Source organism: Hyaena hyaena, unplaced genomic scaffold (genome assembly GCF_003009895.1).
Source record: "Hyaena hyaena isolate Hyena2069 unplaced genomic scaffold, ASM300989v1 scaffold_1714, whole genome shotgun sequence".
NCBI classification, from domain to species: Eukaryota; Metazoa; Chordata; class Mammalia; order Carnivora; family Hyaenidae; genus Hyaena; species Hyaena hyaena.
Genome location: NW_024082334.1, coordinates 52,601 through 118,498, shown reverse-complemented (window position 1 = coordinate 118,498; position 65,898 = coordinate 52,601). Strand labels below are relative to the sequence as shown.

At 37.3% G+C, this 65,898-nt stretch overlaps 1 non-coding gene across 1 annotated transcript; it reads right to left on the bottom strand.

The window, feature by feature from the left end:
- Positions 1-19,455: 19,455 nt before the first annotated feature.
- On the bottom strand, positions 19,456-19,562 carry LOC120226464. Its single transcript, XR_005527024.1, has one exon. It is a non-coding gene; the product is annotated as a U6 spliceosomal RNA (small nuclear RNA).
- Between the last annotated feature and the right edge of the window lie 46,336 nt (positions 19,563-65,898).

The following is a 65,898-nucleotide window of genomic DNA, read 5'->3' as shown; positions in this document are numbered from 1 at the left end:
AAAAGGCTGTCTTTTTTCCATTGGATATTCTTTCCTGCTTTGTCAAAGATCAGTTGGCTGTATACTTTTGGGTCCACTTTTGAGTTCTCAATTCTGTTCCATTGGTCTATGTGTCTGTTTTTGTGCCAATACCATACTGTCTTGATGACGATAGCTTTGTAGTAGAGGCTAAAGTCTGGGATGGTGATACCTCCCGTTTTGGTTTTATTTTTCATTATTACTTTGGCTATTCGGGGTCTTTTGTGGTTCCATACAAATTTTTGGATAGTTTGTTGTAGTTTTGAGAAGTATGCTGGTGCAATTTTGATTGGAATTGCATTGAATGTGTAGAGTGCTTTAGGTAGTAATGACATCTTAACTATATTTATTCTTCCTATCCATGAGCATGGAATGTTTTTCCATTTTTTTGTGTCTTTGAAGTAAGAGTATTTTCATATTAAATTAACAGAGGGATAAACTAAAAGGCAGTGACCAACACCCAGCGTAAGGAAACAGAAATCTTGGGTTTCAGTCCTGATGTTTTGCCTCTTGGAAACCAAATACATCTAGTAAAAAGCCTCATACTGGTATTGATTTTGATTTTGTTGCTAGCTAAGAAGATAGATAATAATCACTCTTAGGTAATATGTTTATGAGTATAATATACAAAGTGTTCTGTAGAATTTAAACTGAGTTTGAAATCTGATGTGATTGTACATCTGGTCTTTTTATTTAGTGTGTGTTGGGGTGTGGAGGACAGGACTAAAAAATTTATCTTGGGTGGTTCTGGGAAGAGGATACTATGCATAAATTATTGTTAGTATCTGTGTATACATATACATATAAACTTACATATATGTCAGTCGAAATTTCTGTTATATTTAAATCATGCCATGATAAAACTATTTAACTCTAAGTTACTGTGCAATGCAGAAAAAATTACTACAAACATTTACTGGCAATAACTGAATTTGTAAAATCTTCTAACATTATTGGAAATAGACTACTACAACAATTATCCTAAACTTCTGTTACAGTTAACCGCTTTTATGAGATCATTAAAGGAATGCAGCAATCTTCTTGTGTTTGCAGGCATCATTTCATGTTCCAAAGGCTAATCTAGATCTTGTTGTTTTCTTTTTTTACAAAGATTTGCAAAAATTGCTCGTTGCAAAGTGATTTAAGGATTATGAACACTGTAAAAGTAATTAAAAACAATATATTTAAATCACAATAATATGAAGTTTGAAGGGCTATTTGTGAATATGAAATGAGATAGTGTTTTTTTTTTTTTAAATATTTTTATTTATTTCTAGGAGAGAGAGAGACAGCGTGAGCAGGGAAGGGTCAGAGAGAGAGGGAGTCACAGACTGAAACAGGCTCCAGGCTCTGAGCTGGCAGTCAGCACAGAGCCCGACGCGGGGCCCGAACCCACGAACCGCGAGATCATGACCTGAGCGAAAGTCGGACGCTTAACCGACTAAGCCACCCAGGCGCCCCGAAATGAGATAGTGTTTTTAAAGGAGCCTAGCAGAGTGCCTAGCACACGGTGAAAAGTCAAAAAATTAAGTTTCTTTTTGTATTTTATACTATGTGATGGATCCTGGGCTATCATCAAACTTCCTAAAATTGAAGTAAAGGACAAATTTCTATTAATTTCTGGAATGAACCATCACTTAATAATCTATTTTATTTCACTCCTGGAATATGATAGATAGATAGGTGTTATGGTCTCCTCAGACATCTTAATTTGAGGGAAAGCAGGGAATAACTGTCATTGGTTCCTAGTTATAGTCATGCCTTGTCTTAAAAATAAAAGGGAAGAATCTGAGATAGCTAATATGCATAAAACCAATGAATCTATGAAGGCCTGGCTTTAAGATGAATATTAAGAGGGTAAATGGATAGCAGAATGGACCAGTGCACTTCTAGAACAAACTCAACCTCTTTCAAGCATGACAAGTCGCTGAACACATAAAACTTCTTAGTCCTGTTGGCTGTAGGTAAGCTGATCATTGTTGTCTACTATAGTGAAACTTTCTGTTGGAGACAAATTTTGCTTCAGTTCCTGTTTTTGATACTTTACGTATACTCTACCAATAACTTAAAATGTTTTGACCCATTGCCTGGAGATGACCTCTGCCTTCTATTTCTCTAGCTTTTCGCTTCCTGTCTAGTATTAATTTTTGACATTATCATAAATTCTGGTATTTTATTTTCCTTGGGTTCTAATACACTTAATCTCTTTTTTACTCAGGTCCTAATTTCTTCTATGCCTCTCCAGTTTTGGTTTACATTCCTATTTCTGTGTTCAACTGAAGGCTAGTATGATATGTACTTACTTTGAAATGCAGAAAAAAATACAATCCATAAAATGCAATACAGTATCAGCACAGTGTGCGTGAGAAAAACTAAAGGATTAGACTTGGTCTGTGAACTCAGATTCTATATAATTAAAAGGAAACATTGTCTATTTTGGTGCAAAGGATGAAGGTTTATCACCTCCATATTCTGAGTTCATTCATTGCTAAATGCCTTATGTCTATATTACCCAATTTGAAATATATGTAATATGATATTTTTAAAGTCATTTTTAAAAGTGGCAGTTTTTTATTTCATAGAGAGATAGAAGTTTCCTGTTTTGCAGCCTATAAGAATTGTGTTCATCTTATAATGTTACTGACCAATAACATCTCAGTAGAAGAGTTTCATAACCTGAAACTTCATCCTTAATCAACATTGTTTAGATTGCTACTCCTGTGGCAAGAGTATGCACTTTTTGAGAAAATTCCTTTAGCCTGAAGTGAAAAGGATTGATTGACAGAAATTCATTTTTCTCTCCAAAAGGATATATTTTTCCTCTTAATTATGTTATTAACCTCCAGACTGAAATGCAAATGGGTGACTGAATGACCAAATAAAAGGTGTGTCACACAGACACCAGCTTTCTGGAGTCAGCACTTTGCTGATCTATCTGTTGGGAAGAACTTTCTGAGAGACATTTAGCTTGGAAAAAAAAAATCCATGGCCTGCCTTTTCTATGACTTGCAGCCTCCTCTATCCTGAATAAATTGCTAACTGCTTTGTAAGTCATTCATTATTTCCTGCATTCTTGAAATTTTTATGATATGTTGAAAGTGGGGGAAGGGAAAATATGCAGTAACCATGGCTCTAGAGACTTGGACCTTGAGGGGCAGCAATCTGCTTGTTTGGTTTTACAGTTAAGGTATTTTTTTTTCCTGCAGATAAACAGATTGTCAATCTTCTCTTCTTCAGTTCACATGTCAACGTCTTTCTGCTTTCATTTGTGAGATGTTTCTCCACTAAACTAAAGTTTCTCCACTTTAGCCCTGTATCCTAAAGGTTGATTTTCTTTAGTGTTTTCTATTAATCACAGGGGAAAACCCACTGCTGCCTTTATCCTGGCACTCAGAAAACAAGTGGGAAATCATTAAATTCCATTGCCTCTAATTCTTACTAAAAGTTTACCTTTTACATTCTTTCTTAGGATTCCAATCTAAACTGAAGGCCAAAACAAAATTGTAGACTGGTTGGAGAAAGTTTCACTTAATAGATAATGAATCTCTAGACTAGTATCCTTCCTTCCTCTTTTCTTTTTTTACTTTCCTTATTTTTTCCTTCCTTCTTAACTCCCTTTCATATTTTATTTCTCCCTTTAGCAAACATTAATTATCTCTGGACCTATTATTTGCCATGTACTGGTAGGTATTGAGAGTACAGAAAATAATTAAACAAGAACCTGGAGCATTTGTGCATATACTGGTATAACTACTTGAAAGGAAAAAAACAACTGAATAGGGTGCTTGGGAATGGATGATGATTGTCATAGCAAATAACAAGGGAGTAAAAATAAATAATTAACAGTGTTTAGAATCAAGGTGAAATTTACCCTTAGAAGAACGTTCTATACAACAAAACCTAAAAGAGTAAGAACTATATATGGAATATGAGGTCCAATTGTTATATGCTCATGAAGCAGCAAATTATACACCAAGAAAATTTGGCAATTTAAATAATAAAACCCTAAAGTTAAAGTTACCTTTAGGGATCATATAACTTTACTAAGTAATGTATAAATTTGCCCTTTTTTATTCAGTCAGTTTATAAAGAAAATATTTGTGGGAGTCTCTTTAGTTATCAATCTTGAGGAGGAAAAAAAACAATTAAAATGGCTCAATCCAAGAATTTTTATACATTGGGACCCAATTTAAACATAATATAGTCACTCATTTCAACAAATAATATTATGCAGGCCGGAGAATTAGAGGAGGCATTAGCTACAAAAATCTTACACTTTATTAAGAGAGGTACGTTATGTATTAAGTTGAATCATATAAATCTTGCTTATGTAAGCAAAAACTGGTTGAATATTAACAATTTGATGTAGTTCAGCTTAACACTAAAATGCAAGGACACAAAAAAAGAAAGTATAACTAACATAAGTGAGCTGCAAAATTAGTACCCTGATAGATCAGAATAAGGAAAAAATATTGTTAAATCAATGGGCAGGGAGGTATGGTCAGAAAGAACAGGTTATACAAGGCTGTGTTGATAAGGTAGTGTTTTGGCTAGCTTTTACAGAATACGGTTATGATTTTTACATACAGAGAGACAGGAGTAGAAGGACAACAGGAGCAAAAGTACAGAATTAATAAAGTATGTGTACTTTACAGTAAACAACAGGTAGTTTAGCTGGAATAAGGAGCAATAGTTATGAAGGTAAATCATGGGATATAATATTAGAATGGAAAGTGGAGGCAAAATCATAAATGACCTGGCACACCAAGCTATGACTTTTGACTCCCTAGACAATGAGGAGCCTTTCAACAAAATTTTTGTGGCTGAGTTGTGTTCAATCAAAGCTGGATCTAAGTAGCTTAACAGTCAGTGAAGTGCACAGTGTATTATTTGTAAGTATAATGGGAAACAAGGGGAAATTTCAACCATTAGAGTAAAGATGATTAAGGTCCTTGGAACTGTAGAAGATTCAGTCTTCTGAAAATGATCTAAATATAATAGAGCTGCTTATCCATTGCCACATTTGACAAACGGGTAAGTATAGTTTCCCTCTGATATCTTCAGCATCTTGTTTTAAAAAAAAATATTCCACATGTAGGCACCAGTTTTCTTCTGTTTCATCCATTTCTTCCATTAAAATCAATTTTCATGTAGAAATGTTTTCAATGATTCATTCACAATGAGGTATAAATGAGCAATATAGCTTGGTATGCCAACTCTTCTGCTCCTCCTCCATCTCCAAATCACAGTTCAAAATTGTCAATTAGTCGCTTGTAAGATTGGCAGTAGACACTTCACCAGAAGTATAGAAACTAGGGGACTGGAATATAAGGCTTTCATTTAATGATGAACGACCAGTGGGGGAAAGTCACATGCAAGATTGAAGAGTTCTATTAAGAAAGACCCTAGAGTTCAGTTTGTTCAACTCTCCAACAATTATTTGATCTTTCTAAAACATCCCTATCAAGTGATCAGTCAGCTGATCCCTATCAAGTGATCCCTATCAAGTGGTCAGTCAGCATTTGCTTGAATATGTTTTGAGATGGAGTACAAAAGATAATACTCATAAAGGCAGCAAATTCTATTTCCAAATCTAATTGTTATTGTTAATATTTCGTATTCTAAGCCCGAATTTCCTCCCTAGTCCCTGAATTCATTGGCCAAAGGCTTATTTTCTATGGCGAAAGAAAATTCATCTTCCCAGAATAAAGAGACAATTTAACTTTAAACTTTATTTATACTTTATTTCTTTAACCTTAAACTTTGAAAAATGATTCCAAATTCCTTTATTCTACTTGGTTTTATTTTGGACATCTCCAGCCTAGCCTACCCAAAATTCTTTAAGTCAATCTAAAAGTCATAAAGTAGGGGCACCTGGGTGGCTTAGTCGGTTGAGCATCCAACTCTTGATTTTGGCTCAGGTCATGACCTCAGGGTCTGCACTAAGCATGGAGCTGCTTAAGATTCTCTCTCTCTCAGGGCGCCTGGGTGGCTTAGTCGGTTAAGCGTCCGACTTTCGCTTAGGTCATGATCTCGCGGTTCGTGGGTGCGAGCCCCGCGTCGGGCTCTGTGCTGACTGCCCGCTCAGAGCCTGGAGCCTGTTTCTGTCTGTGACTCCCTCTCTCTCTGATCCTCCCCTGCTCACGCTGTCTCTCTCTCTCTCCTAGAAATAAATAAAATATTAAAAAAAAATTCTCTCTCTCTCCCCTCACCTCTCTCAATCTCCCTCTTTCTCTTTCTCTCAAACAAAAAAGAGGGAGAAATAAAAAATAAAAATCAGAGCAGAAAAGATAAAGTGCTCCCAAATCATTTATAAACACGTATTTTGGGGATATAATAAAAAGGCTTTTATTAAAACCAGGAAATCTATACCAAGATCAATGCCAAAGAAGTTTTCTACGTTATTTTCTAGGTATTTTACAGCTGCAAGTCTTATGCTTAAGTCTTTAATCAATTTGGAATTAGTTTTTGTAAGTGATGTAAGATATGAGTCCAGTTTCATTCTTCTGCATGTGGTTATCCAGTTTTTCCAACACTATATATTGCAAAAAATATCCTTTCACTATTGAGTATTTTTGTGGGTTTTTTTTTTTGTTCAAATATCAGTTGATTGTATGTGATTGTATTTGCCAGAATCTTGATTTTGCTTCATTAATTTATATGTCTATATTTATGCCAGTATCATACTGTGTTGACTACCACATCTTTGTAGTACAGTTTGAAATCATGAAGTGTGATATGTCTGGTTTTCTTCTTTTTCAGAGTTGCTTTAGCTATTCTGGCTATTTTGTGGTTCCATATAAATTTTACAATTATTTTTCTATTTCTATAAAAATGTCATTGGTATTTTGATTAGGATTGAATTGAATCTACAGATGGCTTTGGATAATGTGGACATTTTAACAGCTTTTATTCTTCCAATCTATAACATGACATTTTTTTCCTTTTGTTTCTCTGCTTCAATTTCTTTCATCAAATTCTTAACTTTCAGTATATAGAATTTTACCTCCTTGGCTTAATTTAGTCCTAAGTATTTTTATTGTTTTTGACATTATTGCGAATGGTATTGTTTTCTAAATTTCTTTTTTAGATGTTTTGTGGTCCATGTATGGAAACTCAACCAGTTTCTCAGTTGATTTTGAGTTATACAACATTAATGAATTTGTTAACTCGTTCTAGCAGGGTTTTTTTTTTGTTGTTTTTTTTTTTTTGTTTTTTTTTTTTGTTTTTCTTTTTGTAGCCTCTTTAGGATTCTTTATTGTTACAGAATCTGGTCTGGGTCATCCAGCGGAAGAAACAAGCAGCACTCGGAGATGTTGGAAGGTAGGAGATTTATTTTACACCAGTGGGCCAGAGGAGATCATTCTTCAGAGGTCTGAGGCTAGAGCATTAACAGAGGGAACAATTTATAGCCTGTAACTTCTGCATTCCTCATTAATCAGGGACAGGTGTTTTCTTTTTTCTTTTTTTTTTAATTGTTTATAGTTTATTTATTTTTGAGACAGAGAAAGACAGAACACGAGTGGGGAAGGGGAAGAGAGAGAGAGAGAGACAGAATCTGAAACACCGCCAGGCCCTGAGCTAGCTGTCAGCACAGAGCCCGACGCGGGGCTCGAACCCACGAACTGTGAGATCATGACCTGAGCTGAAGTCAGACACTTAACTGACTGAGCCACCCAGGCGCCCAGGGACAGGTGTTTTCTTATTAGTCTTGTTGGTCATCTTACAACAGATTTTTCCCTATGATTCCACCGTTTGATGCCCCTTTAAACAGATCTAGTCTGTATTAGAGGATATCATCTTTATTATGGACTGGTTCTTTTCCATAGTTTCCTGACTTTGCTTGTGACTATTCTGAAGAAGATGCAGGTGCACTTTCTCTCAGCATAGAAGAGGTTCCTGCCAGAGAACTTATTTGGCTTTGTAGGGACACTAGGGAATCAGCCACTTGTTGGTCCCACAGAATAGCCTATGCCAGTCCCTATCCCCATGGCTATTTCTGCCGCTATGAGTATGGGCAGCAACACTGCTCATTTAGCTTGAACCTTAAGGCTGAAGGTTAAAAGTACAATCTATTTTTCTTGAAGTGTGAAGCACATACATCAGTACAAACACTTCCCCAAAATGGCATTAGCAACCTTACTGGCAGGCGATCCAACAGATCGAAAGAAGTTACACCACATTTAAGCTTTTAAACTCCTTAGATTCTTCCACTGGAGGTCTCCTCTCTTACAAATGGGGCCCAGATTAGAGGCAATCAATACCAACAGAACATCCTATTCCTAAGAGCAAGTTGAATGCAAACAGGAACCTCTTGCTATTTCCCCAGGTTTCTGGGCTAATCTATGCCAACCTGATGGCAAAGAGTTATATAAAGACAGCCTATCTTATTGGAATGGTGATTCCTCAAGCTTCTGCCTTGCATAGACCAGCCAGATTTTGGGGTGTGGCTGGAGCAGGACTGAAGATCCTAAGAATCTAGGACTCTCCAAAAGGTCACTTTGAGCGGGTTCATCAGACCTGGGTCAGTCTTCCAAGTTTTGGGGCTCCTTAAGATTGGCCCTCTTGACTCTGGAGTGGTGAACCCATGGAATGATATCGGTGACCTTGAGGGCAGTAGGGGTGGTCAGAATAATGGTATGAGGTACAGTCTACTGTGGTTTGAGAGGGTCTCTTTTACAATCTTTGACCCAGACGGAGTTCTCTGGTGAGAAAGGATATACAGAGGATCCTAATGAGATTGGTGACCTCTCTATATAGTTGTAACTTATTTAGGGTGGCCCTTAATGCTTGAAGTTGCTCTCTTATTCCCTTATCCCCTTATCCCCTAAGTGGAGACTCCTTAGACATGGAGAGGCCTCCCATATATTAGTTCAAAGGGGAAGAAACATTAAGGGTCAGGGGCAACAGATTTGGCCATGGGAGATCTGTTTCTTGATATAGAACTTGACTAAGATTCCCTTGATGGTGCAATTCATTCGCTCTACTTTCCCTGAGCTTTGAGGTCGGTAAGCAGTGTGAAGCTTCCAAGTGATGTTGAGGGAGTTGGTTAAACTTTGTATAATGTCTGCCACGAATGCAGGCTCAATATCACGGTGCATTGTGGCTGGCAGGCTGAACTGGGGGACAATCTTTTTTAGGAAGACTTTAGCTACGTCCTGGCTCTGTTCTGTCCTGGTAGGTAAAGCTTTGACCCATCTAGAGTATGTACAGACTATTACCAGGAGCTATCTAAATCCTTGACTTGGCTGGACTGTAATGTTTATTTCTAGATCTTCAAAGGGGGTAGCTCCCACCCTTTGGACACCTGGCAAGGGTCGCAGCATGGATAGGATCAGGCATTATTCCTGGCACAATTCACACACTGTTTGCTTATTGCTCGACATAATCCTTGCAGCTGGCTGATGTAGTATTGCCTTTTGAGGAGGGCCTCTAATACAGTTTTTCCTAGATGGGTGAGTTGATGGTATTTGCCAACTAGATGCCCTCTGAGAGACGCCAGGTAAAAGATGTGCCCATCTAGCAGTTTCCATTATCCTTCTTTGGTCTGGGTAGCCCCCTCGATTTCAACCTTTTAATTTCTTTTTTAGTATATTTTGGTGGAGGGGTCTCTGCCAGGGGTGTCACCGTCATAGTAAGGGAGGGGACTTGTCTGCCTCCCTAATGGCTGCTACTTTAGCCGCCTCATCATCCAGGAGATTTCTTTGTGCTGTAGGGTCATCTCCTTTTTGGTGTCCTTTGTTTGCAATGTAGAACTGCAACCATTTTTGGGAACCAGACAACCTCGAGGAGTTTTAATATCTCTTCCTTATTTTTGATGGAGGGCACTTGGGTACGTAGAGGAACTCATGCCATACTGTGTGGCCCCCAAGTTCATATTGATCGGCTTGGAAGAAGGGATTTTGCATTGCCCGTTTCCCTGTGGCCCTAAGGATGGTGCCCATCTTCTTGATAAAGGGGCCATTGGGGAGGTGACCACAGAATGTTCACCCCTGTATTGAACATAAAAATGATGGTTTGGCCCCATACTTTCATTTTGATCATAGGCTCATAGGGGCCAATAAGAAGTGAGCCTGGTTCCTCTCAATTTGAGCCTATTCCTGCTAGCCCTATGAGGTCTTTTCCACAGGGTTTTTTATGTATCAGCTGGGTTTCTGGGACTTTCCTCCACTGGGACATTTATTTTCCAGTGTTCTTTCTCCTTGCAGTAGGCACACTGATCCCTTCCTAAGGGGGTTGTGGGCTTCCCCCATTTCAGTGGTGGGGCCTTCTCCATCCTTCCATAGTCCTTTTCCTTTAAAGCAGTGGCGAGGAGGCTGACCTTTTTCTTGATCTTTTTCTCGGCCTCCCTCTAGGCAGTGCCCTCCCTGTTCATGTAGACCTTGTTAGCAACCTCGATCAACTGCGGATTGTTCATTCTACTGAAACCCTCAAGTTTTTGGAGCTTCCTTCTTATATGTGGGGAGGCTTGGGCCATGAAAGGAGTGTTTACCATCTGTTGGCTTTCTTGTGCCTTTGGATCAAATTGGGTGTAAATGCAGTAAGCCTCACATAGCCTCTCATAATAATCCCTGGAAGATTCCCCTTTGCTGCTGGGTGGTTGAGGATATCTTGGTCATATTCATGGGATTCTTAGCCCCTGCTTTGATCCCCCAGAGGAGAGCCTCTTGGTACCGGTGGATGTAAACTTGTCCTTCTTCTGTAGTGAAGTCTCACGTAGGACGTTCTGCAGGTGCAACAGTTCTAGCCCTGGTGCCAGGATCAACAACTCCGGCTGGTGCGTGTTCCTCAAGGTATTGCTGAGCTCCTCTCATAATTCTTCATCTCTCTTCAGTGTTAAACAAAATGTGGAGCAGCTTTTGGCAGTCTTCCCAAGTTGGTCGGTGGGTCTGGAAGAGGGACTCCATTAGGTCTATCATTGCCTGCAGTTTTTCAAAATATGATGGTGTGTTATGTTTCCAGTTGAGGAGATCAGTAGTGGAGAAAGGCGGGTAATACATCACTGAGTGGCCAGGCTGGAGGGTTCTGTTTTCATCATATCTCTCAGGTTTCTCTCATTCCAGTGTCTCGGCCAACACACCAGTCTTTTGTACCGGCATCTGGAGAGAACTTGCACTTGGCCGCTGGTCCGAGGGAGAGAGGATCTGTTTAATCTGGAGGTGGTGGGGAGGCTGAAGGTGTCAGAGTATCAGGAACTGGGGGTCAGGTGCTGACAGTCTCAGGGGAGCATATGGCAGGGGCAAAATTTGTTCTTTCTCTGGATCACTGGCAGGAATTTGTAGAGGTCAAGACCTCTGTACACTAGCCTGTCCTGTTCATTGCAGGTAAATCGCACCCAAGTGGGGAGGTTTGGGGCAGTCTCTAACCAGGAGTCTACATATGGGAACTGATCAAGGTAACCTGTGTCTCCAGACGGGACGGACCATTGGGACATCTAAGAAGCCTTAGAGGCCCATCCTACCTCAAAAGTGGGCCATTCCAACTCATATAAGTTCCTTAATTTGCTGAGGGTCATCTTAATTCCATAGTCTCCCGAAAACCTCTTCTCAAAGTTCTCAATCATACTTTCAAGAACTGTGGGTTTGCTCTGTCCCAAGCCCATAATGTTCCCATGAGGCAGTGTTGCAAAGACAGACAAAGGGGTAGGAGTGCCCCCTCTAATGAGGAGACCAGCCAGTTGCCTGTCTGGCCATGTCCCGAAGGCACTTAGGTGACACTTAGCTGTAGCAGTCTCAGCTTTGTGACTTAAGATCAGAAACTATTCCAATGCCAGCATAAACTGTATGCCATTCACCATGGAATTGCAGATGGGCCTACTCAGACTTCATAGGCTTTTGGGGACCTTAAGGGTACCCACCCATGGAGCCACAGAATCGCACCCGGCAGGCAAGCCAGACCGAGTTGCACATTCACACTCACATACACACCAGAGGTTACTACATTCCCTCCTACAGAATTTCTATGGATGAAACCACTGAGGTCTCCTCCAGGAAATGATCAGGTCTCCCTCCACCACTATGGGTGGACAGGACAGAACAGATTTAGGGCCCAAGCCTTACCAGTTTCCGACGTCAGTTTCAGATCCTCACTTGTCAAGTCTCCTTGAGTCCGGCGGGAACGGTTGGAGCGGGGCTGACCCGAGGTGACTGAGCTGGAGACTGCTGAAATTCACACAAGCCATGCCTTCTCCTTTGCGATTTCTAATTCTGTCACCGTTTTGCCATTTTCCCAAGCTGGTGGCAACAACGGGCCAGCGCGGTTGGGTTTCCCAGTTAGGGAACCAAATGTTATGGAATCTGGTCTGGATCACTGGCCGAAGAACCAAGCGACACTCGGAGATCTTTGAAGGCAAGAGGTTTATTTTACACTGGTGGGCTCGGAAGAGATCATTCTCCAGAGGTCTGAGCCCAGAGCATTAGCAGAGGGAACAATTTATAGCCTGTTACTTCCGCATTCCTCATTAATCAGGGACAGGTGTTTCCTATTAGTCCTGTCGGCCATCTTACAACAGACTTTGCCTACCATTATAAATAAATAAGGTCACATTCTGCAAACAAAGACAGTATTACTTCTTTTTGTATTTGGATGTCCTTTATTTATCTTGCCTGATCGCTCTAGCTATGATAAATAGGAGTGGTTTAAAAAAGCACCCTTCTTTTGCTCCTTATCTTAGAGGAAAATCTTTCAGTCTTTTACCCTTGAGAATAATGTTGGCTTTGAAATCGTGGTCTTGGCAGCAATTTCCTGGTATGACACCAGAGACATAAGCAACACAAATAAAATTAAATAAGTAGGAATATATTAACCTAACAAACTTGTATACAGCAAAAGAAACCATCAACAAAATAAAAATGCAATTTATGCGTTTGCAAAATATTTGCGAATAAAGTATCTAATAAGAATTTAATGCCTAAAATATATTTTTTAAAAAATTCATACAACTCAGTGGCCAAAACAACAACAACAACATATAAACTTGATTTCAAAACTGGTCAGAGTAGCTTGGGAAATGACAGAGATAAAGGTTCTTCAGCTCACCTTCTCCCACAGACCCATCAAGGCTGCAACTGAATATAGTTTAACTCACTCTGAAAATGTAGCAGAACAAGCATCCCCAACTAGAGATATAAACAAAAAGTCATATCAAGAAGGGCAAGGGTGGCAGTAATGCATGCAGGAACCAAACCTTCAGCATGCTGACCTACAAGTGGGAGAGATATTACAAGCATGGAGTTGCTCCTTCAGGAGTGAGGGGATCAAACCCTAAATTAGGCACCCCATGCCTTGGAGATCAGGACCGGGAAGACAAGCCCGCATCATGTCTTCCTTTAAAAATCAGCAGAGCTTAACTCAGAGAGACTTGAAAATCTGTGGGGTAAAACTTTGGTTGAGCCAGAGGGCTGTCAGAAACTAAGACTTAATCCTTGAAGCGCCAGCACACTATATCACTTACTGTGAGACCCAGCACAGAAGCAGCAGTGTGAAAAGTTATACATGAAGATTAATTGACTAATTTTAAGCATGTACCAAAGTAGCATGTATCTGTAGAAACTGCTCCAGGAATGGAAGTTTTGGCAGGTACCAATTAAATTAAATCTCCTTCAGCCTATCTGGCGTAATCTTGGTGGGATCAAGTTCTTACAATCTCCATTGACCTTAATAACATTGCTCACCTAACCCAAACATTTCTTTGCATACCCAGTATACCCAACTCTCTCCCTGGAAAGTGCCCTTCAAAAGTAACTTTTTCCCTAACACAACGGCATACAGCCCCAAATGGGACTGGAGCCCTCCCAAAACCAACCACACTCAGGGTAGGGAGGGACAAGCCCCACGCACCAGCATGCTTGCACAGTTGTGCTCATTCAAAGTAATGCCCATAAAGATGCTTATGGGGCTTAGGAGACGACTGGGAGAATTTAGTGCAAACTTAAATAAATAGAAAATATAAAAACAATCAGAGATGAAGAATACAATAACTAAAATGAAAAATACACTGGAAGGAATAAACAGGAGACTGGAGGATTCAGAATAATGGATCAGTAATTTAGAAGGGAGGGTAGTGGAAATTTCTCAACCTGAACAACAAAAAGGAAAATAATTTTTTTACAAATAATTTATTGTCAATTTGGTTTCCATATAACACCCAGTGCTCATCCCCACAAGTGCCTTCCTCCATGCCCATCTCCCCCCTCCCCTCCCGCACCCATTAGTCCTCAGTTTGTTCTCAGCATTCAAGAGTCTCTTATGGTTTGCTTCTCTCCCTCTCCCCCACTATTTCCTCCCTTCTTCTCCCCCATGGTCCTCCGGTAAGTTCCTGCTAATCCTCCTATATGTGCAAATATATGGTATGGTATGGTATGTCCTTCTGTTCCTGACTTATGTCGCTCAGCATAATACCCTCAAGGTCCATCCATGTTGCTACACATGGCCAGATTTCATTCTTTCTCACTGCCATGTAGTATTGCATCGTATAGATAAACCACATCTTCTTGATCCATTCGTCTGTTGATGGACACTTAGTCTCTTTCCATGTTTTGGCTATTGTTGAGAGTGCTGCTATGAACACTGGGATACATGTGCTCCTATGCATCAGCACTACTATATCCCTTGGGTAAATCCCTAGCAGTGCTATTGCTGGGTCATAGTGGAGTTCTATTGATGATTTTTTGAGGAAACTCCACACAGTTTCCCAGAGGGGCTGCACCAGTTTACATTTCCACCAACAGTGTAAGAGGGTGCCCATTTCTCCACATCCTCGCCAGCATCTAGAGTCCTCAGGATTGCTCATTTTAACCACTCTGGCTGGTGTGAGGTGGTATCTCAGTGTGGTTTTGATTTGTATTTCCCTGATGAGGAGGGACGCTGACCATTGTTTCATGTGTCTCTTGGCCATCTGGATGTCCTCTTTGGAGAAGTGTCTGTTCATATTGTATCCGCATTTCTTCACTGGGTTGTTTGTTTTTTGGGTGTGGAGTTTGGTGAGTTCCTAATAGATTTTGGATATTAACCCTTTATCTGATATGTCAGTTGCAACTATCCTTTCCCATTCTGTCCGTTGCCTATTAGTTTTATGAATTGTTTCCTTTGCCGTTCAGAAGATTTTAATATTGATGAGGTCCCAACAGTTTATTTTTACTCTTGATTCTTTGCTTTTGGGGATGTATCAAGTAAGAAATCGCTGCGGTGGAGGTCAAGGAGGTGTTTCCTGCTTTCTCCTCTAGGGTTTTGATGGTTTCCTGTCTCACGTTCAGGTCCTTTATCCATTTTGAGTTTATTTTTGTGTATGGTGTTAGAAAATGATCTAGTTTCATTCTTCTGCATGTTGCTGTCCAGTTCTCCCAGCACCATCTGTTAAAGAGGCTGTCTTTTTTCCATTGGGTACTCTTTCCCGCTTTGTCAAAGATTAGTTGGCCATACAATTGTGATTCCAATTCTGAGTTCTCAATCCTATTCCATTGGTCTATGTGTCTGTTTTTGTGCCAATACCATGCTGTCTTGACGATGACAGCTTTGTAGTAGAGGTTCTTCTTCAATATTAATTTGGTTCTTCGGGGTCTTTTGTGGTTCCATACAAATTTTAAAATACTTTGTTCTAACTTTGAGAAGTATGCTGGTGCAATTTTGATTGGGATTGCATTGAATGTGTAGATTGCTTTGGGTAATAATGACATTTTAACTATATTTATTCTTCCAATCCATGAGCATGGAATATTTTTTCATTTCTTTGTGTCTTCTTCAATTTCCTTCATAAGTTTTCTATAGTTTTCATCACACAAATCTCTTATATCCTTGGTTAGGTTTATTCCTAGGTACTTTATGCTTTTTTTGTGCAATTGTGAATGGGATCAGTTTCTTTATTTCTCTTTCTGTTGCTTCATTTTTGGTGTATAAGAATGCAACCGATTTCTGCACATTGATTTTTTACCCTTCAACTTTGCTAAATTCTTGGATCAGTTCTAGTTGGCTTCTGGTGGAGTCTGTCGGGTTTTCGATGTAGAGTATCATGTCATCTGCGAAGACTGAAAGTTTGACTTCCTCTTTGTCAATTCTGATGCCTTTGATTTCCTTTTGTTGTCTGATGGCTGATGCTACAACTTCCACCACTATGTTAGACAACAGTGATGAGAGGACATCCCTGTCTTGTTCCTGATCTCAGGGGGAAAGCTCTCCGTTTTTCCCCGTTGAGGATGATGTTCGCTGAGGGCTTCTCATAGATGGTTTTTATGATGTTTAAGTAAGTTCCTTCAATCCCACCTTTCTCGAGAGTCTTTAGCAAGAAGGGATGCTGTATTTTGTCAAATGCTTTTTCTGCATCTATCGACAGGATCATATGCTTTTTATCTATTCTTTTGTTGATGTGATGGATCACACTGATTGATTTGCGAATGTTGAACCAGCCCTATAACCCAGGAATGAATCCCACTTGATCTTGGTGGATCACTCTTTTTATGTGCTGTTGGATTCAATTTGCAAGTATCTTGTTGAGGATTTTTGCAACCGTATTCATCAAGGATATTGGCCTGTAGTTCTCTTTTTTTGCTGGATCTCTGTCTGGCTTGGGAATCAGCGTGATGCTGGCTTCATAAAATGAGTCCGGGAGTTTTCCTTCGATTTCTATTTTTTGGAATAGCTTGAGAAGAATGGGTATTAATCCTTTTTAAGTTTCTGGTAGAATTCTCCAGGGAAGCCATCAGGTCCAGGGCTCTAATTGTTTGGGAGATTTTTGATAACGGATTCGATTTCTTCACTCGTTATGGGTCTGTTCAGATTTTCTATCTCTTCCTGTGTGAATTTTGGTAGTGAGTCTGTGTTTAGAAATTTGTCCATTCTTCTAAGGTGTCTAGTTTGTTGGCATATAATTTTTCATAGTATTCCCTGATAATTGCTTGTATCTGAGGGGTTGGTTGTAATAAGTCCATTTTCATTCATGATTTTGTCTATTTGGGTGGTCTCTTTTTTTTTGAGAAACCCGGCTAGAGTTTTGTTAATTTTGTTTATTTTTGCAAAAAAACAACTCTTGGTTTCATGGATCTGTTCAATTGTTTCTTTGGTCTCTATGTTGTTTATTTCTGCTCTGATTTTTACTATTTCTCTTCTTCTACTGAGTTTGGGGTGCTCTTGTTGCTCTCCTCTAGTTACTTTAGGTGAGCTGCTATATTTTGCAATTGGGCATTTTCTAGTTTCTTGAAATAGGCCTGGAGAGCAATGTACTTTCCTGTTCGGACTGCCTTTGCCACATCCCATAGAGTTTGGATTGTTTTATTTTCATTTTCATTTGTTTCATATAATTTTTAATTTCTTCTCTAATTGCCTGATTGGCCTATTCATTCATTAGTAGAGTGTTCTTTAACCTCCATGTTTTTGGTGGTTTTCCAGACTTCTTCCTGTGATTGATTTCAAGTTTCAAAGCATTATGATCTGAAAGTGTGCATGCTATGATCTCAATTATTTTATATTTATTGAGGGCTGCTTTGTGTCCCAGTATGTAATCTATCTTGGAGAATGTGCCATGTGCACTTGAGAAGAAAGTGAATTCCCTGGCCTCAGGATGTAGAGTTCTAAATATATCTGTCAGATCCATCTGGTCCAATGTGTCATTCAAGTCTAATGTTTCTTTAGTGATTTTCTGTCTGGTTGATCTATCCATTGCTGTAAGTGGGCTATTAAAGTCCCCTACTATTTGCATATTCTTTTGCATAAGATTGTTTCTGTTTGTGGTTAATTGTTTTAAATATTTAGGTGCTCCCATATTCGGTGTGTAGACATTTACAATTGTTAGTTCTTCCTGATGGATAGACCCTGTAATTATTATATAATACCCTTCTTCATCCTTTGTTATTTTCTTTAATTTAAAGTCCAGTTTGTCTGATAGAAGTAGAGCTACTCCAGCTTTCTTTTGACTTCCCATAGCATGATAGATATTTCTCCATCCCCTTTCTTTTAATCTGAAGGTGTCTTCCAGTCTAAATGCATTTCTTGTAGATAGCAAATAGATGGATTTTGTTTTTTTTATCCATTCTGCTACACTATGTCTTTTGATTGGAGCATTCAGCCCATTTACATTCAGTGTTATTATTGAAATATGTGGGTTTAGAGTCATTGTGTCCTTTGTGGGATTCATGTGGTGTCTCTGGTATCTTACAGTCCTTGAAACACTTCCCTCAGAGAGACCCCCTCAGGATTTTTTGTAGGGCTGGTTTAATGGTGGAAAAGTCTTTCAATTTTTGTTTATATGGAAAGACTTTTATCTTTCCTTCTATTATGAACGACAGGCTTGCTGGATAGAAGATTTTTGGCTGCATATTTTTTCGTTCATCACATGAAGTTCTGCCATTCCTTTCTGGCCTGCCAAGTTTCAGTAAAGAGGTCTGTGACCACTCTGATAGATTTCCCTTTGTATGTTAGGACCCTTTTTTCCCTGGACTCTTTCAAAATGGTCTCTTTGTCCTTAGATTTTGCAAGTTTCACTATGATATGTCTTGCAGATGATCCATTCAAGTTACGGCTGAGGGGAGTAGTCTGTGCCTCTTGAATTTCAACGTCTACTTCCCTCTCCAGGTTGGGGAAGTTCTCTGCTATAATTTGTTCCAGGACTCCTTCAGCACCTTTCCCTCTCTCTTCCTCTTCTGGAATTCCTATGATATGGATATTGTTCTGTTTGATAGTATCGCTGAGCTCTCGAATTCTTCCTTCATGTTCCTGGATCAGTTTATTCCTCTTTTTCTCAGTTTCTTCTTTTTCTATAATAGTGTCTTCTAAATCACTTATTCTCCTTTCTGCCTCTTCAATCCTTGCATTGAATGCCTCCAGTGTATTACGTATCTCATTCATCACATTTTTTAATTCATTATAAATATTTTTAAGCTCCTTAGTGTTTGTAGTCATAATTTCTCTGATATCCTCCATGCTTTTTTCAAGCCCGGCGATTAATTTTACGATTATTGTTCTAAATTTTTGTTCAGTTATGTTGCTTATATCTGGTTTGAGCAGTTCTCTATCTGTCATTTCTTCCTGGAGTTTCTTTGGAGGAAAATTCTTCCGTTTCGTCATTTTGGTTTGTTATCTATCTCTTGTTACTTTTAAAAGCTTGTTGTACACATGGCCCCTGCAAGTTCTGCTGTATTAGAGAGGGCTCTTTTGACTGTTTAGGGCCTGTCTATTAAGGAAGTGTTCTTTGGATGGTGTCTCTTGGTTCTCTTGTTGAGCGTTTGGTTATTTTGTTTCCCTACAGGTAGTGGTATTTGGAACTCTTCACCATGTTTAGTTTGGCTTGTTTCTTGAGGCAGCTCTGGAAAAAGAAAACAGACAAGCACAGAGGGGGCACAGGTACACAAACACATAGACAAAACCAATACACACGGAAACCCAAGCTCAGGTTAAAACAGCTACAACAACAACAACAAAACAGCTATCTGGACGGATTGGGCGTGGTTTAGAAATATGGAAAGCTTCACGCATTTGCGTGTCATCCTTATGCATGGGCCATGCTAATCATCTCTGTATCCTTCCAATTTTTGTATATGTGCTACCGAAGTGAGCACTAGAGAATAAATTTCAAAAATACGGAGACAAAAGAAAATCAAAATCGAACAACCCAACCTTTTTGGGATTCAGAGAAGCCTGTCCTAAGAGGAAGGTACATTGCATTCAGGACATTTTCAAGAAACTAGAAAAAGCACAAATACAAAATCTAACAGCACGGTCGTTTCGGTGGCTCAGTAGGTTGAGTGTCTGACTTCAGCTCTGGTCATGATCTCAACAGTTTGTGGGTTTGAGCCCTGCATTGGGCTCTGTGCTGACAGCTAGCTCAGAGCCTAGTCTCGGTTTCAGATTCTGTGTCTCCCTCTCTCTGGCTCTCTGCTGCTCACGCTGTCTCTCTCTCTGAAATAAATAAAATATTAGAAAAAAATTTAAAAAGCTGACAACACACCTACATGGTCTGGAAGTAGAGCAGTAAGAGCACCCCAAAACCAGCAGAAGAAGAGAAAAAGTAAAGATCAGAGCATAAATAAACAATATAGAATTTTTTTTAAAAAAAGCATTTGAACAGAGCAATGAAACCGAGAGTTGTTTTATTGAAATAATAAACCAAATTGAAAAACCACTTGCCAGACTTCTCAAAAAGAAAACAGAGAACACTTAAACAGACAAACTGAAGAATAAAAATGGACTTATGACAACCAATCCCTCAGAAATGCAAGCAATTATCAGGGAATACTATGAAAAAATATTTGCCAACATACTGGACAACCTAGTAGAAATGGATAAATTTCTAAACACACACACAGGACTAAAACTCAAAAAGGAAGGGATAGAAAATCTAAACAGACTCATAACTAGTGAGGAAATTGTATCACTTATCAAAAATCACCCAACAAATGAGAGCCATGGACCAGATGGCTTTCCTGGGAAATTCTACCAGACATTTAAATAAGAGGTAATACCCATTCTTCTCATGCTATTCCAAAAAGTAGAAATTGAAGGAAAACTTCCAGACCCATTCTACGGAGCCAGCATCACTTTGATTCCCAAAACAGAGAGAACCAGCAAAAAGAGAGAACTACAGGCAAATATCCCTGATGAATATGGATGCAAAAAACCTCAATAAGACACAAGCAAATTGAATTCAACAGCACATAAAAAGAGTTATCCACCATGATCAAGTGGGATTCATTCCTGGGTTACAGGGCTGGTTCAGTATTTGCAATTCAATCAGTGCGATGCATGACATTAACCAAAGAACTTGTGAGAATGAGCACTGGGTGTTATATGGAAACCAACTTGACAATAAACTATTTAAAAGGGAAAAAAGTCAATATATTACAAAAAAAAAGAAAAGATAAAAATCATATGATCCTGTCAATAGATGCAGAAAAAGCATTTGACAAAATATAAGATCCTTTCTTAATAAAGACCCACAAGAGAGTCGGGACAGAAGGAACATACGTAAGAATCAAAAGAACCATTTTTGAAAAGCCCACAGCTAATATCATCCTCAATGGGGAAAAACTGAGAGCTTTCCCCTGAGATCAGGAACACAACAGCGATGTCCACTCTCACCACTGTTGTTAAACATAGTGCAGGAAATCCTAGCATCAGCAATCAGACAAAAAAAAAATGAAATCAAAGGCATCAGAATTGGCAATGAAGAAGTCAAACTTTCACTTTTCCTAGAAGACATGATACTTTACATAGAAAACCTAACAAACTCCATAAGAAGCCTACTAGAACTGATCCAGGAATTCAGTAAAGTCGCAGGGTACACAATCAACGTACAGAAATTGGTTGCATTTTTATACATCAATAATGAAGCAACAGAAAAAGAAATCAAGAAACTGATCCCATTCACAATTGCACAAAAAAAAAAAAAACATGGAATACTTAGGAATAAACCTAACCAAAGATGTATAAGATCTGTATAATGAAAACTATAGAAACCTTATGAAGGAAATTGGAGGAGACACAAAGAAATGGAAAAACATTCCATGCTCATGGGTCAGAAGAATAAATATTGTTAAAATGTCAATACTACCCAAAGCAATCTACACATTCAAAGCAATCCCAATCAAAATTGCACCAGCATTCTTCTCAAAACTAGAACAAACTATCCTAAAATTTGTATGGAACCAGTAAAGACCCAGAATAGCCAAAACAATATTGAAGAAGAAATCCAAAACGGAAGGCATCACAACCCCAGACTTTAGTCTCTAACACAAGGCTTTATTCATCAGGACAGTATGGTGTTGGCACAAAAGCAAACACATAGACAAATGGAATGGAATAGAGAACCTACAATTGGACCCACAAATGTATGGCCAACTAATCTTTGACAAAATTGAAAAGAGTATCCAATGGAAAAAAAGACAGCCTCTATAAAAGATGGTTCTGGGAGAACTGGACAGCAACATACATAAGAATAAAGCTAGACCACTTTCTTACACCATACACAAGAATAAGCTCAAAATGGATGAAGGATCTGATTGTGAGACAAGAAACCATCAAAACCCTAGAGGAGTAAGCAGAAAACAATCTCTTTGACCTCAACCACAGCAATTTCTTTCTCAACACATCTCGAAATGCAATGGAATCAAGAGCAAAGATGAACTATTTGGACTTCATCAAGATTAACAGCCTCTGCAGGGGAAAAGGAATAAGCAACAAAACAAATAGGCAACCAAAAGAATGGGAAATATAGCTGCAAATGGCATATCGTATGAAGAGCTAGTATCCAAAATCTATAAGGAACTCACCAAACTCCACACCCCAAAAACAAATAATCCAGTGAGGAAATGGGCAGAAGACATGAACAGACACTTCTCCAAACAGGACATCCAGATGGCCAACAGACACATGAAACGATGTTAAGCGTCCCTCGTCATCAGGAATATGCAAAACAAAACCACACTGAGATCCCACATCACACCAGTCAGAGTGGCTAAAATGAACAAATTAAGAGACTCTAGATGCTGGCAAGGATGTGGAGAATGGGCACCCTCATACACTGTTGGTGGAATGGAATCTGGTGCAGTCCCTCTGGAAAACAGTGTGGAGGTCCCTCAGAAGATTAACAATAGAACTCCCCTAGGACCCAGCAATAGCACTCCTAGGAAGTTACCCAAGGGAAACAGCAGTGCTGATGCATAGGGGCACATGTACCCCAATGTTTATAGCAGCACTTTCAACAATAGCCAAATCATGGAAACAGACTAAATGTCCATCAGCTGACGAATGGATCAAGAAGATGTGGTTTATCTATACAAGTGAATACTACACGGCAATGAGAAAGAATGAAATCTGGCCATTTGTAGCTACGTGGATGGAACTCGAGATTGTTGTAAGTGAAATAAGTTAAGCAGAGAAGGACAGATACCATATGTTTTCACTCATATGTGGAACAGGGGAAAATTATCAGAGGACCATGGGGGAGGGGAAATAGTTAAAGAGAGGGAGGGAGGGAAACCATAAGAGAGTCATAAATACTGAGAACAAACTGAGGATTGATGGTGTTTGGGGAGAGGGTAAAAAGAATGATAGGTATGAAGGAGGGCACTTGTTGGGATGAGCACTGGGTGTTTTATGGAAACCAACTTGGCAATAAGCTATGAAATAATAAAATAAAATACATAAAATAAAAGATAAAATAAAATAAAATATAAAATATAATAAGAACTCTTTCTGCTCTAAAAAATTACTTCACTTAAATACACAAAGAGACTGAAAATAAAAGGTAGGAAAAAGATATTACTTGTAAATGAATGTGAAAAATAACTGGGGTATCATTACTTAAACAAAATACTTTAAAATAAAGACTGTTGGGGTGCCTGGGTGTCTCAGTCGGTTAACCATCTGTCTCTTGATCCCAGCAAAGGTTATGATTTCATGTTTCATGAGATGGAGACCTGCATCGGGCTATGTGTTGACAACAAAAGACTGCTTGGGAAAATCTGTCCCTCTGTTTTTGCCCCTTCCCCCCTCTCTCTCCCTCTCTTTCAAAATAAATTGTGTCCATCAACTGATAAATGGATAATGTAGTATTACTCAGCCATTAAAAGCATCCAACTTGCCATGTGGAATGACAGGGATAGTTCTGGAGAGTACTATGCTAAGCTAAATCAGTCAGTCAGAGAACAACAAATACCACGTGATTTCACTTATATGTGGAGTTTAAGAAACAGAACAAAGGAGCAGATGGAAAAATATATAAACATTGAGGCAACTCAAGAAACAGACTTTTAATTACAGGGAACAAACTTATGGTTACCAGAGGGAAGGAGTGTGGTGAATGAGTTAAATGGGTAGATGGGGTGATGAGTATTAAAGAATGCACTTGTGATGATCATTGTGTGTTGTATGGAAGTGTTGAATCACTATATTGTTCACCTAAAAGTAATACTACATTCTATGTTGACTAACTGGAATTTAAACAAAAACTTAAGAAAATTAAAAAAAATAAATACAAAGGTGTGTATATAGGAAGCAACAGAGAAACGTTGGTAATCAGTGTACCATATTTGATCATAAGAGTAACTATACCTTAATATAAATATATGAATTAATTAGATTATAATACACATGAAATTATTATTTAACACTGTCTGATATTAGTAAATGCTAAGTTAATGTTTGTTATGACTGTTCTGTCTGTAAGACATCTGAATCAGAGGCACTTAATGCTGCTCATGGAAGGTTTTACAATGAACTTCCTAAATTATTAATATTCTATGGGAAATGAGGGTTGCATATACCAATACATCGTCTCTACTCTGAATATGATTGGGTATATTAAGCCCCAAACATCGAATGTGCTGACGCAACAAGGCCTCCAACAAAGTTTGTGATTGTCTTGAAGCTCTGTCTAGTTAATGATCACTCGGAGATATTGTTTGTGGGTTCCACCAGGTTAGACTGTAGGTCAGCTGAGATAATTGGGAGTGGGAAGAGAGCCCATCTATTCCCCAGATAGCAATTACTTGTGTGCATTGGATCATACGCTCTTCATAGTAGCTACACTTCAATTATTTTCTAAGGTCTAAAACTCTGTTATATCAGGTGTCATTCTACCATATACTGTGTGCAGAGAACAGCATTTTCAACAACAAATATTTACTGAGAACTACCATGCATGCAAGATATGGTAACATTCACAGCCATCCAGATATTAATAGGTTTTGTCTGAGAAGTCACACTTTTAAGAATGTGTTCCAGAAATAGAATTGTTCCAGAATAATAGATGAAACTTTTGAGCTTCAACTTTTATATTTGCTGATATCAGATAGTTGTATTAAATACAATTATTCTGAGAGTTTTAGAAATAACTGCTTAAGATGGTTATCCAATCTAAGGGCAATCCCTGTATTAAAAAAAATTGGAAAGAATCATTTATGATGAAAACAAGTTATGAAAGTGATGTTGAGATCTTCCACATAGCTAAGCAGATTTATTGGTTAGGAGAGAACTAGTGATACATTCCAATTCTCAAAAACATGCTCCATCTAATGTACCCCAAATTAGAATTAATTCACATATTGTTCCACATAACTATAGTTAAGAGTATGTTTCTTGGTTTGACTCTGTTCTTGTGCAAAAAATACAAAGAAAAAATTTTTAAGTGTAATCACTACTCATGCAATCTAAATATTCTGTATTTTAAAGTTCAGTATAGGCATCTGCCTATATCCAATCATTTTATTGGCAATGCATATTTTATTTTTTAAAAAAAATTAATGTTTTATTTATTTCTGAGAGAGGGAGGAGACAGAGTCAGCAGGGGAGGACCAGAGAGAGAGGGAGATACAGAATCTGAAACAGGTTCCAGCCTCTGAGCTAGCTCTCAGCACAGAGCCTGACGCAGGGCTTGAACCCACAAACCATGAGATCCATGACCTGAGCCAAAGTCGGACGCTTAACCGACTGAGCCACCCAGGTGCCCCTGGCAGTGCATATTTTAAGTAAGACTCATATTCAACATAGTCTAGATTCTGCATATAAATACATCCATTTCCCCTTTGCTGATGCTGAAAGACTGAGATTGACTGCTACAATATACATTTCAATTTACAATATGTGTAAAAAACATTAGGGAAATATATAGTCTTAACTGCTTAGCTAAAAGTTGTCACTAAGTCAATAAGAAATCATTATAGTCAAACATTTCTGTCTCACACATAGTTAAATGTTAGGAGTAAGTTGACATAATCTATAGTTTTTGTCAGAAGAAAATTATATGTAGAGTTGTTTGTTTCATTACAATTATTATTATTACTGAGGACTTTCAAAAGGGAAACTGAAAGGTTCAGCTACTACACATTAAACACAGCACTTCCTTGAGTCCTGAAACTGGCTGTCTGCAGTGTTAATGTAATTAGTTTTCTGTGGTAGTAGGGCAATTTCTCTACCTGGAATATTATGTGATGCCAGTCTATGAATGGCAGCTCTAGGAGTCAGTGGGTTTGTTGGGTATTTTTCCCAATCACCCTGAGTCCCTAGGGGCTTCACTTACTGATTGTATCATTCTAGTAATAAAGTCCCTTGAGGACCTCTATATGACAGTCTTTTAAGCTTTAAGGTTTTACTTAAAGAATTTGAATATTCTATTCTCTTTACTTGTTTTCCTTTTTTAATTTTTAATGTTTATTTATTTTGAGAGAGAGAGAGAACGAACAGAAGCAGGGGAGGGGCAGATAGAAATGGAGACAAAGAATCCAAAGCAGGCTCCAGGCTCTGAGCTGTCAGCACAGGGCCTGATGCATGGCTCAAACCCACGAATGCGAGATTATGACCTGAGCTGAAGTCAGATGCTTAACTGACTGAGCCACCCAGGGTCCCTGTTCTCTTTACTTGTAGAGTTTATATCTTTCTCCTGATTAAGTCTTACTCCTTTTTTTTTTATTTTATTTTTATTTTTATTTTTTTTATTTATTTCTAGGAGAGAGAGAGAGAGAGAGAGAGACAGCGTGAGCAGGGGAGGGTCAGAGAGAGAGGGAGTCACAGACTGAAACAGGCTCCAGGCTCCGAGCTGGCAGTCAGCACAGAGCCCGACGTGGGGCCCGAACCCACGAACCGCGAGATCATGACCTAAGCAAAAGTCGGACGCTTAACCGACTAAGCCACCCAGGCGCCCCACTCTTTTTTTTTTTTAAATTTATTTGTGTGTGTGTGTGTGTGTGTGTGTGAGAGAGAGAGAGAGAGAGAGAGAGAGAGAGAGCGAGAGCGCATGAGCAGGGGAGGGTCAGAGAGAGAGGGAGATACAGAATCTGAAGCAGGCTCCAGGCTCCGTGCTGGCTGTCAACACAGAGCCCAACACGGGGCTCGAACGCACGAACTGAGACATCATGACCTGAGCCAAAGTCGGCGTTTAACCGACTGAGCCACCCAGGCGCCCCAGTCTTACTCCTTTTACATTATCAATGTTATTTTTCCAAGGAAATCTTACTATGTTCCAAATAAGTAGTTCTCCCTTTTATATGCCTTCTATTAGGCCCAATATTTGTCTTCTAAGAACGTTGTGCCCCTGGGCTTAATTTAAGAAATATGTAAAATTATTTCTTTAATATATTTTTTACATAAGATTTGTTTGGTTCAAAGGTGTATCTCCAGTGTCTAGCTAAGTGCCTAACATCATGGTAATTGGCATATTTCAAAGAATACTACACACCTCCATTAATGAATCAAGTATTATTATTTATTTAGGTCCAACCAATGTCAGCTCTGCCCTGCCCCATACTATCAAATATCAGCAAATACACATGCCATTATTTCACAAATCTGCTTTTATAAGTCATCATATAGAAAAAAAAAGATCTAAAATCATATTCATTTAGCTAATAATTTTATAGGTTTAATATTATTGGTCTCAGAGGACTTGGAGGAAATAAGATGTAATGAGACTTTATATACTTTACTTTTTATGAGCATATATTCAAGAGCCAGGGTTTGAATTTTGGCTCTGCCACTTACTTGCTGCATGAGCTGAGGCAAACTACTTAAGTTTGTCGTACTTCCCTTTTGGCACTAAAGAAGACAAGGGTAGTATCTACCTTAAAAATTGTCCACAATGACTAATAATTTTTATTATGGCAACAGGCAAATACTATTTAAGGTATTATTACATTTTTAATATCACTCAATTTTGCGTTTTGCTGTTGCTATTTTATTATTGGTTTGCAGACTTTATTTTTATTTTTTGTGGTGAAAAGTGCTTCATATGAACCAACAAGTCAGCTCATTATTTATAGATAGACAAAATCATTATACACGTCTTTAAAATAAGATTCTGGGGGTGAAAGTATTATGAGAAAGTAAGTGTAAGGTGTTGCTTGACACAAAAGCACAACTATTTGAAATATCTCAGATTTAAGATTTAAAGCAATGTAAAAAATGAGAAATTTTTACAAATTGCATGAAAGATTAATGATAAAATAGGCATCAATATAAATACTTGAGGCTTAGCATATATACATTCAAAACAAATTACAATGAGAATATAGGAGAAATGGAATAATAGTCACAGATATTTCAGGAAAAGCCTTATCATGGCAACAGGAAGTTATGTGTAGTTACACCATCAAAATATCTCTAACAAATAGAAGAAAAGCGAACAATAAGGAGAAATAAAATATCATTTGTTACAGTCTAGACATACCTTCTCTATATAGTATCATTTATGGAGATGCACAAAAATATCTCACTCAACCATATGAAACAGAACAGAAAATATTACACACATACACACTCACAAAAAAAGAACTTGACTCACTCTTACTATTTTCACCTACTCTGGCAGAAGCATTGCATTGATCAGAAAAACATGATTAACACATGTATTTTAAGCAAATCCATGCTAGAGTTTGGCCATGCCCTGCTCCAATTATATTAGTCTCTGCTTCTATTTAGAACCCATATCAGAATGTTGCTTGGCAGGAGGAGACATGGATGAGGCATGTGGTGTTCTGGTATGTGAACATCTAAGGGGGAATATTATAAACAAGGATAAAAATTAGAAGAGCAATGGGAAGGTGTGTATTATGGATATGGGCTTCCACACACATTTCAAATATTTCAAATTAGATCTAATTTTCAAGATTAGTAAAAAAAAAAAATCTGAGAGCAACAACTAGAGAATATCTACATTCATTTTAGTAGAATCCAAGTAAATACATATATTACAAGTTGAGCAAGGGTCTGTATGAACTAAACTTCAGATCTAGCTGTAAAAGGAAAAAGATTTCAATATGAAAAATGAACACTGAGGGAAGTTAAAGAACCTTCATACCCCCCTGTATTCCAGAAAATATGCCTAGATACATATCTACTGAATCAAACATGAATTTGTAAAGCTGGTATGGAACTTCTGAAAAAGTTCTGAAGCAAGAAGAAAAAAGAAAAATTTTATGACAACTCATAAAAAAGCATACTTCTTAAAATAGTTTTGTTATGAGATGAACATAAAATTCTAGCATATATGTGTTTATTATCCTCCAAAAATGACAAAGTTTGTTTGAAACAATGCTAGAAAAATGTTGAAAGAGAAAGAAGAAAGACCAAAAATCTCACTAAAATTAGGGGGGAAATGCAAACACCTAATAGAAATTTTTAAAAAGCATATTATACGGAAGAAATTGATACAATAACAATATAATAGACTGAGCAAAATATCAAAAAGTAATGTGAAGGACATTCTTCTCTAAAGAAGAAGCTAGAAGACATTGACATATTATCTCAAGCAGTGATTCTTAACATTTTGAGGACCACAATAATTTTGCAGAATTTAATAGAATGACTCTTTAGAAAAATACATTTATAAAAAAGTAAAATGTTGACATATAATTTCAAGACATTTATTAAATCTCTTGAAACCAATCTATGGTTCTCTAGAGCTCACTCATTATACTGTAAAAAATTTTTGTTTTGCAATCTTTTTAGAAGAGATTTTAATAAAAATGACACTACACCAAAGCAAGTGTTGAAGAACCAAGCAAAATCATTTTATATTTTGCCATAATTTAGAGAATATGAGAAGCATCTCAAAGACCAGAATGTAGCAACTAGAAAAAGATTGATAGTCCAAAAAATAAAAATGATAGAAATTTATATTATTAAAAGAATCATTTTGATTGCCGAGTACAAAGATCAAGCCTATCAGTTGTGACAATAAGTGTAAATAGATTAAACCTCTATTGAAAGGTAAATGTTCTTAGATAAGAAAAATATGTTATTACTCTGCTCTTATAAGGTACAAACTAAAAGTTAAATGAGGTAGAATGATTAAAAATGAATATATAGACAAATATATTTCAGGCAATGACAAAAAGTACTTACAATATCAATAGTTGACAAAAAAGAAAATGAGATAACTAAATAGGACAAAGAGCTTATTTTATGTTGATAGGAGATGGATTCAAAAGAATTTTATGTTCTAGAAACCAAAGCATCAAAATATGTAAAGTAAAAACTGAAAAATATAAATATAAAATAACATTGATGAAGGCTCAATTATAGAGTAACACATTAGCACTTTGTTATCAGTTTTTAAAGCTAGCTTAAAAGGCTACAGATAGGTCAGCAAGGTGTTCAAATAAAAAGCTTGAGATCCTTCATTCCCTGATGAGGACATCAATTAAACAAAAATACACGTGACAATTAATTTTGTGAGAAATCCAGAAACCAGTTAAGAGGCTCCTATAACTAAGGTATTACACCAACTACATCAAAGAGAGTAGGAAAATTCATGCACCCCTCTTACAATAGGCCCTACTCTCAGCAGCATCACATGATTGGTAGGAAACTACCAGTTCCTCGTTTGTCCCTAGAGAGGGAAAAAGAAAAATTGACTATAAGCTCAATATTTTGAGTGGGTGGGGGAATTTGTTGAAGGGACTGGTTTCTTTTTTTTTTAATTTTTTAATGTTTTATTTATTTCTGAGAGAGAGAAAGAGAGAGAGAGAGAGAGAGTGAGAGCGAGCAGGGGAGGGTCAGAGAGGGAGGGAGACACAATTCAAAGTAGGCTCCAGGCTCTGAGCTAGCTGCCAGTATAAAGCCCGATGCGGGGCCTGAAACCACGAACCGTGAGATCATGACCTGAGCAAAAGTCGGAGGCTTAACTGACTGAGCCACCCAGGTATCCAGAAGGGACTGGTTTCTGTCTTAAGTTTCATGGGGTCCACTGAAAACAAACATTTGGACACTGTGTTGTTGCTTCAGAACACCAGTGGTACCAGAGACACAAGTCAATATATCTTAGAGACCTCTCTGTCAATAGGAAACAGTAGAGTGGGAAATATGTCCAAAGTTCTTGCTTTTGGGGGCTAATCAAGGGAGTTCTTTCTATCTAGTCCAACTTGGAATACTGATAGAAACTGGAAAACTCTCGATGGCCAGACGCTGCTGAAAAAATAAAGATTTGACTGGAATACTGCTGCTTCACAGGACCCGCAGTGAAGGGAGGGAGGGATATTATGAGCTCCAAGACTGGAAAATTTCTCTAAATAGGAATTTATGAAAACAATCTAGAAAATATACATTCACAGAGTAGATTTCAGAATCCCCACAATTTCTAAGAAGGCTGATTGGTGAAAGTATCTCCATGTATAATGCCAGTCCGTAAAGACTGGGAAAGGTGGAAGTTTTTGTTTTGTTTTGTTTTGTTAAATGCATTGGTACAAACACAAAGTGACAAGGAATAGAAAGGAATAGGAACAATGGCCAAATCAATGAGGAAAAAATCTCCAGAAATGGACCCTAATAAAGTGTATATGATTACCATTAAATGAAAAAAGACCCATCATGAAGATGCTCAATGAGCTCAATGAGCTGCATGTAAGTTCTGCATTAGCAAATGAGAATTTAAAGAGAGAACATATATAAAAAAAAAATCAACCAGAAATTTTATAACTGAAGAATGTATTAATTGAACTAAAAAAACACTAAGTGGTTTCAATAGCAGTTCTGATCAAGCAGAAAAAAAAAAAAAAGAATCAATGAATTTGAAGATAGGTTAATTGAAATTATCTGGTCCAAGGAGCAAAAGGAAAACAAAATAAAAATGAAAAAGTGTGAAGAGAGCTCTCAAGAGACTTAATCTGTCCATGAAGCCAACCAATATATTCATTATGGAAGTCACAACACAAGACAAGATAAAGGGTTAAAATCTTTTTTTTTTTTTTTTTTTTTTTTTTACAAATAGTTTATTGTCAAGTTGGTTTCCATATAACACCCAGTGCTCATCCCCACAAGTGCGCCCCCTCCATGCTGGGGTAAAGTCTTTTAAAAAAATTAATTAAAAATGCTTTTAAATTTTGGAAAGGAAAGGGACATAAAGTACAATAAGCCCAAAGGACTTTATCTGGGAATAACACAAAGAAGTCCACATTGAGACACATTATTATGGAACTGTCAAAAGTCAAAGACATAGAGAAATCTGAAAGCAACAAGAGAAAAATAACACATACAAAGGAATTCACACAATACTGTTTGTGGGTATCTCAGCAGAAACCTTGAAGCCATAAGGGAGTAGGATTATACGTTTGAAATGCTAAAAACAAAACAACACAAAACCAACCTGGCTAATCAAAAATACTATATCTGGTAAAATTGTCTTTCAAAATGAAAGCTACAGGGGCGTCTGGGTGGCTCAGTCAGTTAAGCTTTTGACTTCGACTCAGGTCGTGATCTCATGGTTCATGGGTTCAAGCCCCAGTTCGGGCTCTGTGCTGGCAGCTAGCTCAGACCCTGGAGCCTGTCTTCAGATTCTGTATCTCCCTCTCTCTCTCTGACCCCCAACCTGCTCACACTATCTCTCTCAAAAATAAATAAATAAATGGGGCGCCTGGGTGGCTCAGTCAGTTAAGCGTCCGACTTCTGCTCCGTCATGATCTCACGGCTCGTGGGTTCGGTCCCCGCAGCGGGCTCTGTGCTGACAGCCAGCTCAGAGCCTGGAGCCTGCTTCCGATTCTTCCGATTCTGTGTCTCCCTCTCTCTCTGACCCTCCCCTGCTCATGCTGTCTCTCTCTCTCTCTCTCTCTCGGAAATAAATAAAATATTTAAATAAATAAATAAGTAAATAAATAAAACATTAAAAAAATTAAGGCTACATAAGGATTTTTCCAGGCAAAGAAAATTTGAAAGAACTCATTGCCACTGGATCTGTCTTACAAAGAATGCTTAACAAAAAATCAAAAATATGTTAAATGGAAACATGGAAGCATACATAAGTATAAACTCACCGGTAAAAAATATAAAACAAATAAAAATATTGCAATATTTTGATGGTGGTATGTAAATCACTTTTCATTCTAGTATAGAAGATAATAGATCAAAGTAGACAAATAATTGTAGTTATAGAAATTTATTTTATATTGCATTGGCAATATAAAAAAGATGTAACAGGGTGTCTGGGGTGTCTGGGTGGCTCAGCAGGTTAAGTGTCTGACTCTTAAATTCAGCTCAAGTCATGATCTCACAGTTCATAACTTCAAACTCTGCATTGGGCACTGTGCTGACAGCACAGAGCCTGCTTGGAATTCTCTCTCTGTCTATCTCTCTCTGTCTCTCTGTCTGTCTCTCTCTGTCTCTCTCTCTCTCCTCCTCCTCCTCCTCCTCTTCCTCTTCCTACTCCTCATGACCTCTCTCTCTCTCAAAATATAAATAAATAGTTTTGTTAAAAGTTTAAAATGATGTAACTCGTTACATTAATTAACATAGTTAAGGAGATAATGAAAATTTAGAGATTTTTAAAATATAATTTAGTCTTAAATTGATTTCCATAAAATGCCCAGTGCTCATCCCAAAAAATGCCCTCCTCAATGCCCATCACCTGCTTTCCTCTCTCCTTCAAACCCCCCCATCCTCCCTCAGTTTCTTATCAGTTTTTGAGTCTCTTATGGTTTGCCTCCCTCTCTCTCTGTAACTTTTTCCCCCTTCCACTTCCCCATGGTCTTCTGTTAAGTTTCTCAAGATCGAAATATGAGTGAAAACATATGGAATATGTTTTCTCTGACTGACTTATTTCACTTAACATAATACCCTCCAGATCCATTCACATTGCTGCAAATGACCAGATTTCATTCTTTCTTATTGCCGTGTAGTATTCCATTGCAAATATATACTACACCTCCTTGATCCATTCGTCGGTTGATGGATATTTAGGCACTTTCCATGATTAGGCTATTGTTGAAAGTGCTGCTACCAACAGTGGAGTACATGTGCCCCTATGCACCATCACTCCTGTATCCCTTGGGTAAATTCTTAGCAGTGCAATATATTGCTGGGTCATATGGAAGTTCTATTGTTAATTTTTTGAGGAACCTTCACACTGTTTTCCAGAGGGGCTGCACCAGTTTACATTCCCACCAACAGTGTAGGAGGGTGCCTGTTTCTCTGCATCCTCAACAGCATCTATAGTCTCCTGATTTGTTCATTTTAGCAACTCTGACCGGCTTGAGGTGATATCTCAATGTTATTTCGATTTGTGATTCCCTGATGATGAATGACGCTGAGCATCGTTTCATGTGTCTGTTGGCCATCTGGATGTCCTCTTTGTAGAAGTGTCTGTTCATGTCTTCTGGCCATTTCTTCACTGGAATATTTGTTTATCAGTGTGGAGTTTGGTAAGTTCCTTATAAATTTTGGATACTAACCCTTTTTTTTCTACAAATAGTTTATTATCAATTTGGTTTCCGTATAACACCCAGTGCTCATCCCCACAAGCGCCCTCCTCCATGTCCATCTCCCCCTTCCTCCCCCACACCCATCAGTCCTCAGTTTTTGTCAGCATTCAAGAGTCTCTCATGGTTTGCCTCTCTCCCCCTCTCCCACTATTTCTCTCCTTCTTCTCCCCCATGGTCCTCCGTTGAGTTTCTCCTAATCCTCCTATATGTGCAAACATATGGTATTTGTCCTTCTCTGTCTGACTTACTTCGCTCAGCATAACACCCTCAAGGTCCATCCATGTTGCCACACATGGCCAGATTTCATTCTTTCTCATTGCCATGTAGTATTCCATCGTATAGATAAACCACATCTTCTTGATCCATTCGTCCCTTGATGGACATTTAGGCTCTTTCCATGTTTTGGCTATTGTTGAGAGTGCTGCTATGAACATTAGGGTACATGTGCTCCTAGGCATCAGCATTCCTATATCTCTTTGGTAAATTCCCAGCAGTGCTATTGCTGGGTCATAGGGGAGTTCTATTGTTAATTTTTTGAGGAACCTCCACACTGTTTTCCAGAGGGGCTGCCCCAGTTTACATTCCCACCAACAGTGTAGGAGGGTGCCTGTTTCTCTGCATCCTCAACAGCATCTATAGTCTCCTGATTTGTTCATTTTAGCCACTCTGACCGGTGTGAGGTGGTATCTCAGTGTTGTTTTGATTTGTGATTCTCTGATGATGAATGACGCTGAGCATCGTTTCAGTGTCTGTTGGCTACCTGGATGTCCTCTTTCAGAAGTGTCTGTTCATGTCTTCTGCCCATTTCTTCACTGGAATATTTATTTATCAGTGTGGAGTTTGGTGAGTTCCTTATAGATTTTGGATACTAACCCTTTATCCGATATGTCATTTTCAACTATCTTTTCCCATTCCATCAGTTGCCTTTTAGTTTTGTTGCTTGTTTCCTTTCTGTGCCGAAGCTTTTAATCTTGATGAGGTCCCATTTTTGCTCTTGATTCCCTTGCCTAGGAGATGTTTTGAGTAGGAAACTGTGCGGCTGAGGTCAAAAAGGTTGTTTCCTGCTTTCTCCTCTGGGTTTTTGACAGTTTCCTATCTCACATTCTGGTCTTTCATCCATTTTGAGAGTATTTTTGTGTATGGTGTAAGAAAGTGGTCTAGTTTCATTATTCTGCATGTTGCTGTCCAGTTCTCCCAACACCATTTGTTAAAGAGGCTGTCTTTTTTTCCACTGGATACTCTTTCCTGCTCTGTCAAAGATTAGTAGGCCATACATTTGTGGGTTCAATTCTGGGTTCTCTATTCCATTCCATTGGTCTATGTGTCTGCTTTTGTTCCAATATCATACTGTCCTGATGAATAAAGCTTTGTAATAGAAGCTAAAGTCTGGGATTATGATGGTTCCCGTTTCGCTTTCCTTCTTCAATATTACTTTGGATCTTTGGGGTCTTTTGTAGTTCCATAGAAATTTTAGGATTGTTTGTTCTAGCTTTGAGAAGAATGCTGGTGCAAATTTTATTGGGATTGCATTAAATGTGTAGATTTTGTTGGGGTAGTATTCATAAAAATATGAATATTTATTCTTCCAATCCATGACCATAAAATGTTTTTCCATTTCTTTGTTTCTTCTTCAATTTCCTTCATAAGCTTTCTGTAGTTATCAGCATACAGATCTTTTACACCTTTGGTTAGGTTTATTCCTAGGTATTTTATGGCTCTTAGTGCAATTGTGAATAAGATGAGTTTCTTTACTTCTCTTTCTGTTGCTACATCATTGGTGTCTAAAAATGTAACCAATTTCTGTAATTGATTCAATCTGTAATTGATTTTTTATCCTTAAACATTTCTGAATTCATGTATCAGTTCTAACAGAGTTTTGGAGGGTTGTCCACAAAAAGTTGATTTTCCCATGCAGAGTATCATGTCATCTGCTAAAAGTGAAAGTGTAATTTCATCTTTGCCAATTCTGATGCCTTTTATTTCCTTTTGTTGTCTGATTGCTGATGCCAGGACTTCCAACACTGTGTTAAACAACACAGTGAGAGTGGACATCCCTGTCGTGTTCCTGATCTCAGGGGAAAAGCTCTCAGGTTTTCCCAATAGAGAATGATATTAGCTGTGGGCTTTTCAAAAATGGCTTTTTTGATGTTTAAGTATGTTCCTTCTATCCCGACCTTCTTGAGGGTTTTTATTAAGAAAGGATGCTGTAGTTTGTCGAATACATTTTCTGCAACTATTGACAGTATCATATGGTTCTTATCTTTTCTTTTGTTAGTATAATGACTCACAGTGATTGATTTGCGAATATTGAATGAGCCCTGTAACACAGAAATGAATCCCACTTGATCATGGTGGATAACTCTTTTTATATGATGTTGAATTCAATTTGCTGGTATCTTGTTGAGAATTTTTGCATCCATATTCATCAGGGATATCGGCTTGTAGTTCTCTTTTAGTTCCCTGGGGTTTTTTGCTTGGTCTCTGTCTGGTTTGGAATCAAAGTGATGCTAGCTTTGTAGAATGGATCCAGAATTTTTCCTTCCATTTCTGTTTTTTGGAACAGCTTGAGAAGGATAGGTATTAACTCTGCTTTAAATGTCTGGTAGAATTCTCCAGGGAAGCCATCTTGTCCAGGACTCTTATTTGTTGAGAGATTTTTGATATTTGTTTCAATTTCTTCACTGGTTATGGGTCTGTTCAAATTTTCTATCTCTTCCCGTTCGAGTTTTGATAGGGTCTGGGTTTTTAGGAGTTTGTCCGTTTCATTCAGGTAGTAAAGTCTGTTTGCATCTAATTTTTCATAGTATTCTCTGACAATTGCTTGTATTTCTGAGAGATTTGTTGTAATAAATCCATTTTCATTCATGATTTTATCTATTTGGGTCCTCCCTCTTTTGCTTTTGAGAAGACTCACTTGAGGTTTATCAATTTTGTTTTGTTTTGTTTTTAAAAACTCTCTTGGTTTCATTTATCTGTTCTACTGCTTTTGTTTTTGTTTTATAATTCTATATTGTTTATTTCTGTCCAGATCTTTATTATTTCTCTTCTTCTTCTGGTTTTGGAGTGTCTTTGCTGTTCTGCTTCTGAGTCTTTAGATTTTGTATTAGGGATTTTTCTTCTTTCTTGAGATAGGCCTGGATTACAATGTATTTTCCTCTTAGGACTGTGTTTGTTGCATCCCAAAGCGTTTGGATTGTATTTTATTTTCATTTTCATTTGTTTCCATATATTTTAAAAATTTCTTCTCTAATTGTCTGCTTGAGGCATTCATTCTTTAGTAGAATGTTCTTTAACCTCCATGCTTTTGGAGTTTTTCCAGACTTTTTCCTGTGATTGATTTCAAGTTTTAAGGCATTGTGATCTGAAAGTGTGTATGGTATGTCAATTATTTTATATTTATTGAGGAGTGCTTTGTGATCCAGTATGTGATCTATCTTAGAGAATGTACCGTGTGCGCTCGAGAAAAAAGTATATTCAACTGTTTTGGGATGCAGAGTTCTAAATATATCTGTCAAGTCCATCTGGTCGAATATATTGTTCAAGGCCATTGTTTCTTTACTGATTCTCTGTCTAGATGATCTATCCTTTGCTGTAAATAGAGTATTAAATTCCCCTGCAATTAGCACATTCTTATCAATAAGATTGCTTATGTTTGTGATTAGTTGTTTTATAAATTTGGGTGCTCCTGAATTCAGTGTGTGGACATTTATAATTGTTAGCTCTTCCTAAAGGATAGACCCAGTAATTATATAATGCCCTTATTCATCACTTGTTACAGTCTTTACTTTAAACTCTAGTTTGTCTGGTATAAGTAGGCTACTCCAGCTTTCTTTTGACGTCCAGTAATATGATAGATACTTTTCCTTTCTCACACTTTCAGTCTTAAGTTGTCCTCAGGTCTAACAGGAGTCTCTTAGAGACAGCAAATAGATTTTTTTTTATCCATTCTGCTACCCTATGTCTTTTGATTGGAACATTTAGTCCTTTTATATTGAGTGTTATTATTGAAAAATATTAGTTTAGAGTCATTGTGTTCTCTATAGTTTTCATGATTATATTGATATCTCTGGTACTTTGTGGTCCTTGCAATAGTTCTCTCACAGAGTCTCCCTTAGGATCTCTTGTAGGGCTGGTTTAATGGTGATTAATTCCTTCAGTTTTAGTTTTTTTAGGAAAACCTTTATCTCTCCTTCCATTCTGAATGACAAGCTTTCTGGATAAAGGATTCTTGGTTGCATATTTTTCCTGTTCATCACATTGAAGATTTCCAGATTGCATTCTGGCCTGCCAAGTTTCAGTAGATAGGTCTGCAACTACTCTGATAGGTTTCCCTTTGTATGTTAGGGCACTTTTATCCTTAGCTGATTTCAGAATTCTCTCTCTATCCTTGCATTTTGCCAGTTGACTAAGATATGTCCTGCTAAAGATCGATTGAAGTTATGTCTGAAGGGAGTGCTCTGTGCCTCTTGGATTTCAATGTCTGTTTCTTCCCCAGATTGGGAAAGTTCTCAGCTATGATTTGTTCAAGTATCCCTTCAGCCCCTCTCTATCTCTCTTCTTCTAAAATTCCCATGACACGGATACTGTTCCCTTTGATTGCATCAGTCAGTTATTGAATTCTCCTTTTATGCTCCTGGATCAATTTATCTCTCTTTCTCTTTTCTTCTTCTTTTTCCATAATTTTATCTTCTAATTCACCTATTCTCCTTTCTACCTTTTCTATCCACACTGTTGATGCCTCCATTTTATTTTGCACCTTGTTTATAGCATTTTTTAATTCATCATGCCTTTTTTAAAGATCCTTGATCTCTGCAGCAATGGAATCTCTGCTGTCTTCTATGCTTTTTTTAAGTGCAGTGATTAATTTTTTAAAAAATGTTTTATTTATTTTTGAGAAAGAGAGAGAGAGACAGCATGAGCAGGAGAGGGACAGAGAGAGGGAGACACAGAATCTGAAGCAGGTTCCAGGCTCTGAGCTGTCAGCACAGAGCCCAATGCGGGCCTAGAACCCATGGACTGTGAGATCATGACCTGAGCATAAGTCGGACACTTAACCGACTGAGCCACCCAGGCGCCCCGCAGGGATTAATTTTATAACTATATTTTTACAAATAGTTTATTGTCAAATTAGTTTCCACATAACACCCAGTGATCATCCCCAGAAGTGCCCTCCTCCATGCCCATCCCCCCTCCCCCCCACATCCATCAGTCTTCAGTTTTTGTCAGCATTCAAGAGTTTCTCACGGTTTGCCTCTCTCCCTTTATTTATGTTGCTTATATCCATTTTTAACAATTCTTTAGCTGTCATTTCTTCCTGGAATTTGTTTTGAGGACAATTCTTCCGTTTCATCATTTTGGCTAGTTTTCTGTCCATTGTAAGTTTTAAAAACTTGTTATGTGCTCTGCACCTGTGAGTACAGCTATATTAACGGGGCATCATACACTGTCCATGGCCTGGCCATTTGGAAGTTGTTTTTTGGGGATTATTACTTGCTGTTTGTTGTTGTTAACTTTGGTTATTTAATTTCCATACATGTACTGATGTTTTGGACCCTCCACCATATGTGCTTTGATTTATTCTTTGGAGTAGCCCTGGAAAGGAAAATAGAGAGACAAACAGGAAACAAAAACATGCAAGACACAAATAGAACAAACAAGGAAATTAACAAGCATACAAAAGAACAAAAACAGAAAAGAATCTAAAATCAAAAAACCAGAAACACCAGTTACAAGTTAAGAACAGGGTGGAAGCAGTGCTGATGGAAGAAGAGCATGTACACATAGAGAAATGACAGGGGTGTGGGAAAAGAATAAATGAACATTGACCAAGCAGAGAGAATAAATGTCTTAATCCTGAGAGAGAGAAAGGAAAATAAGGAAGAAGGTGAGGAAAAAGAAATGAGATAAAGTTATCCAGAGAAACTATATAGTCTGATTATTTCAGCAAGAAAGGAAAGTAAAGAAGGTATAGACTATGCATCAAGAAAATGGATTAAATATGTCTGTTTAAGCAAACCACTAACCAAAGTAACCAGTCTAGAGGATGGAAGAAATAAGGAGAAAAGGGAGAATATATCTAAAAGACAAGAATTGACCTCGAATTAATCCAGGCAATGACACAGTGTTGGTCCATGGATGAATTCCTGAGGCCCTACCTTGGTGTTTGTGGGGAGAAAAATGGTGACCCTCCAAGTCCTTTGTTCACTGACCACTGTCTCAAATCCTTTGGATCCTTTGTCACTGTGCTGGGGGCACAGATGAGGTGGTCTGTCTTGCTCCGTCGTCTCTCATGTCCAGTCCTTAGCTGGGATTTAAACTACCACTCCATTAATTAGTAAGCACCTCTCGATATCACCCAATATGTGGTCTCTGGCTGGTTTTGTCCTGTGCTGCAGCATTTCAAAGGGAGTGGACCCATTTCTCCTGCTGCAGCCGACCTACCACCAAACCCAGAAGTGGCTCCCCTCCTCCCCAGGTGTGGGAACACCGCAGGCAGCCCTAGTCCAAAGAAAGCCCTGCAGTTAGAGATGGGATCCCTCTCTAAATGCCCTGTAGTTAGAGATTGAATCACTCTATGTCTGGGACTGAGGTTTTTCTCTTGTCCAGGTAAAGTCTTATGCTTCCCCAGCTATTCTTTCTCTTTCCTTTGTCTCTCCGTAGATGGAGATCCCTCCCCTCCATGCCTACATGGCCCATTTTGTCTCCCTCAATTGACAATCGCCCACCTATGGGCTGTCCAGTTCTCCCGGTTTCTCCCTCGTAGACTCCGTCTCTTTTCCTCCCAGGCTCTTGGAGTTCAAAGTCTTGTGGCTTCAGCTCTTCTTTGTTTGAGAAATGTGGGAAGTATAGATCCCCCTTCTTCTCTACAAAGTTGGCCCCTCCCAAAAATTAGAGCTATTTTTATGTAATTGAAGTTAAATTGTCAGCTTCAGAAGTCGTGCCATCCTGCATGGAAAGCGCTAGGATCCCTTGGCTTACACTACTCCAGCCAGCTATCCATGGAAGCCCTAGTGTGAAGTACTCTACAATCCCCAGCCTACTCCAGCCACAGTTTCAGCAAGCCAGTGAAACTCACGAAGTACATACAATCTACATAGGGAATGAGCACAAACAAGAGCATTATTTCAAGTTTATGATAAAGCTGTTTTTCCTAACCCGTAAAAACAAACACAGAAAGTCCTGGAAAATGAGTAGACATAATAATATTCTCCAAAAGAAAGAACAAGACAAAGCCTCACACACACACACAAAAAGATGAAATGGGGATAAGACATATGTTTCGTAAAGAATTTAAAGTAAATTATTTTAAAGATTCTCACCAAATGGGAGAGAAAGAGTAGAAGAACTCAGGAAACCTTCAGTAAAGAAATAGAAAATATAAAAAGGAACCAATTAAAGTTGAAGAATTCAGTAACAGAAAATTTTTAAAAACACACTGGTAGGAATTGCAGGCAGATTAGCAGATTCAAAAGTATGTATAAGTAATCTGGAAAATGGAGCAACGGAGAGCCCCAAGCTGAACAATAAAAAGAGAGAAAAATTTTTTTAATGAGTATAGATTAAGGGATCTTCTGAGCAACATCAAATGAGCAAACATTCTCCTTATAGCCGGACCCAGAATAAGAGAAAGAAAGGGACAGAAAACTTATCTGAAGAAATAATAGGTGAAAATTTCCCAACCTGGGAAAAGAAACAGTCATTCATGTTCAGAAAGCATAAAGAGTTCCAAACAAATAAGCCCGAGGCAGTCAACACTATGACACATAATAATTCAAATGTTAAATACTAATAAAATAAGAGAAAATAAAATATCAAATGCTAGAGATGAAGAAAATTTTTAAAAAGCAGCAAGAGAGAAGCTAAAAGTTACATACCAGGGAAATCTTTTGAGGTTATGAGCTGATTTTTCAGCAGAAGCTTTGTAGGCCAGAAGGGAGACTGTGATATAATGTAAGTCCTGACAGAAAGAAAAAAAAAAAAAACAGTACAACTTGGAATATTCTACCCTTAATTATTATTCAGAATTGAAAGAAATAGAAATAGAGTTTCTCAAATAGAATTTAAATAAAGTTGATCACCACTAAACCAACCCTACAAGAAATGTTAAAGGGAATTAAAGTGGAAAAAATGACCATAATTAGATATAAGCAAATTATGAAAAAAAGATATAAAGTATGATGTCATTATATATAAATGATGGAGAACTGAGTAAAAAAAGAAGTTTTTAAAAAAAGTGTTTGAATTTAAATGACCATCAACTTAATATAGACTACTATATAGTTAGTATGCTCTATATGAACTTCAGGGTAACTGAAGACCCAAAACCTATAACAGATACCAAAAAAATAAAGAGGAAGACAGCCAAACATAACACTACAGATACTCATCAATCACAGAGAAAGAGAGGAAGCAAAGAAAGAAACAGAGAACAACAAAATCAACCAGAAAACAATTAATGAAATGGCAAAAAAGTTCATACCTATCAATAATTACTTTAAATGTAAACGCCTTCAAGTTTCCAATCAAGACATAGAATGGAAGAATGTATTAAAAAAAAAAAAACAAGACCCATCTATATGCTGCCTATAAGAGACTCATGTCAGACTAAAGATGCATACTGACTGAAAGTGAAGGGATTGAAAAGCATTTACCATGCAAAAGGAAGAAAGAAAAAAAATCCAGGGCAACAATAGCTATATCAGACAAAATAAACATTAGAACAAAAACTGTAACAAGATACAAAGTGAATTACATAAAGACAAAGGGTATAATCCAACAATCAATATAACAGTTGTATGTATGCACCCAACATTGGAGCATAAAACATGGACCACATATGTATCTAAATACATGAAACAAATATTAACAGACATAAAGGGAAAAATTGATGGTAATACTAAAATAGTAGGGGTCTTCAACATGTTACTTACTTCAGTGGATATATCATTCAGACAGAAAATTTGTAAGGAAAGAGTCTCTCTGAATGGCACACTAGATTAGATGTGCATATTAGATATAAACAGAAGATTCCATCCAAAGTCAACCAAAACCCATTATTTTCAAGTATGCATGGACAATCCTCCAGAATAGATTATATGTTAGGCCAAAAAAATGTTCCAATAAACTTAAGAAGACTGAAATCATGTCATGTATCTTTTCTGACCACAAAGCTATGAAATGATAAATCAATTACAAAGAAAAAAACTGGAAAAATACAAACACGTGGAGGCTTAAAAAACATACTACTAAACAACCAATTTATCAATGATTAAACAAATAGTAATTCATGGAGACAAATGAAAGTGAAAACAAAATGGTTCAAAATCTTTGGAATGCAGGAAAAGTAATTCTAAGAAGAAAATGGCAATAAAGGACTACTTTAAGAAAAAAGAAAAAGCTCAAATGAAAAATCTAACGTTTTACCTAAGGAGCTAAGAAAAGGCGAATGAGTAAGGCCCAGAGTAAGTAGAAGAAAAGAAATAACAAATATCAGAGCAGAAATAAATGACATATAGACCAAAAGTCAATACACTTTTTTGTCAATGACACTACGAGCTAGTTCTGTGAAAAATAAATAAAGGGAGACTGGAAAGGGGGATGGAGGCAGGTTGGCAGAGAAGTAGGGAGCTCCGTGCATTCCGCTTGCCCCCATCTCTCAAACAGAGAAGACCTGAAGCCAAGTGACACTGAACCGCAGGAGTCTGGGAGGGAAAGAGACAGAGTACACTGGGAAGGCAACCACATAAAGCTACCTCAAAAAAAAAAAAAAAAAAAAGCCAAGGTGCACGTGGTGGAGAGTCCCAAATACCACTATGAGTAGGGAAATAAAACCGATAACAAGAGAGACCAAGAAACAACATTAAAAGAACGCTTCCTAAATGGACAGGCCCTAGAAAGTCAATGAACCTTTTTTAATATAGCAGTACTCGCAGGTACAGAGCTCATAACAAGCTTTTAAAAGTAACAAGAGACAGAAAGCTAGCCAAAATGATGAAATGGAAGAACACTCCTCTAAAGCAATTCCAAGAAGAAATGACAGCTAAAGAGCAGCTCAAAACATATATAAGCAATATAACTGAACAAGAATTTAGAACAATAGTCATAAAATTAATCGCTGGGGTTGAAAAAGGCATGGAAAACATCAGAGAACCTACTGCTAAAAGACTATAGAGCTTAAAAATAGTTGTAATTAATTAAAAATTCTATAAATGAGGTGCATAATAAAATGGAGGCATCTGATGCACGGATTGAAGAGGCAGAGAAGAGAATAGGTGAATTAGAAGACACAATTATAGAAAATTGGAAGCCAAGAAAAAGAGAGATAAAGTGATCCAGGAGCAATAAAGGAGAGTTCGAGAACGAGTGATACAATCAAACAGAACACTATCTATGTCATAGGAATTCCAGAAGAGAATGAGAGAGGGAAAAGCGCTGAAGGAGTTCTTGAACAAATTATAGCAGAGAACTTCCCCAATCTGGGGAAGGAAACAGACATTGAAATCCAGAGGCACAGAGAACTCCCCTCAGACGTAACTTGAATCGATCTTCTGCATGACATATCATTGTGAAACTGGCAAAATATAAGGACAAAGAGAGAATTCTGAAAGCAGCTAGAGATAAAAGGTCCCTAACATACAAAGGGAGAACTATCAGAGTCATTACAGATCTATCAATTGAAACTTGACAGGCCAGAAAGAAAAGGCAGGATATCTTCAATGTGATGAACAGAAAAAATATGTAGCTAAGAAACTTCTATCCAGTAAGCCTGTCATTTAGAAAACAAGGAGAAATAAAAGTATTCCCAAACTAATAAAAATTTAAAGAATTTGTCACCTCTGAGACAGCTCTACAAGAAATCCTGTAGGGGAATCTTTCAGGGAAATGTTGCAAGGAACACAAGATACCAGACATACCACTACAAGCCTGATTCTTACAAAGGACACAATGACTCTAAACCCATATTTTTCAATAATAACACTGAATATAAATGGACTAAATGATCCAATCAAAAGACATAGGGTAGCAGAATGGATAAAAAAAATCCATCTATTTGCTGTCTACAGGAGATTCATTTTAGACTGGAGGACACGTTCAGATTGAAAGTAAGGACTGGAGAAATATCTATCATGCTATTGAAAGTCAAAAGAAAGCTGGAGTAGCTATACTTATATCAGGCAAACTGGAATTTAAAGTAAAGGCAGTAACAAGAGATGAAGAAGAGCATTATATAATAATTATAGGGTCTATCCATCAGGAAGAGCTAACAATTATAAATGTCTACATACCAAATATGGGAGCACCCAAATATTTAAAACAGTTAATCACAAACAGAAACAATCTTATGGATAAGAATATGCTAATAGCTAGGGAGTTTAATACTCCACTTACAGTAATGGAAAGATCAACTAGACAGAAAATCACTAAAGAAACAATGGACTTGAATGACTCATTGGACCAGATAGATTTGACAGATATATTTAGAACTGTAAATCCTAAGAATTCACGTTCTCTCAAGTGTGCAGGTCACATTCTCCAAGATAGATCACATACTGAGTCATCAACCAGCCCTCAATAAATATAAAGGAATTGATATCATACTATGCACACTTTCAGATCACAATGCTATGAAATTTGAAATCAACCACAGGAAGAAGTCTGGAAAACCTCCAAAAACTTGGAGATTTAACAACACCCTACTAAAGAACGAATGGGCCAATCAGGCAATTAGAGAAAAAAATTTTTAAATATATGGAAAGAAATAAAAATGAAAATACAAAAATCCAAACTCTTTGGAACATGGCAAACGCAGTCATATGAGGCATGTACATTGCACTCCAGGCTTATTTCAAGAAACTAGAAAAAACACAAATACAAAATCTAACAATGCATCTAAAGGAACTAGGAGGAGAGCAACAAGAGCGCTCAAAACCCAGCAGAGGAAGAGAAATAATAAAAAGTAGGGCAGAAATAAACAATATAGAATCCAAAGTAAACAGTTGAACAGATCAATGAAACCAAGAGATTTTTTTTTTGAAAAAATAAACAAAATTGACAAACCTCTAGCCAGGCTTCTCAAAAAGAAAAGAGAGAGCACCCAAACAGACAAAATCATGAATGAAAAAAAGTATTTATTACAACCAATCCCTACAAAATACAAGTAATCATCAGGGAATACTATGAAAAATTATATGCCGACAAACTAAACAACTTAGATGAAATGGACAAATTCCTAAACACACATGCACTACCAAAATTCACACAGGAAGAGAGAGAAAATATGAACAGACTCATAATGAGTGAAGAAATTGAATCAGTTATCAAAAATCTCCCAACAAAGTAGAGCCCTGGGCCAAATAACTTCCCTGGGGAATTCCACCAGACATCTAAATCAGAGTTATATACCCATTCATGTCAAGCTATTCTAAAAAATATAAATGGAAGGAAAACTTCCAGACTCATTCTACGAAGAAGTCAGCATCACTTTGATTCCCAAGCCAGACAGAGACCCAGGGGAAAAAAAAAAAAAAGAGAGAACTACAGGCCAATATCCTTGATAAATACGGATGCAAAAATCTTCAACAACATATTTGCAAATCGAATTCAACAGCATATAAAAATAATTATCCACCATGATCAAGTGGGATTCATTCTTGGGTTACAGGTCTGGTTCAATATTCACAAATCAATGTGATACATCTCATCAACAAAAGGAAAGATAGAAACCATACGATCCTGTCGATAGATGTAGAAAAAGTATTTGACAACATACAGCATCTTTTCTTAATAAAGACTCTCGAGAAAGTTGCGGTAGAAGGAACTTACTTAAACATCATAAAAGCCATTTATGAGAAGCCCACAGCTAATAACATCCTCAATGGGGAAAACTGAAAGGTTTCCCACTGACATCAGGAACACGACAGCGATATCCACTCTCACCACTGTTGTTTAACATAGTGCTGGAAGTCCTACTATCAGCTATCAGAAAACAAAAGGAAATAAAAATCATCACAATTGGCAAAGAAGAAATCAAACTTTCACTTTTCGCAGACGATATGATACTCTACGTAGAAAACCCAACAGACTCCACCAGAAGCCTCCTAGACCTGATCCATGAATTCAGCCAAGTGACAGGGTAAAAAATCAATATACAGAATTCGGTTGCATTTTTATACACCAATAATGAAGCAACAGAAATAGAAATCAAGAAACTGATCCCATTCACAATTGCACAATAAACACCTAAAATACTTAGGAATAAACCTAACCAAAGTTAAAAGGGATCTGTATAATGAAAACTATAGAAAACTTATGAAGTAAATTCAAGAAGACACACAAAAATGGAAAAACATTCCATGCTTATGGATTGGAAGAATAAATATTGTTAAAATATCATTACTACCCAAAGCAATCTACACATTCAATGCAATTCCAATCAAAACTGCACCAGCATTCTTCTCAAAGCTGGTACAAACTATCCTACAATTTGTATGGAAGCACAAAAGGTCCCAAATAGCCAAAGTAATATTGAAGAAAACGAAAAATGGGAGGCATCACCATCCCAGACTTTAGCCTCTACTACAAAGCTGTCATCATCAAGACAGTATGGTATTGGCACAAAAACAGACACATAGACCAATGGAATAGAATATCAAATGCAGAATTGGACCCACAAATGTATGGGCAACTAATCTTTGACAAAGCAGGAAAGAATATCCAAAGGAAAAAAGACAGCCTCTTTAACAGATGGCACTGGGAGAACTGGACAGCAACATGCAGAATAAGGAAACTAGATCACTTTCTCACACCATACACCAAAATGGATAAAGGACCTGAATGTGAGATAGGAAACCCTCAAAGCCGTAGAGGAGAAAGCAGGAAACAACCTCCTTGACCTCAACCACAGCCATTTCTTACTTGACACATGCCCAAAGGCAAGGGAATCAAGAGCAAAAATGAACTACTGGGACCTCATCAAGATAAAAAGCTTTTGTACGGCAAAGGAAACAATAAAACTAATAGGCAACCGACAGAATGGGAAAAGATAGTTGCAAATGACATATCAGATAAAGGGCTAGTATCCAAAATCTATAAGGAACTCACCAAACTACATACCCGAAAAACAAATAATCTAGGGAAGAAATGGACAGAAGACATGAACAGACACTTCTCCAAAGAGGACATCCAGATGGCCAACAGACACATGAAACGATGCTCAGCATCCCTCCTTATCAGGGAAATGTAGATTAAAATCACACTGAGATACCACCTCACGCCAGACAGAGTGGATAAAATGAACAAATCAGAAGATTACAGATGTTGGCGAGGAGATGGAGAAACAGGCACCCTCCTACACTGTTGGTGGAAATGTAAACTGGTGCAGCCCCTTTGGAAAACAGTGTGGAGGTTCCTCACAAAATTAACAGAAGTCCCCTATGACCCAGAAATAACACTGCTAAGCATTTACCCAAGGGATACAAGAGTGCTGATGCATGGGGGCACATATACCTCAATGTTCATAGCAGCACTCTCAACAATAGCCTAATCATGGAAAAAGCCTAAATGTCCATCAACTGTCGAACGGATCAAGAAGATGTGGTTTACCTATATAATTGAATACTGCATCGCAATGAGAAAGAATGAAATCTGGCCATTTGTAGCAACGTGGATGGAACTCCAGCGTGTTATGCTGAGCGAAATGAGTCAGGCAGAGAAAGACAGATACCATATGATTTCACTTATAGGATGGATTAGGAGAAACTTAACAGAGAACGCTGTGGGAGGATAGGGGAAAAATAGTTGGGAATAGCGAGAGAGGCAAACCATGAGAGACTCTTGAGTATTGAGAACAAACTGAAGGCTGATGGGGGTTAGGGAGAGGGGAAGGCAGGTGATTGGCCCGGTGGGGGACACTTGTTGTTTTGAGCACCAGGTGTTATATGGAATCCAATTTGAAAATAAACTATGAAAGAAAGAAGAAAAGTTAAACAAAACTGATAAACTCTTAATCAAAATTATGAAGAAAAAAATAACTCAACTAAATAAAATCAGAAGCAAGGAGAAGCAAGAAGTGTCACTACAGAAATACAAAGAATAATGACAATACCATGAAAAATTATATGCCAAACTGGACAACCTGGAAAAATGGATAAATTTGTAGAAATATACAGTCTTGCAAAACTGATTCAGAAAGAAAAAATTGAGAACAGAACAATTCATAGTAACAAAAATCTACGGATATTCAAAAAAGTACCCAAAAATAAAAGTCCAGGACCAGATGTTTCACAGGTGAATATTTAAAGAGTTAAGACCTATTTTCTTCGTAGTATTTAAAAAAAGGAAAAGGAAGGAAAATTTCCAAATAAAGTCTATAAGATAGCATTAACATTACCAAAACCAGTCAAAGACCACAAAAAAACAAACAAATAAAAATATAACAAACAGAAAAAAAAACACTTCAGGCCAAAATACCTGATGAACATAGATGAAAAAATCTTCAAAAAGGTATTAGCACACTGTACTCAACAATATATTAAATGACCATTCACCACTATCAAGTAGGATTATTTGGGGGATATAAGGATAGTTCAATATTTTCAAATCAATCACTATGATACCCCTCATTAACAAGACAAAGATAAATTTACATAATCATCTCAATAGATTCAGAAAATGCATTTGACAAAATTCAATAAGGTCATTATTTTGTAAATCTTTTTTAAAACGTTTTATTCATTTCTGAGAGAAAGAGACAGAATAAGCAAGGGAGGGTCAGAGAGAGAGGGAGACACAGAATCCGAAGCAGGCTGCAGGCTCCAAGCTCTGAGCTGTCAGCACAGAGCCCGACGTGGGGCTTGAACGCACAAACCATGAGACCGTGACCTGAGCCAAAGTCGGACGCTGAACCAACTGAGCCATTCAGGCGCCCCAACATCAAGTCATTATTAAAACTCTCAACAAAGTGAGTTTAGAGGAAACATACATCAATATAATAAAGGCCATATATGAAAAACCCACAGCTAACATATTCAATAGGGAAAAACTGAGTTTTTCTCCAAAGGTCAGGAACAAGACAAAGATGTCCACTCTTTCCACTTTTATTCAACATAATAGGGGAAATCCTAGCTGAGCAATCAGAGAAGAAAAAGAATTAAGCAGCATCCATGTTTTGGTAAAGAAAAAAATTAAACTGTCATTATTTTCAGATGACATGATAGTATACATAGAAAACCCTGAGGACTACACCAAAAACAACCTACTAAAACTTATAAATAAATTCAGTAAAGTCACAGGATACAAATTAATGGTCAGAAATTGATAATATTTCTATACACTAGTAACAAAGTAGCACCTAGTGAAATTAAGAAAAACAGTTCCATTTACAATTGCACTAAAAAGAATAGTATTCCTAGGAATAAAATTAACCAAGGAGGTGAAAGACTTGTACTCTGAAAACTATAAAATGCTAATGAAATTGAAAATGACACAAACAAATGAAAAGATATTCCATTCTCATGCATAGAAAGAATATATTTGTTAAAATGTCCATACTACCCAAAACAATCTACAGATTTGCTGGAATTCCTATCAATATGCCGACAAAACTTTTTACAGAACTAGAATAAATTATCCTAAAATTTTATGCAACCACAAAAGCCCCCAAAAAGCCAATGCAATTTTGAAAAGGGACAAAACTGGAAATATCACAACCCCAGTTTTCAAGATATACTACAAAGCTATAGCAATTAAAACAGTAAGGTACTGGCACAAAAATAGATTATATCAATGGAACAGAATAGAGAGCCCAGAAACAAACCCATACTTATGTGGCCAATTGATCTGTTAAAAGAAGGTAAGATTATATAGTAAAGAGAGTCTCTTCAATAAATGATCTAGGAAAATTTAAAAACAGTATGATTGTGGAATAAAAATAGATACATAGACCAATGGAACAGAATAGAGAGCCCAGAAATAAAGCCATGACTATACGGTCAATAAATCTGTGACAAAAGAGGCAAGAATATACAACAGAGAAAAGACTGTCTCTTCAAATACTGCTGGCAGGAAAACTGGACAGCAACACGCAAAACAATGAAACAGCCACTTTCTAACACCATACACAAAAATAAATTCAAAATGGATAAAGATTTAAATGTAAAACCTGAAATCATAAAAATCCCAGAAGAGATCATAGGGAGTAACTTTGGTTACTTGTTATGACATTGGTTGTAGCAACATTTTTCTAGATATGTTCCTAAGGCAAGGGAAACAAAGCAAAAATAAACTGTTGGCATTACATCAAAGTAAAAAGCCTTTGCACAGTTAAGGAACCATTAACAAAAACAAAAACAAAAACAAAACAAACAAAAAAAGGCAATGAATTTAATAGAAGATATTTATAATTAGGGGCACCTGGGTGGTTCAGTCAGTTAAGCGTACAACTTTGGCTCAGGTCATGATTTCATGGTTCATGGGTTCGAGCCCCACATCGGGGCTGTGCTGACAACTGAGCCTGGAGTCTATTTCAGATTCTGTGTCTCCCTCTCTCTCTGCCCCTCCCCTGATTGTGCTCTGTCTCTCTCTGTCTCAAAAATAAATAAACATTAAAATATTAAAAACTATATATCTGACAAGGGGTTAATGTTCTAAATATATAAAGAGCATATGCAACTCAACACCACAAACCCCAATCAGATTAGTATCAATTATTGAAATGTAACAGACTTGCCTAGATTAGACTAGACAATAATAAAATATAGGAGTAGGAGAAAACATATTAATAAAAGAATAATTGTTCTCCAAGGGTTTTATTTTAGTTATGTATGTATTTGTGTACTCAGTCTTGAGCAAAATCCACTTATTAATATATATGTCATAAAAATATTTGGAAGTCAGTATACCAAAGGATAAATTAAAAGCATAAGACATTTTGGTGAACTAAACTAAATGTTCTTGTTGCTTCTCCTATAAAAATTAAAAAATTTAAAAAGAAACACATTGATTCTAAAGACAGGGCATTTCATCTGGAAATAGTTCTTCTCTGTAGCTCACATTTTCATACAAACATGACTGAGGAGTCCAGCAGTGGCTTTCAAAAGTTTTGATCCAGTAAACTAGTAAATTTGTAAATCCACACTGAATTTGGAAACAATAGATGGCAACTCTAGACTTCAGCATCTAGTAAACTATAAATACAAATATTTTCAACAGAAGATTTCAAATGTATACACTACAATTTGAAAACATCAACACAGCAAACTTAGAGATCTCAGATTGTACTTCACAATGGCAATTCCCTAGAGCAAGGCAGTCCTCTTTTAGTTTTTAGCATTCTAAAATATTCCATTTTCAGAAGCATTTGGAACTTAACTATATTAGTAGAATCTTAGAGGAAACATTTTTAGAGGTATACAATAGAAAAAATAAAAGAAATATTTATGACTTCATATTTCCAGTGGTGTGAAAACGTTTGGATTCAGGTACCTACATATTCCAGGTTGTTCTCTTAACTCTCTTCTCTGCCACTTGAGTACATGGATATGATTTCTCTAGTTAAAAATCTCTAGTTACCTGTGGCAATGGAGGAAGACATGGAAATTAGAAATAAAAACTCAGTGCTGAATGAAACAAACGACCCAGTTAAGAAATGGACAGAAGAAGAATAGACACATTTCCGAAGAAGACATACATATGGCTAACAGACACATGAAAAGATGCTCAACATCAGTCATCATCAGGGAAATACAATCAAAACCACTAATGCATATCACCTTACACCTGTCAGAATGGCTAAAATTAACAACACGAGAAACAGGTGTTGGTGAGAATGCAGAGAAAGGGGAACCTTCTTACACTGTTGGTGAGAATGCAAATGAATGCGGCCACTCTGGAAAACAGTACGGAGGTTTCTCAAAAAACTAAAAGTAGAACTACTCTATGATTCAGCGATTGCACTATTAAGTATTTACCCAAAGGATACAAAAATACATATCTAAGAGGTGTATGCATTCCAATGTTTATATCAGCATTTTCAACAATAGCCAAACTATGGAAAGAGCCCAAATGTCCATTGATTGATGAATGTATAAAGAAAATATGGGATATATATACAATGGAATATTACTCAGCCACCACAAAAAAATTTTTTTAATTTTTTTTATGTTTTATTTATTTCTAGGAGAGAGAGAGAGACAGTGTGAGCAGGGGAGGGTCAGAGAGAGAGGGAGTCACAGACTGAAACAGGCTCCACGCTCTGAGCTGGCAGTCAGCACAGAGTCCGACGTGGGGCTCGAACCCACGAACCACGAGATCATGACCTAAGCGAAAGTCGGACGCTTAACTGACTAAGCCACCCAGGCGCCCCTCAGCCACCACAAAAATTAAATCTTACCATTTTCAATGATATGATTGGAGCTAGAATGTATTATGCTAAAAGAAATAAGTCAATAAGAGGAAGACAAATATCATATGATTTCACTCATACGTGGAATTTGAGAAACAAAAGAGATGAACATTTGGGAAGGGGAGGAAGAGAAGAAAGGGAAACAAACCGCAGGAGACTCTTAATGATAGAGAACAAACTGAGGGTTAATGGACTGAGGTGGGTGGGAGATAGGTTAGAAGGGTAATGGTTATTAAGGAGCACACTTGTGATGACCACTGGATATTGTGTGTAAGTGATGAATCACTGAATTCTAATTCCGAGCTAATATTGCATTGCATATTAACTAACTAAAATATATATATTTTTTAAAGAAAAAAGTTAACTGGTTTATTTTATGGCTATGGCAATTTTAGGTTTGGTTGAAAAGGCTCAAGGTTTGTAATCAGAATATGAAACTTTGGGTATGTTTCCTAAACTTGTTGAATTTTTGTTTTTTTATTTTCAGAGAGGATGATGGCATCAATATACTTACCTTACAGGGTTTCATGAAGGTTTAATAAGATAACGTATTAATTATCTTAAGTAAACAATAGATAACATTACTCTCTTTGATAGTGCTTAACTAAAATTGTCTAAATGGACTATGGAAGAACATGGCAGCACCTATATTATGGTCACAGGCTCATGCCTTAACCGAAACTCTCACTATTTCATTCCTCAAGTCAGTAATAAATAGAAGACGACTTTACTAAAACCTCATTACCCTTTATAAACCATTCATAGAAGGCAGACATACTACTTCCTTCACATTTTATTGGTTTTTAGAACTGCAAGACATTCATCCATTATTGATAATATGTAAATTTAAAAAAAAGAAAGAAAACACCTCACATGTAGTTGACTGTAACTATACAGTGCAACATAAAAATGTAAATCATATTAAAAGAAATGGTTCCAATGTTTCATTGACCAGGATCCAATATATAGAAGGTCTATACAGGGAGTGTGATGTAATGTAAAGTTTTGGAATTAAAGTCCAAATATGATTTCAAGTTTTGGTTGGGCAACTCACAACCTCTAACAGTCTCCAATGTTTTATCTGTAGATGGAGATTAAATAAATTTGCTCTGCTTACAGAGAAATACATATTAATTACTTGGAATCAGGTGCTATAAATATATGTGATCATGGTTTCCCTATAACAAATGTACTAGATATATTTTTAATTATTCTTATAGTACAAAACACAAGAAACTGGGGTTCAAAGAGATTAAATAATTGCTCAAACTTAAAAATGTAGCACAACCAAGATTCAATCCTAGATCTATGACTCCAAAGGACTCAACACTATTTTACTGTACTGTGTCTACTTCCATTGTTGTTGTGAAGAGTCTGGATGAAATCATTGTAAGAAATTGTTCTGTATACTGTAAAGCACTATATGAATATAAAGCATCATTATTGCTATTGATTCCAAAAGCCTAAAGATCAATATTTTTTCTATAATAAGTTTTATCATGCTTCATGATATACCAAATAAACTAGCTAAACCTCAAACTCTAACTCCCAAATGTTCATATGAAGCATGACTAAAACCAAACAAAATCATATTGATCATTCCTAAATGTAATAGTACTTGATTTTAACGTTCGCTTCTAGAAAGAAGCTTCTTTTATCCCTTGTCTTACTCTATATCACATAGAGAAAAGTACCTTTGTCTCTTATCAGTCATCATTTACCGTTATGAAAAAAATGATTTCTATCCTGTCATCTACCCCTAAATTTCCAAAGATAAAAGCAGGATATAGTGGCTAAGTCTGAAGTGCAGTTTGAAACCATTTACTGTAATCCCACAGTCATGAAATATTTGCTCAATGAAATGAAGATATTCATTTTAGAGAGCTTCTGTCAATAGAAAGTGGCTAAGTGTCTAATATAATCCAAGGAAAATAGGAGGGAAAATTTTAAATTTACTGTCCATATACTGTTCAAAACCCAGAGTGTAGAACTAACAACTTTCAACCATTGCTGTATAGAATTTCTGAAGCATTTAAAGTCCCTTTTTTTCAGGCTAGCCATTTTTTGCCAGATTAATACTGAAATATGAAGAAAAAAGTGTTCTTTTGCCATTATAAGGTACAGATTACATAATTCCATAAGTTCAAAATAAAAATGATCAACTAAATTTGAGTGTTTAATCTTATTTAAACCTCAGGCCTTTGTTCAATATAACTAATATACAGCCATTTAACAAAATAACATTTTTACCATTTTATTGTTTTCATAATCCTGTCTCTTTTTATCTTACTGATTTACAGAAATCAGTACTGGTGATTAGAAATAAAAGTGTCCACTCACTTTCTCTCTTATAATTTACCTTTGACCTTGTCAAATGTCCTCTCCAATAATATACCTGTCATAAATTTACAAAATTTAGTATAAATCATGTCAATATTCTCTATAGATATTATAGTTTACTAAAGACTTTTATATATGTTATTACATTTATAATGAAACATAATATATTTTAAATGAATTGATCCGTGCCATACCAGGTCCTTAAAGGTTGGAGTTTTAAAACTCAGCTGGACTGTCTGGGAAAAAACACACGAGTACTGTGTTGCAGGGTGAGCAGATGGTCTGGACACAGACAGGGTGAGGGTGGGGATCTGAGGGATGCCTAGGACATACAAGGGGAGATTGTTTACTCTTCTGTGAGGGCTTACCAGACAGTGGTAGGCATGATCTCCCCTTTCCAGAGATAAGGGAGAAATCTGGCATCATTTCTTTCCTCCCCCTCTCAGCATAAACTAACTTCATTAAACAGCACAGCATCAAAAGTCATGGCAGAAACTGCTTACATCAAACCCCACACACCTGTGTTCTGCACATCCTTCCTTACTAGGGCAAATGTGCCTGAGAGCCAGCAGCAGGCCCTCCACCAGAAGATCAGCACAACCACCTGGCATGCACCAATTCTACTAACCATTGAGTGCTGGAACGTGTTAGCTGTAGTAGAAATAGTATCAGGTCTCTTTGAACAAGCAGACCAGAGAACACCTAGTTAAAATTCCCCACGCTCTGGCCTAGGTCCAAACACTCCCCATGGCAAGCAGGTAGAAACTCTGCAGGGATCTAACATGATGGAAAGTCCAGCAAAAACACAACAGCAGAGTGCATACAGCAGACATCAGATACACTTTCCTAGACAGTATATGACCTCTTCTTCATAAAGCCACTACTCTCAGGAACAAGAAATATAACAGGCTTTCCTAACACAAAGAGACCGACAAAAAGTGTAAAGGTGGAGGAATTCATCTGAAATTAAAGAACAAGAAAAGGTGATGGTCAGGGATCTAATAGAAACAGTTGTAAGTAATATGTCTGAACTATAATTTAAGACAACAATAATAACGGTACTAGTTGATATTAAGAAAAGAATAGAAGACCCCAGGGAGTCCCTTACAACAATGATAAAAGACCTAAAAACTAGTCAGGCCAATATAAAAAGTACTATAACCAAAATATGAAACCAACTAGATGTAATGATACCACAAGGATAGAAAAAACAGAGAAATAAATAGGTGATGTAGAAGATGAATTATGAAATATAATGAAGCTGAAGAGGGAAATAAAAATGCTGGATTATAAATGTAGACTTAGAGAACTCAATGACTCCATAAAGTGCAATAACATTTATATCATAGTAATCCCAGAAAAAGAAGGGTAGAGAACTTTAATTTGAGCAATTTTAGATGAAAATTAGTCTAAATTGGGAAAGAAAACATATACCAAAATCCAGGAGGCACAGAGAATTCCCATCAAAGTCAACAAAAGCAGGTCAACATCAATTCATAAAATTTACAAAATATAGAAATAAGGCAAAAAATTATAAAAGCAGCAAGAGAAAATAAATCCCTGACTTACAAGGGAAGGCAAATAAGGTTACCAGCAGACCTCGCAGCAGACAATTGGTAGCCAGAAGGTAGTGGCATGATATATTAAACGTGCTGAATGGGAAAAATATTAAGAAAAAATACTTTACACACATGGTTTTAATTCAGAATAGAAAGAGAGATAAAAAGTTTCCTGGACAAGGAGAAACTGAAGGAGGTTGTTTTTGTTTTTGTTTTAATTTTTTAATGTTTATTATTATTATTATTATTATTATTTTAGATAGAGAGACACAGATGTGAGCGAGGAGGGTCAGAGAGAGAGGGAGACACAAACTCCGAAGTAGGCTCCAGGCTCTGAGCTGCTAGCGCAGAGTCTGATGCTGGGCTCGAACTCACGAACTGTGATATCATAACCTGAGCCGAAGTTAGCCGCTTAACCGACAAAGTCACATAGGTGCCCCATGAAGGAGTTTGTGATCACTAAACCTGTTCTACAAGAAATATTAAAGGGAACTCTATCAATGGGAAAGAAAGACCAAAATGTACAAAAACAAGAAAAGAACGGGGAAAATCTTGAGAAATAATAACCTAACAGGTAATAAAATGGCACTGAATTCATATCTATCAATAATCACGCTGGATGCATATGGACTAAGTTCTCCAATCAAAATATATTGGGTGTCAAAATGGATTAAAAAAACAAGACCCATGTACATGCTGCCTATAGAAGATCAATTTTTATTTATTTTTTACAAATAGTTTATTGTCAAGTTGGTTTCCACATAACTCCAAGTGCTCATCCCCACAAGTGGCCTCCTCCATGCCCATCCCCCCTTGCACCCCCACATCCATCAGTCCTCAGTTTTTGTCAGCATTCAAGAATGTCTCATGGTTTGCCTCTCTCCCTTTCCCCCACCATTTCCCCCCTTCTTCTCCCCCACTTGTTCCTCAGTGAAGTTCCTCCTAATCCTCCTATACGTGCAAACATATGATATTTGTCCTTCTCTGCCTGACTTATTTCGCTCAGCATAACGCCCTCAAGGTCCATCCATGTTGCTACACATGGCCAGATTTCATTGTTTCTCATTGCCATGTAGTATTCCATGGTATAGATAAACCACATCTTCTTGATCCATTCATCTGTTGATGGACACTTAGGCTCTTTCCATGTTTTAGCTATTGTGGAGAGTGCTGCTATGAACATTGGGGTACATGTGCTCCTATGCCTCAGCATTTCTGTATCCCTTGGGTAAATTCCTAGCAGTGCTATTGCTGGGTCATAAGGGAGTTCTATTGTTAGTTTCCTGAGGAACCTCCACACTGTTTTCCAGAGGGGCTGTACCAGTTTACATTCCCACCAACAGTGTAGGAGGGTGCCCGTTTCTCCACATCCTCGCCAGCATCTAGAGTTCTCTGATTTGCTCATTTTAGCCACTCTGACTGGCGTGAGGTGGTATCTCAGTGTGGTTTTGATTTGTATTTCCCTGATGAGGAGGGATGCTGAGCATCGTTTCATGTGTCTGTTGGCCATCTGGATGTCCTCTTTGGAGAAGTGTCTGTTCATGTCTTCTGCCCATTTCTTCACTGGGTTGTTTGTTTTTCGGGCGTGTAGTTTGGTGAGTTCCTTATAGATTCTGGATATTAACCCTTTATCTGATATGTCATTTGCAACTATCTTTTCCCATTCCGTTGGTTGCCTATTAATTTTCTGGGTTGTTTCCTTGGCTGTGCAGAAGCTTTTAATCTTGATGAGGTCCCAACAGTTTATTTTTGCTCTTGATTCCCTTGCTTTTGGGGATGTGTCAAGTAAGAAGTTGCTGCGGTGGAGGTCAAGGAGGTTGTTTCCTGCTTTCTCCTCTAGGGTGTTGATAGTTTCCTGTCTCACGTTCAGGTCCTTTATCCATTTTGAGTTGATTTTTGTGCATGGTGTGAGAAAATGATCTAGTTTCATTCTTCTGCATGTTGCTGTCCAGTTCTCCCAACACCATCTGTTAAAAAGGCTGTCTTTTTTCCATTGGATATTCTTTCCTGCTTTGTCAAAGATCAGTTGGCTGTATACTTTTGGGTCCACTTCTGAGTTCTCAATTCTGTTCCATTGGTCTATGTGTCTGTTTTTGTGCCAATACCATACTGTCTTGAGGATGACAGCTTTGTAGTAGAGGCTGAAGTCTGGGATGGTGATACCTCCCGTTTTGGTTTTATTTTTCAGTATTACTTTGGCTATTCGGGGTCTTTTGTGGTTCCATACAAATTTTTGGATAGTTTGTTCTAGTTTTGAGAAGTATGCTGGTGCAATTTTGATTGGAATTGCATTGAATGTGTAGAGTGCTTTAGGTAGTAATGACATCTTAACTATATTTATTCTTCCTATCCATGAGCATGGAATGTTTTTCCATTTCTTTGTGTCTTCTTCAATTTCCTTCATAAGTTTTCTATAGTTTTCATCATACAGATCTCTTATATCTTTGGTTAGGTTTATTCCTAGGTATTATATGTTTTTTTGTGCAATTGTGAATGGGATCAGTTTCTTGATTTCTCTTTCTGTTGCTTCATTGTTGGTGTATAAAAATGCAACCGATTTCTGTACGTTGATTTTGTACCCTGCAACTCGGCTGAATTCTTGGATCAGTTCTCGTAGGCTTCTGGTGGAGTCTGTCGGGTTTTCGATGTAGAGTATCATGTCATCTGCGAAGAGTGATATTTTGACTTCCTCTTTGCCAATTCTGATGCCTTTGATTTCCTTTTGTTGTCTGATGGCTGATGTGGTGAGAGTGGACACCCCTGTCGTGTTCCTGATCTCAAGGGGAAAGCTCTCAGTTTTTCCCCGTTGAGGATGATGTTCGCTGAAGGCTTCTCATAGATGGCTTTTATGATGTTTAAGTAAGTTCCTTCTATCCCAACTTTCTCTAGAGTCTTTATTAAGAAGGGATGCTGTATTTTGTCAAATGCTTTTTCTGCATCTATCAACAGGATCATATGGTTTTTATCTTTTCTTTTATTGATGTGATGTATCACATTGACTGATTTGCGAATGTTGAACCAGCCCTGTAACCCAGGAATGAATCCCACTTGACCTTGGTGGATGATTCTTTATAGGTGCTGCTGGATTCGATTTGCAAGGATCTTGTTGAGGATTTTTGCATCCGTATTCATCAAGGATATTGGCCTGTAGTTCTCTTTTTTTGCTCCGTCTCTGTCTGGCTTGGGAATCAGAGTGATGCTGGTTTCATAAAATGAGTCCGGGAGTTTTCTTCTATTTCCATTTTTTGGAATAGCTTGAGAAGAATGGGTATTAATTCTGTCTTAAATGTCTGGTAGAATTCGCCAGAGAAGCCATCAGGAATAGGGCTCTTATTTGTTGGGAGATTTTTGATAACTGATTCGATTTCTTCACTCGTTATGGGTCTGTTCAGATTTTCTATTTCTTCCCGTGTGAATTTTTGTTTTGAGTGTTTTTTTATGATTTTGTCTTTTTCTTTTAAGTTGTCCAATTTTTTGGTATATTATTTTTCATAGTATTTCCTGATAATTACTTGTATTTCTGAGGGGTTGGTTGTAATAAGTCCATTTTCATTCATAATTTTGTCTCTTTGGGTGTTCTCTCTTTTCTTTTTGATAAGTCTGGTTAGACGTTTGTCAATTTTGTTTATTTTTTCAAAAAACCAACTCTTGGTTTCATGGATCTTTTCAATTGTTTCTTTGGTCTCTATGTTGTTTATTTCTGCTCTAATTTTTACTATTTCTCTTCTTCTACTGGGTTTAGGGCGTTCTTGTTGTTCTGCCTCTAGTTCCTTTAGGTGAGCTGTTAGATTTTGGACTTGCGCTTTTTCTAATCTCTTGAAATAGGCCTGGAGAGCAATGTACCTTCCTCTTAGGACTGCCTTTGCCGCATCCCCTAGATTTTGAATTGTTGTGTTTTCATTTTCATTTGTTTCCATATATTTTTTAATTTCATCCCTAATTGCCTGATTGCCCCATTCATTCTTTAGTAGGGTGTTCTTTAACTTCCATGTTTTTGGAGGTTTTCCAGACTTCTTTCTGTGATTGATTTCAAGTTTCAAAGCATTATGATCTGACAGTGTGCATGGTATGATCTCAACTCTTTTATATTTATTGAGGGCTGCTTTATGTCCCAGTATGTGATATACCTTGGAGAATGTGCCATGCACACTTGAGAAGAAAGTGAATTCCCTGGCCGCAGGATGTGGAGTTCTAAATATATCCGTCAGATCCATCTGGTCCAATGTGTCATTCAAGTCTATTGTTTCTCTCTTGATTTTCTGACCGGTTGATCTATCCATTGCTGTAAGCGGAGTTTAAAGTCCCGGTCATAGGAGAGTTCTGTTGTTATTTTCCTGAGGAACCTCCACACTGTTTTCCAGAGGGGCTGCTCCAGTTTACATTCCCACCAACAGTGTAGGAGGATTAGGAGGAACTTATCTGAGAACCATGGGGGAGAAGAAGGGGGGAAATGGTGGGGGAAAGGGAGAGTGGCAAACCATGAGAGACTCTTGAATGCTGAAAAACAAACTGAGGACTGATGGATGTGGGGGGGGCGAGGAGAGATGGGCATGGAGGAGGGCACTTGTGGGGTGAGCACTGGGTATTATATGGAAACCAATTTGACAATAAACTATTTGTAAAAAAAATAAATAAATAAATCAGTGTTTCTCAAACTATCTGTGGTAAAGAGCAGTGAATTTTCAAATCCAATTTGTTGCAGACCAAAGTTTTGTAAAATAAAATAAAAATAAATAACTAGGAAAATAGAAGAGAAATAATAAAAATATAGAAAAGGCATTTTCATTTTTTAATTTAAAAATGTTTTAATATGTATTTATTTTTGAGAGGGAGGGAGGGAGAGAGAGAGAGAGAGAGAGGGAGGGAGGAAGCACAACTGGGGGAGGGTCAGAGAAAGACAGAGACACAATCCAAAGCAGGCTAAAACTCAGGAGCCATCAGTTCATGACCTGAGCTGAAGTTGGTAGCTTAACCAACTGAGCCATGCAGTTAATATTATAGATTCAATGCACATCTAATTTCTTAATCAAACTGCTACAAAACTTTCTAAGGCTTACTTTCAAATTTTATACTTAGCTTGCCACAGGCCAGTAACAGTTTATAGACTGGTACTTACCTGGGACCTCATAATTGGTATCCCATTTTTAAAACAAAAATAAAGAGAAACTTTAAGGGAAAATATATTAATAAAACAGAAAGACAAAAAATTAAATCAATTGAAATTTTACCTACTGAAAATCTTTTGTTATAAGGAAACAGGCTACTCTTTTTTGACTTAGGTGCAAAAAAAAACCGTTGTTTTGCATGATGTATATAATAGTCACTATCAATATAATGCTTATAATTACAAACACACACACAAAGTATTTCTAAGACTTTCTCTCGCTCCTAAACATTACAACATTAACCATATTTGCGTCAATCAACTATCTGGGTAAAATTTATGTTTTTATATTAATTATTTTATAAAATTATAATTATAAAAATGTCTTCTTTAAATAAACTTTGATTGGGGCGCCTGGGTGGCTCAGTCGGTTGAGTGTTCGACTTCAGCTCAGGTCATGATCTTGCAGTTCGTGGGTTCGGGCCCCGCGTCGGACTCTGTGCTGACAGCTAGCTCAGAGCTTGGAGCCTGTTTCGGAGTTTGTGTCTCCCTCTCTCTCTGACCCTCCCCCACTCATGTTCTGTCTCTCTATTTCTCAGAAATAAACTCTAAAAAAATAAATAAGCTTTGATTTTTCACTTATTTAACAAATATATACTGACAGACCACTGTGTGCCAGGCACTATAATAGGAACTAAAGCTGGGTTTGTCAAACACTACTTTAAGTACTGTTGATAGAATACTGACCTGTTATGCTTATAGACTCTTTCCTGCCAAAGGTATAGTAGGTAAGGCCATCTCCAGTTTCATTACAATAAAGTATGAATTATTATAATCTCATACTAATTTAAAATTTTCTTTCTTTTTCTTACTTTTTTAAGTGTTAATTTAAATTCCAGTTAGTTAACATACAGTATAATATTAGTTTTAAGTACAGAATTTAGTGATTCAAGACTTATATACAACACCTGGGGCTCATCACAGCAGGTGCACTCCTTAAGCCCCAACACCTATATAAGCCATCTTCCCCCTTCACCTCCCCTCTTCAAACCATCAGAGTGTTCTCTATAATTGAGAATCTGTTACTTGGTTTGTCAAGAAGAGCTTTCTCTCTCTTTCCCTTTGCTCATTTGTTTTGTTTCTTAAATTCCACATATAAGTAAAATCTTGTTATATTTTCTTTCTCTTATTTATTTAGCATAATACTCTCTACCTCCATCCATGGCATTGTAAATGGTAAGATTTCACTTTTTCTTATGGTTGAATCATATTCCATTGTGTATGTTACCGCATCTTTTCTTTATCCATTCATTGGTCAAGAGACACGTGGGCTGTTGTATCATGGGATTTGTCTATTGTAGATAATGCTGGTATAAACATTAGGAAGCATGTATCCCCTTTGAATTATTATTTTTGTATTCTTTGGGTAAATAACTGATAGTACAATTGCTGAATCATAAGGTAGTTCTACTTTGAACTTTTTGAGGAACCTCCATACTGTTTTCCAAAGTGGCTGCACCAATTTGCTTTCCCATCAGCAGTGCAAGAGGGCCCCCCTTTCTCAATAGTTGCACCAAATTTTTTTCCTTTAAAGTTCACAAAACATTAAACCAATAATGATATGTCATCTCCCTAGTATCAGACTTGTACAGAAATAAAATTGTTAATACCTTTTTTGCAAGAATGTAGACAAACAAGCACTCATATACTACTGGTAGTTGGGCAAACTGTTATCTCTTTAATGACAATCTGACAAAAATTATCAACATTTAAATGCACACACAATTTGACACATAAATTCTACTTTTGTTAACTTATCTTCTAGATATTTTTGCACATATGCATAACAATAATTTATGGTCAAGAATGCTTATTTCACCATAGTTTAAAGAAGAATAAATCCAGAAAACTTTTAAATAGTCATAAATAGAAGACTGGTTTTATAAAACCCTACACACACATACATATACACACAATTTGTAATGACATACTAAGCAGTCAGTAAAAAGAATATGATAGCTCTGCAGTGACATAGGAAGATCTTTGACATGGTTAAGTGAAAAAATTTTGATTTACAGAACAGTAAATATAGTATTATTGCATGTATACACAGAACAGTTCTGGAATGACATTCAAGAAACTGTTGGGAGTGTTGCAGAAGTTGTCTGGGAGGGAAGAAGACTCTTTATGTCATACGCAATTTAATCTTACTTCAATTTTTTCACCATGTCCATAAGTCATTGAATAATATAAAAAATAATCTGAAAAAAGGTAAACCAGTTCCATGACTAATATTATCCACCATTTGCAATTAATGAAAATATATGTAACTCTCATTTAAAAATGGTAAAAATGATTCCTTCAGTCACTAAACCGTTGTGATGCTAAAAATTGTTTTTGGCTTGTCTATTAAAGTACTTATATTTTCTTAGAAATTAAAGGGAAGTAAAATAAATAAATAAAAGTGATCATCCAGATTTCCACCGTGTTGAGAAACCAGAGATGTTGTATTAAATTCAAAATATGCATATTGTGACCTTCTGAATGAGGAGGTATAAGCCACCCATATGGAGTTGGCAGGTAGATTCCTCCAGCGTTGAAGTTCCCACTTTGTGAATATGAAAGCCTGGGGTCATTTTGATTGAAGGCACAGATTTACACTCTCACAAAGGAAGTAAAGCCACAAGATTTATTACTTGTAGATCCCAGAAATGGAAATGGGGAGTGCAATGAGCTAGAAGGTCAGTCCTACATTCTAGGTCATAAGGGAACAAGATATAACAGAATATAATTTATAAGCACCTATAAGTTATCAGGTATTGAGGTGGAAGCCATTAAATTTTCATGATCTCAACTCTTAGTGGTTAATTAATTGATTAATTAATTTAATGCTTATATATTTTTGAGAGAGAGAGAGAGAAACAGAGACAAAGCACAAGCCAGGGAGGAGCAGAGAAAGAGGGAGACACAGAATCCAAAGCAGGTCTCATGCTCCCAGCTGACGGCACAGAGCCAGATTTGGGGCTCAAATCCACAAACTGTGAGATCATGACCAGAGCCGAAGTTAAATGCTCAAACGACTAAGCCACCCAGGCGCTCCTCTAAATGGTTATTTTTAAAATTCCCCTAAGGAGAAGTTTCTGTTCATATCTTCTGCCCATTTCTTCACTGGATTGTTTGTTTTCCGGGTGTGGAGTTTGATGACTTCCTTATAGATTTTGGATACTAGTCCTTTATCTGATATGTCAAAGAGGATATCCAGATGGCCAACAGACACATTAAATGATTCTCAGTGTCCCTCCTCATCAGGGA